Source organism: Zea mays, chromosome 4, assembly GCF_902167145.1.
Source record: "Zea mays cultivar B73 chromosome 4, Zm-B73-REFERENCE-NAM-5.0, whole genome shotgun sequence".
In the NCBI taxonomy this organism is placed as follows: Eukaryota; Viridiplantae; Streptophyta; class Magnoliopsida; order Poales; family Poaceae; genus Zea; species Zea mays.
The window spans coordinates 72823314-72895402 of NC_050099.1; the positions used below are offsets into that span (position 1 = coordinate 72823314).

The 72089-nt window shown below is 48.4% G+C and overlaps 1 protein-coding gene across 1 annotated transcript; it reads right to left on the bottom strand.

The window, feature by feature from the left end:
- Positions 1-36633: 36633 nt before the first annotated feature.
- LOC100285361 (uncharacterized) lies at positions 36634-37813 on the bottom strand. The gene has a single exon (NM_001158253.2). The coding sequence runs from the start codon at positions 37694-37696 to the stop codon at positions 36776-36778; it is 921 nt and encodes a 306-aa protein (NP_001151725.2). The 5' UTR covers positions 37697-37813; the 3' UTR covers positions 36634-36775.
- Positions 37814-72089: the final 34276 nt, after the last annotated feature.

The following is a 72089-nucleotide window of genomic DNA, read 5'->3' on the forward strand; positions in this document are numbered from 1 at the left end:
TAGGTATAAATGTGTAATGCGGGGGGTGAATTAAAGAATGAATAGGACATAGATAGGTCAAAGGACACTTGCCTCCACCAAACGACTGCTGCTCAGGGGCTTCTCCTGCGAATTCCTCGGGCTCTTCGACCGGATCGTTCTCTATGCGAGCGCAAACACACATACATACATCCACATATTTAATACAAAAGAACAGTACACCATATAAGATAACAAATAAAGCGAATATGCATCAAGTATGACGTTCGATAACGCATTTGTTATGGCTAGAAAGAAACGGGAAAGGTCTCGCGGGGGGGTTAAATCTTATGCACTAATGACACAATTGGTTTTTAACAACATAATTCTGTTATATATATTTATATATATGATGGAAACCTAATCACTTTTAGTTGATCAACATTGCACAGGGTAAACAATTAACTACGTGAATCAATAACATAACGGAATTTTAAATTAAACTTCCTATTTTCCCATAGCATGAACAGTGATTAGCCTACTTAAAATACAGTAATTATGATCACAGAAAGTAAATAAAATTAAATAAAAAAAATAAAAAAAAACAGAAGGGGGGGGGGGCGGTTGAACCGGCCCTAGGGCGGTTGAACCGGCCCTAGGCGGGGCGCGGGCGCGGGCGGGGCTGGCCGGGCGGCTGAGCCGCTGAGCCGGCCGGTTGAACCGGCGGCCAGGCGGGCGCGCGGGGGGGGTCGGGCTGGGGAGGGTGGGCGGCGCAGGGGGCGGCCGAGCCGGCCGAGCAGGGGGCGGGGCGGCCGAGCCGCAGGGCGCGCAGGGGCGCGGGGCAGCCGAGCGGCTGAGCCGGCGGGGTGGGGCGGGCGGCGGGTGCGGCCAGGGGGCCGAGCGGCGCGGGCGCGGCCAGGGGGCCGAGCGGCGCGGGGCTGGGGGCGGCCGGGCGGCCGGGCGGCGCGGCCAAGGGCCAGCGGCCAAGGGGAGAAGGAGGGGAGGGGGAAGGAGAGAGGAGGGAGAAGGGGGAGGGGAGGGGGCTTACCGGCGGGGGGGGGGGGGGGTGGCCGACGGCGAGGGCGCGCAGCCGGGGTCGGGGCAGCGGCGACGGCTAGGGCAGGGAGGTGGGTGGGGGCGGCGGCTTGGGTGGGGAGGGAGAGAGGGAGAGAATGAGGGAGAGGGAGAGGGGATTTGGGGAAAAAGAGGGGGGGGGTGGGGGGCGGCTGGGCCTATTGGGCCCAAGGGGGGGGGCGCCAGGGGGCGGCTGGGCCGGCCGGGGTCGGCCCACGGCGCGGGAAAGAGAGAAGAAGAGGAGAGAAAAAGAGAGGGAGAAAAAGAAAGAAAAGATCTTCTCCACATTTTCGAAATCCGATCTTTCTACATGAATGCAATTGCGCTTTCAAAGCAATCAAAAGAAATGCAAGGTTCGGCATGGTGCATCAAGCAACATAAAGCATCTAGGGTTTTTATACGTACGGGAATTCCAAACCGAATCCCGCTAGAACTTTGGAAAAGGTCAAGGTTTAGCGAGGGGAAAAAGAAAAGGAAAAGGTAACGCCCGAATTTTGGCGAGTAAAGAAAAGAAAAAATTCAACTGCAAAATTCGGGGCGTTACAAACCTATCCCCCTTAAAAGAATCTCGCCCTCGAGATTCAGGGCTGGCTAGCAAAGAGCTCCGGGTACTTGGCCATCAGATCATCTTCACGCTCCCAGGTTGCTTCCTCCTCAGAGTGGTGATTCCATCTGACTTTGCACATTCTGACGGTCTTCCTTCGGGTGACTCTATCTGCAACCTCAAGGATCTGAGCTGGCTTCTCAACATAGGTCAAGTCCTCCTGGACCTCCAGACCTTCCACTGGCAACTGCTCTTCCGGCACACGCAAGCACTTCTTCAACTGAGACACATGAAAGACATTATGCACAGCAGACAAATTCTCTGGCAAACTGAGCTGATAAGCCACTTCTCCTCGTCTTGCAAGAATCTGATACGGACCAATGTAGCGGGGTGCTAGCTTGCCTTTGACTCCGAATCTTCTGACTCCTCTGATCGGTGACACTTTCAGATAGACAAAGTCTCCGACTTCGAAACTCAGCTCTCTTCTTCTTGTGTCTGCATAGCTTCGCTGCCTCGATTGAGCTATCTTCAGATTCTCTCTGACCATCTTGATGTTCTCTTCGGCTTCAAGCAAAATATCTGGCCCAAACACTTGCTTCTCTCCAGGCTGATCCCATTGCAACGGAGTTCTGCAACTCCTTCCATACAGCGCTTGAAACGGTGACATCTTCAAACTGGCCTGGTAACTGTTGTTATAGGAAAACTCTGCATAAGGCAATCGCTTGTCCCATCCGGACTGATCTTGCAACGCACAGGCTCTCAACATATCTTCGAGAATTTGATTGGTTCTTTCAGTCTGGCCATCTGTCTGCAGATGATAAGCTGAACTGAAATTCAGATGCGTGCCCAAGGCTTCATGCAACTGCTGCCAGAAATGAGAGGTGAACTGCGTTCCTCTGTCTGACACTATCTTCTTTGGCACACCATGAAGACAAACGATCCGAGACATATACAATTCTGCCAATACTGCACTGTTGTAGTTGGTCTTGACAGGTATGAAGTGGGCTGACTTGGTCAAACGGTCCACTACTACCCAAATGGAATCGTAGCCGGCTCGAGTGCGAGGCAATCCGACTATGAAATCCATACCAATTTCATCCCATTTCCACTGAGGGATCTGCAACGGTTGCAACAATCCAGCTGGCCTCTGGTGTTCTGCCTTAATTCTTCGACAACTATCGCACATAGCCACATGCTCTGCGATTTCTCTTTTCATTCCGTACCACCAGAATTTCTTCTTTAGATCCTGGTACATCTTCTCACTGCCAGGGTGAATCGAATAAGCTGTCTCATGAGCTTCCTTAAGAATCAACTCCCGAATAGACTGGACATTGGGAACACACAAGCGGTCTTTGAACCATACCACACCTCCAGCATCTTCTCGAAAATCTTTGCCTCTGCCATCTAGAATCAATCGCCGAATCTCACTGATCTTCTCATCATTTTTCTGCGCTTCTTTGATTTCGCGCTCCAAGGTAGGTTCCAATTCAACTGTGACTCCTCGCGAATTGTTCAGAAATCCGAGACTCAACCTGTCAAACTCCTTGGCCAACTCATAAGGCATCGGGCGAGCGACCATCAGATTGACTTGACTCTTTCTGCTCAAAGCATCTGCCACTACGTTTGCTTTGCCTGGATGGTAATGAATCTCCAACTCATAGTCTTTGATCAATTCTAACCATCTTCGTTGCCTCATGTTCAGCTCTGACTGAGTGAATATATACTTCAGACTCTTATGGTCTGTGTAAACATCGCATTTCTGTCCATACAGATAGTGCCTCCATGTCTTCAGTGCGTGAACCACTGCTGCCAACTCTAGATCATGGATTGGGTAATTCTTCTCATGAACCTTCAGCTGTCGGGACGAGTAAGCCACAACTCTTCCCTCTTGCATCAACACACATCCCAAACCTGTGTAACAAGCATCGCAATACACCGAGAAGGGCTTGTGCACATCAGGCAAGACTAGGACAGGCGCTGTAGTCAACTTCTCTTTCAGCGCTTCAAAGGCCTCTTGGCATTTCTGGGTCCACTTGAACTCAACCTTGTTGCCTAGCAACGCTGTCATTGGCTTCGCAATCTTCGAAAACCCTTCAATGAATCGCCGATAATATCCGGCCATTCCAATGAAGCTCTTGATTCCTCGAGCATCCGTTGGCGCTTTCCAGTTCAGAATATCTGCCACTTTCTTCGGATCCACAGCCAATCCTTCTTTGTTGATTATGTGACCCAAGAACAGGACTTCACTGATCCAGAACTCACACTTGCTCAACTTTGCATACAACTGGTGCTCTCGCAATCTCTGCAATACCATCCTCAAATGATCTGCATGTTCTTCTTCACTTTGAGAATAAACCAGAATGTCATCAATGAATACCACCACGAACTTATCAAGATAATCCATGAATACACTGTTCATCAAGTTCATAAAGAATGCTGGCGCATTGGTCAAACCAAAAGACATCACTGTGAACTCATATAAACCATACTTGGTAATGAATGCCGTCTTCGGAATGTCCGAAGGTCGGATCCTGAGCTGATGATAACCTGACCTCAGATCGATCTTGGAGAACACACTGGCTCCTCTCAACTGGTCGAACAGATCTTCTATTCTGGGCAAAGGATACTTGTTCTTGATCGTGACCTCATTCAAAGCTCTATAATCGATACACATCCTCTTAGTGCCATCTTTCTTCTCCACAAACAAGACAGGGGCGGCCCAAGGCGAAGTGCTTGGCCGGATGTAACCTTTCTCTGACAGCTCATCAATCTGCTTCTTAAGCTCAACCAACTCTGGTCCAGATATTCTGTAAGCTCTCTTAGAGATGGGGGCGGTTCCAGGAAGAAGCTCTATAGCAAACTCAACTTTCCGCTCTGGTGGCATACCCGGTAAATCCTTTGGAAACACATCTGGGAACTCGGACACAACCTTAATACTCTCAATTGGATCTGCTTCACTGCTATCGACAGCTATCTGATAACAACTTCCTTTCTTTGGCTCAGGCGGGACTAACTCGGTCACCACTTCCTCTCCTAGTGGGGACACCAACTTGATTGTCCTTTTATCACAACTGATAACTGCCTGATACTTATCTAGCCAATTCATCCCTAGGATGACATCTATTCCCTGAGTACCCATTACTATAAGGTTGGCGGGAAACGCTATCCCCCTTATTTCCACACTTATATTCAAACAAATGCTATCAGCTCGAACTCTACCACCGGCTGAGTCGATTTGAATGGGGGTTAACATGGTAGTAGTTGGAAGATTATGTGCTTCTACCCATGATGCAGTAATGAAAGAATGTGTTGCTCCAGTATCAAATAACACTTCTGCAATATGGGAGTCGACTGGGAACATACCTACTATCATGTCGGGGGTCTCCTGAACTGCTTCAGCTTCCAAGTGGTTCAATCTTCCATGATTATAGCGCGGCTGAGAGCGATTGCCTGCTCCAGGCTGAGGCACATTCTGCTTTGCTGGGGCATTGGGGCCTGACTGCTGCTGGGCTGCCTTCTTCGGACATTGCATCACCCAATGGCCTTGCTCTCCACAGTGGAAACATGCTCTGTTTCCAACCTGAGCTGGTGCTGCCTGACTGTTCTGCTGATTTGCTGGGGCAGGAAGACGAGGTGTTTGCTGATTCTGCTTTTGAAACTGACCTCCTGACTGATTGCTCTGACGGTTCTGGTACTGATGCTGAGGATACTGCCTTTGGAACTGCTGATACTGCTGACGCTGCTGATGCTGCTGAGATGGACGCTGGTTCTGCCTGAACTGCTGAGGTTGATTGCCTGAGAAACGGGGACGGCTGCTGCTTCCAGGCTGGGGTCCACTGATCTTGCGCTTACGATCTTCCATCTCCTTGCGCTTCCTTTCTGTCATGATTGCTCTGTCAATCAGGTGCTGGAATGTCGGGAAGGTGTGATTCATCAGCTGATACTGCAGAGGGTCAACCAAGCCTCTCAGGAAACGGTACTGTCGCTTGGCGTCGGTGTTGACATCTTCAGGAGCATAGCGAGACAATTGCAGAAACCTGTCTCGATACTCACTGACAGACGATGACCCTTGCTTGAGGGCCAGGAACTCCTCCTTCTTCACTGTCATCAGACCTGCAGGCACATGGTACTGACGAAAGCTACCTCGGAATTCTTCCCAGGTAATGGTGTCGGGGTTGGCATGGGTGGCGAGGTAAGACTCCCACCATGACTGGGCTGCTCCTCTCAACAGACGGGGACCATACAAGACTTTCTCCCGGTCATCGCACTGAGCGGTATGCAACTCCCGCTCCACAGTGCGCAGCCAATCTTCAGCATCCATGGGGTCAGAAGAGTGAGCGAACGTTGGTGGATGACCTCTCATGAATTCAGCACGCTTGTCTCTAGGCATCTGAGGCTGGGGTGGTGCTTGCTGCTGTTGCTGCTGCTGCTGCTGCTGAATGGCGGCCAGAGTCTGACCGATGGCTTGAACTGCCTGAGTCTGCATCAGAAACATCTGCTCGATCGACATCGGGGGCGGGGGCGGCAGGTGCTGCTGCTGGGGCACCTCATCCTGCGGAGCGGCTCGCTCCTGCTGAGCACGCCTTCCTCCTCTACGCCTGTTCTCTGACATCTGCAGAACGCAACCACACATCAGAACTGATCTGGCAAAGCTTGCAGCATAAGAAAAGAGTATAGAATTCTCCAACAGCACTGAACAGATGAGCATCTTCACTGATCTCCAACACAGACCACACAGCTTCTCAGATAAAGAGGAAAGGAGAATAATGGGTTTCCCAACTATATAACTAACTTTATTGACATAGTATGTAAACCAAAATGCAGGGGATACCCACACTCTGGTGACAATCATTACAAAGATCCAAATCAAACATAGTTCATCATGACAAACATAAATGCACAGGATATAGCAAACTACCCTGTCTAACTAAAACTAACTAAGACCGAGACTAACGCTAAGACTGAAGCTTCCATGTATATATTTATTTCGTATTAATTACAAGATCCAACTCTAACGATCTATGGTTCTAGGTTTATCTTGGTCTTGCAGGCGGGATTGCCAATAGACTGGTGTCCACGCTGAGGTGAGCGGTACGGGTGCTGAGTCCCAACGGGAGCGGGGGAACCACCGTCCAGAAAACGACGTTCCGCGCGCTCAGCCCGCAGCAGGGCGATCTCAGCACGAGCCCTACTCAGCTCGTCTAATGCATGGTCCAGCTCCGTGTTTAGCACGGCGGCTAGGTTGACTGTGCTGCTCAACCTAGGATTGCCCTCACCGACGGGTGAGACAATCACGCCTCCTGTGCTGCCAGATGAACGGCGGGGGTAATACTTCAGGTCAAGACCGTCAGCTGCCCCACCGAAAACCGAGCAGTAGTGCGAAAGCGCACGCCGTGCAGCATCTTGCATGGCTGCCTCAGCTGAGTCCCGCTCAGAGATAGAATAGTGCTCTGAACAGGCCTCTGCACCCTGGAGACTGTCCTCCGGGCAGCGCACCAAGCAAGTTGCCTCCCAGCGGTCCGGGTAGACCCCGCGACTATGCTGGTAGACCACACAGCGATACTCGACGGACCAAGTATGCCGGTCAAATGCCCGACGTAGCAGGGTGTCGAGCGCATCATGGAAGTGACACCCGCGAGCAGCGTCGCGAGTGATGGGTCGAGCAACCCATCCTTCCGGCTCAGGGTTAGCAGAGAAGTCGGTGTCGTGGCTCGAGCTGTCGTCGCCTCCTCCGTCGTCTGGGTCTCCTCCAACAGCTACTCCAGAGGCTGGGGCGCCCAGTGGTGGTGCAGGGGGCGGCTCCAGAGGAAGCACAGGGGAGCAGCTCCTCACAGACTCTATCTCCTGGTGGAGCGAGAAGGAAGAGCTCTGCTGCTCCTGTCGTCGACGTTCCTGCTCCTCACGCAGGCGATGGTGTAGTCTCTCCAAGTGGCTGGACTGTCCGGCCACAGGACGGCGAAGCGGACGCTCAGCAAGGCGGGAGGGTAAGAAGGGGATGACTGACTTTCGTGCAGTGTGTCTAAGTCGAGCCATCTACAAAAGACATCGCAAGCAAAAGGGTGAGAACAGAATTAATATGACCAGCAAGTAATGAATCATAAATAAATGAAGGATCAGAATAAAACATAATTTTCAGCAAGGTATAATATGTAGTAGAACATAGGTTTGGTCAGTAGGACCAACTTTTGAAGGGATGTCAAAGTCAAGGAAGAGACAGAGGTCTATAATCCTTAGAACGGCCATTCTACTCTAGGTTAGCGGTCCTACAGTCAGCACGGCTCTGATACCACTTATGTCACACCCGGTTTTAGAAGGCAAACCGAATGCGAACCATGTACGTGCCAGGATCAGTTATTCACGTACACAGCAGTTACATAATATGGACATCATCACACAGTGCTCAAAATAGTATTAATAAGGGAAATAGTCGATTACATCATACGTCTGAGACGTCCATATAGTTCTTACAATAAATCAAAGTGCAGAAAAGAAACGTAGATAACGCGGCCTTCACAGGCAGCCGACTGGGGGTTGCCGCTAACCCACACCTAGAACTCGTCGTAATCTTGGAACTCCTGGAAGTCTCCTTCCACAGCTTCATCTTCTCCTGAGCAGTGGTTGCAATGCTGACAACCTGGGGGGGGGGTTTGGTGTGTAGAGCAAGGGTGAGTACACATCAACATACTCAGCAAGTATCCTGTTTGGCTGTGGTGGACTAGCTTTATGTGGGGATAAGTCAAGCAGTTGCTTTTAGTTGGTCAGATTATTATTTACTAGTAGAAAGCCAAGTTTTAGCATTAACCCAAGTTATTAACCCGATGTACCCTTTCCAAACGGAAAGAATACCACTTACCAGCACCATAATCATAACCAGAACCATCAATCTCATTGCCACCTGTACCACAATGTCTCTGATCAAGTACCACTAATCACTGGAGCTCCCTTGGCCGCTCATAACCGCGAGCACGGCTGATATATCAGTTTCATAACACTCTGCAGAGGTTGTGCACTTTACCCACAAGCCGTGATTCCCTCTCTGGCCCGGGCTTGCAAGACCCTTATTCACTCCCGAGGTGAATGGCCAGGGATTCACTACGAAGCCTTTACAAAGATTCCCCGGGGCTGTAGCCACCCGTTAGGTTTCCTAAATGCACCGCACTCCTCCCCAAGGGACAAATCAACCTTGGCAGAGCGAGCCGCATACACCGAGCCCCATTGACGGCACGACGGCTAAGTGAACTACACCCCGGATCCTCTAATTATTCAGCTAAGGGCACCCCATTCCACCCTCATGGTTGCACTGTTTTCCCGGGCGGTCATCCATAGAACAGGTCCTTACGGAGAGGCACTCGAGAAACCGCTCGAGCCCCCTTGAATACCACAAGTACAACATCATAATAAGAGAAGGGAAAACAGCGTATCATAGATAATCACATCATGTTCATTGATTAGAGTTGAGCAATAGCATCAGACTAAGTAGTAATAATCCGACCCAAATAGGTAAACAAGGACATGGATAACAAAAGCTAGTCAATCCTTAGGTATAAATGTGTAATGCGGGGGGTGAATTAAAGAATGAATAGGACATAGATAGGTCAAAGGACACTTGCCTCCACCAAACGACTGCTGCTCAGGGGCTTCTCCTGCGAATTCCTCGGGCTCTTCGACCGGATCGTTCTCTATGCGAGCGCAAACACACATACATACATCCACATATTTAATACAAAAGAACAGTACACCATATAAGATAACAAATAAAGCGAATATGCATCAAGTATGACGTTCGATAACGCATTTGTTATGGCTAGAAAGAAACGGGAAAGGTCTCGCGGGGGGGTTAAATCTTATGCACTAATGACACAATTGGTTTTTAACAACATAATTCTGTTATATATATTTATATATATGATGGAAACCTAATCACTTTTAGTTGATCAACATTGCACAGGGTAAACAATTAACTACGTGAATCAATAACATAACGGAATTTTAAATTAAACTTCCTATTTTCCCATAGCATGAACAGTGATTAGCCTACTTAAAATACAGTAATTATGATCACAGAAAGTAAATAAAATTAAATAAAAAAAATAAAAAAAAACAGAAGGGGGGGGGGGCGGTTGAACCGGCCCTAGGGCGGTTGAACCGGCCCTAGGCGGGGCGCGGGCGCGGGCGGGGCTGGCCGGGCGGCTGAGCCGCTGAGCCGGCCGGTTGAACCGGCGGCCAGGCGGGCGCGCGGGGGGGGTCGGGCTGGGGAGGGTGGGCGGCGCAGGGGGCGGCCGAGCCGGCCGAGCAGGGGGCGGGGCGGCCGAGCCGCAGGGCGCGCAGGGGCGCGGGGCAGCCGAGCGGCTGAGCCGGCGGGGTGGGGCGGGCGGCGGGTGCGGCCAGGGGGCCGAGCGGCGCGGGCGCGGCCAGGGGGCCGAGCGGCGCGGGGCTGGGGGCGGCCGGGCGGCCGGGCGGCGCGGCCAAGGGCCAGCGGCCAAGGGGAGAAGGAGGGGAGGGGGAAGGAGAGAGGAGGGAGAAGGGGGAGGGGAGGGGGCTTACCGGCGGGGGGGGGTGGCCGACGGCGAGGGCGCGCAGCCGGGGTCGGGGCAGCGGCGACGGCTAGGGCAGGGAGGTGGGTGGGGGCGGCGGCTTGGGTGGGGAGGGAGAGAGGGAGAGAATGAGGGAGAGGGAGAGGGGATTTGGGGAAAAAGAGGGGGGGGGTGGGGGGCGGCTGGGCCTATTGGGCCCAAGGGGGGGGGGGGGGGCGCCAGGGGGCGGCTGGGCCGGCCGGGGTCGGCCCACGGCGCGGGAAAGAGAGAAGAAGAGGAGAGAAAAAGAGAGGGAGAAAAAGAAAGAAAAGATCTTCTCCACATTTTCGAAATCCGATCTTTCTACATGAATGCAATTGCGCTTTCAAAGCAATCAAAAGAAATGCAAGGTTCGGCATGGTGCATCAAGCAACATAAAGCATCTAGGGTTTTTATACGTACGGGAATTCCAAACCGAATCCCGCTAGAACTTTGGAAAAGGTCAAGGTTTAGCGAGGGGAAAAAGAAAAGGAAAAGGTAACGCCCGAATTTTGGCGAGTAAAGAAAAGAAAAAATTCAACTGCAAAATTCGGGGCGTTACACTCTGAATCTATGCCCCACAGCAGTGACACTCCATTCCACATGGTGCGAACTGGATCCAATGTATACAGTCACGACACACTTCTCTGTGCCATGCTCGACGAATTCACGACCATCATACTCTGGCTGGCTCCTAATTTCGAGGTGAACTATGCATGCTCTCAGCAACTTGGGGAAACCATCTTCATTTTGGCAAAAGCTGGTTTGGCAACGAACCTCTATCTGACTTCTGACAAAAGGAAAGGGGGAAACATTTTTGAAATGGAGGGATGAGAGCAAGAATCTTTTTTAAGAAAATAGTTGACTCAAAAACTTTTGGATCAAGGCTAAGGGTTACGTCCTGCGGCCAACCTAACAGCTCTAATACCACCTGAAGCGCGCCCCAATCCTCTAGGACTCAAATGTGATACAATTACTAGTCCTAGGAGGCTAGTAAACACATTTATACATCAGATAGTTCCTGTTGGGGACTTGTTCTCAAATGCTATGAATTAAGAACAAGGCAACATAAAATGTTAAATGTTAATGCCCTTCGTCCGCTGAAGCATTATCTCCCTTAGGATATAATGAACTTCGGACGAAGACCATAAGCAAAATATCACAAAGGTTTTACCTTCGTGATCAGATCTATAAAATGATGTAAACAATACTAGAACATGAAACATTAAAGAAATTTATACCAAAGACAAATGTTGTTATCCATATATTTTATCATACAATCTTAAATATTAACACATAATATTTTAGGTATATTTATACCTTTGCCTTGACAAAGAACAATAATTCCCGTGTAATGCGTTGATGATTACAGGATTGCGTGAACAGTAAAGGAGTACTGTTCATCTATTTATAGGCACAGGACGCAGCCTGTGAGAAATTACAATCATGCCCCTTACAAAAGATTACAATTATGACTCAGACCCTTTTGGACTAAGAAGTCATTTCATCTTTAAGTCGGTTTGAACCTTCGTCTTAAGATACGTTATAGTACCGAAGCATCATGAGTGGTAGCTTCGGCACTACGTTTAAACGGATTTGCCGAAGGTGTTTCTTCCTGCAGGACCTTCAGCGACGAAGCATGGCCCCAACAATAGCCCCTTCGCGGTGCTAGATCGTTTTTCGTAACAAGCTTGATCCGTGAAAAAGTCTCTTAGGCTTCGGGAAGCCGAAGGTCCGTAAAACACCTTCCCTGAGCTCGTTGCTGGGAAACGATAAAATTTCCGAGCGCGGAGTGGTCCCACCATGCAGATTCACCTTCTCGGGTTTTGTGGCCCACCGTTCAGTGGGTGCGAGCGACTGTTTGTCCGATGTAGGAGACTTGATGATTCACTTTCTTACCTGCAGCACTATATAAACAGACGAGTAGGTGTGAAGTTACCACAGCATTCATTGCTATTGCACTATTTTGCTGCCAGGAATTTAACCATAGTCGAAGCTTGACCCTTGCACTCAAACGAAGCACCACCTCGGATTCTGCTTCGTCGCAAAAAGAGCTTCGGAAAAAAGGTCATTAATTTCAAAGAACTTCTAGAAATTCATAATCAAATGGCTAGAGTGCGCTCCACTGCCAGGGTTGATCGTGAGGGAGATGAGAGCGAAGCCACTGAAACTGTCCCAATTTCCAAAGCGATGAGGCGGTCTGGGCTGGCAACATCAGAGGATACATCTGCCGCCGAAGCAAAACAAGCTGATGTTGAAGAAGATGAATTTGAAGATGAGTACAGTGCAACGCCATCTAAACCCAGCCACTTAGAGTTTGGGAAGTCTACTATTACCGAAGGTGATATGGCTAAGCTACTGAAGCTAGGCTATTTTAGTGAAGACAAAAGGGGGCTGATTCGCTTCGGGGGAGAGGAAGTTACCCTAAAGCCAGAAAAAGATGAGGTGGTGGTTTTTAAGAGCTTCTTCAAAGCAGGGTTAAGATTTCCCCTGCATGGGATGATTGCAGATGTTTTAGAGAGATTTGGGATTCACCTTCATCAGTTAACTCCTAACGCCATTGTTAGGCTTAGTGTTTACATCTGGGCACTCCGAAGCCAGGAGGCAGAGCCACTTGCCGAAGGTTTTTGCCGGGCACACGAGATTCATTACCAGACAAAAGCTAGAGAAGATGGGATACATGATAACTTCGGCTGCTACAATTTTGCATATCGGAAAGATGCCAAGTATCCAGTTATCAGCTATCGTACAAAATGGCCAGCTGGCTGGAAAAGTGAATGGTTTTATGTCAAAGTGGATGAGAAGAAGGAGAAGCTAGTTCAGAGCCCTTTGAGTTTAACCTTCGGAGAAACGAGGCCCCAATGCGTCATGTATCCAGATAGTCCATGCCAGATTGCATTGGGCGAATTTTGGGTTGTTGCAGAGCACATTGGCACTAGGGATCTGGTCCAAGAATTCTTAGCCTTCAGAGTATTCCCAACTTTGAAGGAATGGGACATGCCGAAGCTGAAAGGGGAGAAGAAGAAGAAAGAGCTTGTTCGGCTACCTTATTATTACAAGTTTAAAAAACATTTTAAGGCACCTTGCCAAGAGTGGTTGGACACAATTGAGGTTATGTGCAACGAGATCCTTGGCAACTATTCTAAGAAAGAAGATCAGTTAATGACTGCGGCTTTCGGTACTCGTCCGAAGCGAAGAATGAATCGGTTGATGGATGCCTTGAATTTTGATTATCCTGACTATGAGCAATTGGGCAGAGGTGCCAAAGGCCAGAAGAGAAAAAGAGTTGCCAGCGTCCTTGACAAAGAAGCTACTAAATTGGCTAAAAAGGACAAAGAAATTTTTGAGAAAAGAAAGCTGAGCCCTGAGCCGAAGATAGCTACTTCAAAGAAAAGGAAAGCTACGGCCCCGAAACCAAAAACGTCGGGCCAAGAAGAAGAAGCTCCTGCGACGCCTTCTGCTGCCGATGTGGAAGAAATTCTAAAGGTAATTACTGAACCTTTGCCTATCAAGCTAAGTCCGCTGGCGCCACAACTGACGAAGCTTTTTCAGAAGAAAAAAGGAGCCTTCGGCAACGAAAAGTCCTGCTAAGCTGAAAAAACGGAGAATTATCCAAGTTGCCGATGTTATTCATCAAACACCGCTGCCGGCATCGACGTCAAAAATACCAATTACTAAAAGCGCTGGCGCTGCCGAAGCTAAAGCCACCGAAGCCGAAGGTGCCAAAGCCGAAACCGCCGAAGATTCTGATCTAGAAACCACACTTGGTGATATTGATAACATGCTTCTAAAAATGGCTGAGGAAGAAGCTGCTGCGGCCGCGGTGGACACAACAATTGAGAAAGGAAAAGAGCCAATTGAAGACACTTTGGAAGAGGAAAACTTCAATTTTCAAGATATACTAGGGCAAGAGTTATCAGAAACTGAAAAAGAAGAACTGAAGAAATATGTTGTATCCTGTGGGTACAAACCAGGAGCTTTGCTGTTTGGCGGAGTCAATGAAGGGAAATTGAGATGCCTTCGGAATTGAACCGAGGCAAAAGTCGTTAGGACTTTCTCGAAGAATGTTGGCCTGCCGAAGATTGAGGCGAACCTCTGCAGGTACCGGCGACAGCATGTCGCCGGTAGCTTGTTCTATGCTAATTTTAAGGTAAAACTCTTAACTTTTTATTATTTTTTGAATTAAGATGTTTTCTGACGAAGGTTGTCTTGCCAGAGTATATTACTAAGTAAAGTGCTGAGGATGCAACAAGATCTCGAAGACGAGAAAAACGAAGCTACAATTAAAGATCTAGAAAATAAAGTCAAAGATCACGAAGCTGCTTTGGAGAAAAAGGACTTCGTCATCCACGCCATGGAAGGCTCGCTAGCAGAAGCTCAAGCCGAAATTGAGAGATTAAAAAACGAATTACTCATGGAATCAGAAAAATCTGAGCAAGAAAAGAAAAATCTTGAAACGAATCTCAAAACCAAAATTGAGAAGAGTTCAAATTTGCAGAAATCATTGAAGGAGCTTCAGGATAAATGCTTAGACTTCGGCAACCGATGCATGCAGCGGCTGAAGGATGTCTTTTACTCAATTGGAGCCAGCTCTGAGAAGTTTACACCTTCAGTTGAAGATCTGCCAAACACTTTTGAATATATTGAGGGCGAAGTTGATGCGCTTGACGAAGTTATCGCTGGGCATGCCGATTTCTGCGCCCTGTTAGCTTCTTGAGGCACAACTACTGCTTTCCTGAAGACTAGCTGCACGCACGGGAAAATTGTTAATAGGCCAAACTTCAGTTTGTCACCAGCAGATTTGATTGACATCCCCAGCCTAGCTCGAAGTATAGGAAACAGGTTTATGACTCAAATTTGGATAAACGGCGGGCGAAAAATGGCTGGTGATGAAGCTCGAAGCCACCTTAAGCCAGTGAGAAACTTATACTTGTTACTTTTACCTTCTCCTTGAACTCTGCGCTTTTCTCATTTCGTTTTAATATGTACAGGATGATGAAGCTAAAGAATGATGAGCTGAAGCCTTAACAGATGTTCCGAAAGACTTTGCTGCAAAAGATTCTAGAGAAAATTTTGTAATATGATTGTAAAGAAATTTATGTAAACTTGTGCGTACCTTGTAATATATTTTTACCCCTTTGTCCGTGTACGATCTGCTTTGCTGTGGACGAAATTTTCTTTTTGAGCCAAAGGCGAAAAACACCTTCCCTTCTTTTCGTACACAACGAAGCACGAAAATTTCTTCTTTCTGTTTTTCCCCGAAGCTTTATCCTCATAGCCGAAGCATCTGTCTTCTCTGTATGATATGATGATAACGATTCTATGTATGTCTAAATGAATGTTTATCAATGCAAATGTCATGATGTAATGTATCGTGCAAATGAATGTCCAAATACATATTCGAAACCATAATCATAGCCTTCATTCCCTTAGGAATGACTCAAATCTCTTTGCCGCTTATTTTTCGGCTTCACCGTTTATTTTTCGGTGTATCAGCGCTGACTTTTCGCTGTAAGCCTCCCTTAGGAGCATCTTCGCCTTTTACTTTCGGCGGAATCAGCGTTTATTTTTCGCTGTAAGCCTCCCTTAGGAGCTTCTTCGCCTTTTACTTTCGGCGGAATCAGCGTTTATTTTTCGCTGTAAGCCTCCCTTAGGGGCTTCTTCGCCTTTTACTTTCGGCGGAATCAGCGTTTATCTTTCGCTATAAGCTCTACATTCCCTTAGGAACGACTTTTGAGCTCCTCCCTGTTTTCTTTTCTTTCTTCCTTGCACTCGATGGTGCGTTCTCAGCTTTTACATTTACATCTTTGGGGGATATTGCTCTTATAGAGCTGAAATAAGAAAAAGAGAAATTACATGCTGTGGCACCATTAAAAACCTTTCTCCCCCTTTGGAAAGGAAAAGGGTGCCATAAGAAAAAATAGAAAAAAATACATCAAGCTAGACATAATATCGCCGAAGCTCATCCGCATTCCATGATCTAGGAATGTCGTTGCCGTCCATATCCTTCAATTTGTAGGAACCGGGTCTTGACGAAGATACTACCAAAAAAGGTCCTTCCCATTTCAGCTGTAGCTTGCCTACTATGTCTGGGTTGGCCACTCTCTGAAGCACCAAATGTCCTGGCTTAATATTCTTTAGTCGAACCTTTCTATCACGCCATTTTATTGTTTCGGCTTGGTATTTATTGATGTTTTCCACAGCCTGAAGCCTGATCCCTTCTATAGCATCTTTGTCCACAGAATAATCAGCTTCGTCTTCTGCCGAAGCCACTGTTCTTATTGATCTTGCTTTTGCTTCTTCTGGAGTTATTGCTTCGTCACCAAATAATAACTTGAATGGTGTAAAACCTGTTGACCTTGATGCCGTTGTATTGTGGCTCCACACCACTTTAGTTAATTCATCTGCCATTTTCCTCTGGGCTGATTGAAGATTAATTTCATTATTCCCATCATTATGATGCCATTAGCTCTTTCGACAAGTCCATTTGACTCTGGATGCCTAACCGATGCAAAATGGATCTTCGTGCCAATTTGTCCACAGAACTCTTTAAAAGCTTCGGCATCAAACTGTGTTCCGTTATCCACAGTAATGGCCTTCGGCACTCCGAAGCGACAAATGATATTCTGCCAGAAAAATTTCTGAATGGTAACCGAAGTTATTGTGGCTAAAGGCTTTGCCTCAATCCACTTAGAAAAATATTCTACTGCTACCACAACATATTTTAAATGTCCTTGTGCTGGTGGTAGAGGGCCTAACAAATCAAGGCCCCACCTTTGCAATGGCCAAATGGGTTGTATTAGCTGAGTCAGAGACGAAGGCTGTTTTTGATCTCTTGCACATTTCTGACAGCCTTCGCACTTTTGGACTAATTCCGCTGCATCTGAAGCTGCCTTTGGCCAATAAAATCCCTGACGAAAAACTTTTCTCAGCAAAGGCCTAGATCCAATATGAGATCCACACAGGCCTGCATGTATTTCCTTCATCAATTCTATACCTTCGGCTCTGGATAAACATTTGAGTAGTGGAGAACAGACTCCATGCTTGTACAGCTCCCCTTCTATTATAACATATGGTCGAGCTCTTGCCTCTATTCTCTTGTTATAAGCTTCATCATCTGAAAAGAAATTACCCTGAAGGAAAGAAATGATCTCAGTTCTCCAATCTTCACTATGAACAGGAGATATATTGAGGACTGCTCTTTCAAGAAGTTCAACCGAAGGTGCCTTTATTGTTTCAAAAAATACTTCCAAAGGTAAGGGTAGCCCTTGTGCTGCTGACTTGGCTAGCAAATCAGCATGTTCATTTTCTCCTCGAGGAATGTTTTTGACAGAAAACCCTTCAAAGGAAGCTTCAATCCTTCGGACCGTGTCTAGATATTTCTCAAGCTTCGGGTCTCTTGCTTTACAACTCTTGTCAATATGGCCAGAAATAACCTGGGAATCGGTTTTAAGAACCGCCCTTCTAATCCCCATTGCCTTTAACTTCCGAAGGCCCAAAAGCAAAGCTTCGTACTCAGCAATATTATTTGTGCAGCTAAAATCAAGTCTTGCTGCGTAGCAAGTTCTAACTTTGGAGGGTGCAACTAACACAGCAGCTGCTCCTGCCCAGAAGGTTCCCCAAGAACCGTCACAAAATACCGTCCATACTTCGGTATCTTTAGTTGTTTCTTCTCCTTGAGCCCCTGGCGTCCAATCGGCAATGAAGTCAGCTAACGCCTGGGACTGTATTGAGGATCTGTGCACATAATCAATGCTGAACTCATTGAGTTTCGCAGCTCACTTTCCAATTCTTCCAGTAGCTTCTCTGTTCCTCATGACATCCTTCAAAGGTTGTGACGAAGGAACAATTATATGATACGCTTGAAAATAATGTCGAAGCTTCCTGGATGCCATTAAGACGGCTTATAATACCTTCTCCAATTCTGTATAATTCTTCTTTGATAGACTAAGAACTTCGGAGACGAAGTATATTGGGGCTTGCTTTTTGGTTTGTCCCTCGAGTTTTTCTTGAACAAGTGCCGCACTCACTGCTGAGTGCGAAGCTGCCACGTACAACAACAGAGGAGCCCCTGGCGCTGGTGGAGTTAACGTCGTTAAGTCTATCAAATACTGCTTCAGCTCTTCGAAGGCTCTCTGCTGAGCTGATCCCCATTGAAAGACTTTGGCTGACTTCAGCACTTCGAAGAATGGTAAGTTTCTCTCTGCTGATCTAGATATGAATCGATTGAGAGATGCCAGTCTTCCTGTCAGTCGTTGAGCCCCCTTCTTCGTGCTTGGCGGCTCCATCCGAAGAATAGCTTCGATCTTATTTGGATTAGCTTCGATTCCTTTTGTTGAGACCAGACAACCAAGGAATTTCCTCTTCTTTACTCTGAAGACACACTTCTCTGGATTCAGCTTCAGACCAGCTTGTCTAAAATTAGCGAATGTCTCCTGCAGATCAGCAATGTGATTTTCTTGCTTGGTGCTTTTTACTATAATATCATCAACATAAGTTAGCACATTTCTGCCTATCTGAGAATGGAGAACCTTCGCTGTCATTCTGCTGAAGCTTCCTCCAGCATTCTTGAGCCCCTCAGGCATCCGAAGATAACAATATGTTCCACTAGGGGTTATGAAGCTGGTTTTTGACTCATCCTCCTTCTTCATCCAAATTTGATGATAGCCTGAGTAACAGTCTAGCAGACTCATAAGCTCTGACAAAGTTGTTGCGTCTACTAGAGAATCTATCCTTGGTAATGGAAATTCATCCTTTGGACAAGCCTTATTGAGATCAGTAAAATCAATACACATTCTCCATTTACCATTGGCTTTCTTCACCATAACAGTGTTGGCTAGCCACTCTGGGTATTTCACTTCTCTAATGACCCCAGCGCTAAGAAGTCTTTTTACTTCATTCCGAGCACCTTCAGCTTTGTCGTCAGACATTTTCCAAAGCCTATGCTTTCTAGGTCTGAAGGATGGGTCAACATTGAGCGAGTGTTCAATGACATCCCTGTTAACACCACAGAGATCATTAGCTGACCATGCAAAGACATCTTTGTTGTTGAATAGAAACCTTATCAAGGTTTTCTCCCGTTCCTCAGACAATTGAGATCCCAGCAGCACCTTCTGCTCTGCGATATCTTCGCAGAAAAGCATTGGTTTCAGCTGATCGGCCGAAGCAGCCTTCTCCCTTCTGTACTTGTACTGCTCACAAGCTTCGGCTTCATCTATATTATGGATTGCCTTTGAATCTGTCCAGTTCCCCTCAGCCTTTCTAGCAGCTTCCTGACTCCCATAAATAGCAATAGGTCCTTGATCCGAAGGTATCTTCATGCAAAGATATGCTGGATGAAGAATTGCTTCGAAAGCATTGAGTGTTCCGCGACCAATGATTGCATTGTAAGGGTACTCCATGTCGACAATGTCAAACACAACTTGCTCAGTCCTTGTATTGTTGACGAATCTGAAGGTCATTGGCATGGTAATCTTGCCAAGCGCTACAATTTGTCTTCCTCCGAAGCCACAAAGAGGGTGCGTAGCATCATGAATCTTGTCTTCTGGCTCTTGCATCTGTCTGAAGGCTTTAGCAAATATAATGTCGGCTGCACTGCCTGTATCAACCAAAACATTGTGGACTAGAAATCCTTTGATGACACAAGATATGACCATAGCATCATTGTGAGGGTAATCCTTGAGCTGAAGGTCCTCTTGGGAGAAGGTAATTGGGATATGAGACCATTTTGACTTGATGAAGGGTCCCTGCACCCCGACATGCTGTACCCTTCTCTGAGCTTCCTTCTTCTGCTTCTTGTTGGCCGACTCTGAACATGAACCGCCTGTTATCGGGAGCACCAGCTTTGTAGCCGAAGCAGCTTCAGCTTGGTTGTTGAACGAAGCCATCAGCTCAGAAAGTGGAAGTGAGTTCACCGGAGGTGGGCGCCAATGTTGGGGACTTGTTCTCAAATGCTATGAATTAAGAACAAGGCAACATAAAATGTTAATGCCCTTCGTCCGCTGAAGCATTATCTCCCTTAGGATATAATGAACTTCGGACGAAGACCATAAGCAAAATATCACGAAGGTTTTACCTTCGTGATCAGATCTATAAAACGATGTAAACAATACTAGAACATGAAACATTAAAGAAATTTATACCAAAGACAAATGTTGTTATCCATATATTTTATCATACAATCTTAAATATTAACACATAATATTTTAGGTATATTTATACCTTTGCCTTGACAAAGAACAATAATTCCCGTGTAATGCGTTGATGATTACAGGATTGTGTGAACAGTAAAGGAGTACTGTTCATCTATTTATAGGCACAGGACACAGCCTGTGAGAAATTACAATCATGCCCCTTACAAAAGATTACAATTATGACTCATACCCTTTTGGACTAAGAAGTCATTTCATCCTTAAGTCGGTTTGAACCTTCGTCTTCAGATACGTTATAGTACCGAAGCTTCATGAGTGGTAGCTTCGGCACTACGTTTAAACGGATTTGCCGAAGGTGTTTCTTCCTGCAGGACCTTCGGCGACGAAGCATGGCCCCAACAGTTCCAGATCTACTTAAACGAGACAAACCTATAAAGGTGGCGAACAAATTCAAGAGTTAGTCCACAACTCGGGACATATCATCAGAGTGGGGCTGAAGCAGGCCGATATACGCAGCGAAGCAAATCAGCGGTCCAACAGCCACAGGCAAGCTTGGGAACAGGCGTAACTCTTACTCGATCAGCGATCTCCTTTTCTGGAAAAACAACAAATAAGCAAGGGTGAGTACTTACGTACTCAGCAGCCCATCTTCACCCACGGAATGGGGAAATCAGATATAATGCATGGAGTATGTGGAGCTCAGGATATTTTACAGAAATAGCAGTATTTGATGCAGGGTTATTTTGTAAAACATTTTGTACTTTTCAAAGCGCATCCTCTCCCAAACGAGCAGAAAGTTTTTCAATATAGAACAAAATCCTCTGTACCAAACCATCCAGGTATCTCAGCAGTTTCCCACTGGTTTTCATTTTCAAAAACAGCTACTGGACTGCCCGTCCACCATAGCTCACGGCTCAACTGCCGGACCTTTTAAAACCACTTTTCAAAAGCATTTTTGGAAAACAAAACACTAATTGTCATACCACACCAGACTCGTCCATTCCAGTAGACACGAACTATTCGAATAGGTTTGAACTCTACGCAGAGCTGTACACTTTACCCACTAGTCCGGTTTCTGCAATCTCACCGTCGTGAGATCCGAATGCCGAATCTCTCTCTTTCCTCGCACGTCCTTACCTTAACGGTTATACCGGAAGGAATCAGGCCACCGCCATGTCCAAACCGGACAAAACATTCCCCCTCGTTATCCTCCCGGTGCTCCCCAGCCATCATAACCCCGGGGCTTGGACCGTACGAGTTCAGATTGAGTGACTGCCCATACAGTCTCGAAGTGGTTGTACTTGTCATGAGTACAGGTAGTGAAGGATGACAAACCGATCCTTATATGAGGGGACAATCCTTCTGCTCACACGTAACCCGGCTGAGCCAACACGTGAGGCCCTCCCCTAAACCAGGGAGTCCCTGATCATCCCGCTTAAAAGGTGATAAGGGTGACAACCCTTCATCATACCCATTTTGGAAAACATTTTCTTTTGAAAACTCACACCTTTTCTCAAATCATTTGTAACAAAGATATCAAGGAGTATAAAGATTAATTGCGGCAAGCAGCTGGGTGGCCATAATAACCTGTCTCAAAATTATATCATGCATAAAATAACAGGCTGAGGGTTGTGGTTGAAAAAGCATAGGTATTTTATGCATCAAAGGGATCCAGTGAGCTTACCGTGCTTATCTGGCAAAAGGGGGGAGAGCTCGTGGAATTGGCTTCTGGCTCCACCGCCTGGCGTAGACTTGCAGATCTGGCCTCCACGATACGGCACGAACGCTCCGATAACTATGCAACATGAATAAGAAAACATACAAACCAACAAGTATACCAACAAATATTTAGTATAATGGTCAGAATGGTGATATGTGAATGGGTAGAGTCTTGAGCAGAATCTGTGTCATGTGGTGTTGTGATATTACTGGTGGTGGAGTGGAGGTGCTTACCAGGAGGGTGTATTGGAGGCGAAGCGACACTATGCGCGTAGCCGGTAGAGCGGAGTAACTGAGTGGGTGGGGTGTTTGCCTTAGCTGAGGGTGTTGAGTGTGTGTGGAGAAGGAGAGGGTAGCTGGGTGTATTTATAGCTAGGTGTATGTGGTGTAGCACAATGAAGTTCACTGTTGGTGAGAATAGTGACGAATGAATCGTCTGACTTAGTATGAACAGGAGAGTTATAGGCAGAATATGGGACGAGGGTATTTTGGGAGTTTCTGGAATATGAACCATGCTTAAGGGATGACATGGTTGGATAGGGAATAGTTTGATAAGAATTTAGAAACAAGAATTATTGGAATCTGAGTTTGGAAATCTGGTTCGAAGGAATCTCAAAGTTAAGAGTGCTCAACTTGGAGAAACCTGGGATGGGTGACCAGATGGAAAGTTCCCACTGGAAGGAAAATCACAGTCACTGGAGTTCGTATGACTGGAATATTGGTCTGGCAGGTCTTAGGTGGACTGGACAGCATGATGGATGAGTAGTTGAAATTTTGGGTCTTCGGATGATCGATGAATAGTAACGATGAATAGTGACGACAGAAAAGTAATTATAGATATCATCGATGAATAGTAACGATAATAAATAACGTCAATGAATAGGAACGATAAATAGTAACGATGAATAGTAACGATGAATAGTGATGGTGAATAGTCCTATTAGCGAACGATGAATAGTGACTATGAACGAACGATGAACGATGAATAGGAACTATGAACGAATGGACGAACATCGAATGATTGGACGAACGAACGATCGGAATTTATGCAGCATAACGGCTGGACAAAGATTATTTGGACGAACGATGAATAGGGACTATGAACGAACGATGAACGATGAATAGGAACTATGAACGAACGATGAACGATCAAATGATCGAACGAACGAACGATCGGAATTTCGGCAGCATAACGACTGAACAAAGATTATTTGGATGAACAAACGGACGAACGAACCATAAATGATCAGACGAACGATCGAACAATCAGACGAACGAATGAACAAACTAAGAACAGTTGGACGAACGATCGAAGAACGACCGAACGATCCTTGTGCTAGTGTGTGCTTGTGTGGGAAGTGGAGTGGGCGTGTGGGGGGAGGGAGAGAGTTTCCATGAAATGGCTTGGGGTGGCTTGAGAGGAGGCCCTTGCCCCTCTATTTATAGCCAAGGTGGGGGATTAGGGGGCAGGATGAGAGGATTAGTGGGAGGATGCGAGGATTAGTAGAAGATAAGCATGAATTTGTCTTGTATAAGTGCAATTAGCTTGTAGAGCTCACTGTATGACACCGGAGGCATACATATACATATGAGCATGAGGATAATTATGAAGAAAATATTTGTAGGGACTTTAAAAATGATTCTGAAGGTATTTAACAAGAGGAAAATATTTGGAGAATTATCGGTGGAATATTTGGGCAGTATTTCTGGAAAGAATCAGAGGGGATCACTAGGGAAATATTTGTAGGATATTATGAGGAGGATTTTGGAGAGAATATAGACCACTATATTTATTTGCTGAGATCAACTCGCAAACAAACATTTTGAAACGAAATTTAAAATTTATTTTGAATTTAGAGCGAGTTTGAGGAAATTTCAAGATTTGAATTTTTGGGATGCTACACCTGGCGTTCGAGTCACACCATTTTCGGAAAATCATCCATTAAGCAGAGTCAAATTGATGCTATGAAAAGGAGATATTTCCGAGATATTTCTATTGTGAGAGTTGGAGGGGATAGCGTCGCCCCTGCACCCGAAGTAGAAGAAGTGGTTGTTTACAGGAGCTTTATGAAGGCAGGGCTTCGGTCCCATTAAGTAAATTTCTGATTGAATTGCTGAAGACCTTTGAATTTTTTTTCATCAGATTACCCCTGAAGCCATCATCGGGATGGGGGTTTTATTTGGGCTATGAGAAGCCAAGGACTGGAGCAAAGTGCAAAATGCTTCTGCAATATGCATGAGCTGTCTTACGAAAAGAAGGCTACTGGAAAGGAACAATATCATAATAATTTTGGTTGTTACGGCTTCGTGCCTTGCTCTGATGTGAGCTACCTAGTTCTGACATTTCGGAAGAGGTGGCCAGGGGCCTGGATGGAAGAATGGTTTTATGTGAAGAATGACTTAGTTGAAAGGGAAGATATAAAAGGGATTATCCAACGCCCTATTTGGTCTCGCTTCGGCATCAGAAGACCAGCCACTGCTCTTGGAAATGAAATAGAAACATGCCAGAGGAGTTTTAACACTGTGTGCACTTTTATTGGTACGAGAGACTTGGTCCAAGAGCACATTGCCTACAGAGTGTGGCCTCTCGTGAATGATTGGGAGATGCCGAAGGAAGTTGCTGCCGGGTCTAGTCAAGGCGGCTTGGTGTATCTAAAATATACCTTCAGATATAGAGAGCAGTTTGACGAGCCAAACGATGAATGGCTGAATTGTATTGAAGCGACCAGTGATGAGTTGCTTGGTTCCTATACAAGGGCCAAAGATGATGCCATGATCGTAGCCTTCGGAGAACGAGGCAAGAAAAGGATAAATAGAGTTTTTGATGTTATTGGTTTCGTATACCCAGATTATAGTTATCCCTTGCGACGACAAGGAAAGAAAAGAAAAGTTGCTACTTCGGCCATCTCAGCTATGCCGAAGGGTAAGAAGATTAAGATTTTAACACACCGACCTAGATACATCGAAACGGCCATAGTACCGAAGCTTGTCGAAAGGGCATCTTCCACCGCTGAGCCAAGATACCCTGCCTCTGCGAGCTCCAATGGAGAATCGACTAAGGTGCCAAAAACTCTTGTCACCGAGTCGGCCAAAGCGCCGAAGCATTCTGCCAAAGCCAAAGGGAAAGCGACCGAAGAGCCAGAGCTTGGAGAGCCGACAGGGCTACAAAAAATCCTAGGCCCGCTACCAGAGCCGGAATCGCCGAAGGTATCGAAAGCTCCTACAATAATTCCCAAGAGGAGGAGGATGGCTAGCATGCTGGATGCTGTCCTCGAGTCGACAAGGGCATCAACTCTTGCTCCTATAAAGGAGACTGTCGAAGCTGCTACAGCTCATGCTGAAACCGAAGCTGGGCCCTCAGTGCCCACTGAAACAGAGCCTGTTGGGACTGGTCAAAGTTTTGAACAAGGACCTTCGGATGTCGGTCTGGTGCTAGAGAAAGAAGCCGCACCCGAGAAGGTTAAATATCCGGCTCCCGAAGCGTCTATTGAAGAGCTAGACTTCATTATTCGTCATGCTTCGGGTAAAAATTGTTGGAAGAGGAAACTGAGGAAGCCAAACACTATGCCCGGGAACTGAAGTACCAGAAAGGGGCCTTGGTGTATAATGGCACCAATGAAGATGACTTTTTATACTACCTCCCGGACAATAAGAAAATATCTGTTTGCCGGGAGATGGCAAAAAATATAGGATTTCCGAAGCTTGAAGTTGGCCTTTCTGCTATGTCGAAGGATGACCTCGCCGACAGCCTTGCGTACAATAGTCTGAAGGTACAGAAGTTGGACTTATAAGCAGATTATTTTTTGTCTTTTATTCTTGTGCTGATCCTTTGTCTACCTTCTTTTTGTATAGCTTAATTCTGAGCAACGCTTTGAGAGCACAGAAAAATGCTAAGGATGAAAGTTGCCAGATAGCCCTTGGTAACCTTCGGTCAGAGGTTATCAAACTGAGGAATGAAGCTGCAGAGAAGGACAAAATTCTGCTTTCCTTGGTGGACAAAGTCAAGGCTAGTGAAGCCAATCTTGTCGCGCAGTCCGAAGCTCATAGAGCCGAAATTGAAAATTTAAAGAAAAAGCTTGCCGAGAAGAATGAAGATTTCGAAGTGGCTAAGGCAAAGCAGGAAATAAGCGAGTGGACTAGCGCAAGATTGCAAAAGAATGTAGATGAGCTTCGGGAATCAAAGGAAAGATATTACGAAAAATCCTTGGATTGTGCCAAGAACCTAAAAGATAGTTTTGCAAAGGTGGGTGCTTACTCATCCGAGCAAAAATTTATTAGAGGTGATCCCGAAGGGATTATCGAATGGATCGGTGAAGAAGCTGAAGCTTTTGAAGAGATCCTTAGAGACCGTGGTGGTTTCTACGCCTTTGCCAGTGCCAGAGGCGTTGCAGCAAATTTGGAAAAATCTGGCTGTGAACATGTTAAAGCTGCAACCCAGACGGAGGCTATCCTCACTGTGGAGAACACGAAGGATTCTTCGGCTGAGGCGACTCTAATGGGCGGGAAATTTTACTCCAACGTTTGGATGAAAGGTGGCCGAGAACTGGCCGCCGAAGCTATAAAGAAGAATGAGAAAGAAACCCACGAAGCCCGAGAGGAAGCCAAGCGGGCCGAAGAGGCTGCCAAGCGCGCAAGGCGCATAGGTATTTTAATTATTTCATAGCTTCTGTATTTTTCTTTTCTGGCTTCGGATTAATAACTTATTACTTTTACTGTAGCTGAACTTTCACCGCCACCTGAGTCATATGATCCCGAAGCTGATCCAGCCATGAAGGCGGCGCTAGAAACTATAAGAATTGCTGAAGAAGCTGTCAACAAACTTCTGCACGAAGCTGCTGAGAAAATTTTGAAGGAAGACTAGATTTTTTGTGTAGCTAAGAAATGTAAATGTGTGATGTAATATTCATACAAGTTAAACATTGTATATCTATGTGTATATTAGTGTAATATATTTCTTTGCGGTGCATGAAATTTGCATACGTACCATTTTTGAGCCTTCGGCGAAAAAAAACACCTTCCCTTCTTTTCATGCTTCATAAAGAAAAACCCCTCTTAAGCACAGCTGTTGCATGATATTGTTGTCGACAAAAATTTGTAATTGCCAAAGGGTTGCTTTGTGCTCTGGTACATTGTTTCATTCATCACATATTTTGTAAGAGACAACTTTCCTTCTTCTCAATTTTGCTGCTGATGCAACATGATGTACGATGTAATGCTATGCTGAATGATACGATGATATGATGCAGCATGATGTTTATGTCAAAGACATTTCCACACAGAAACACTGACTCTTCATCCCCTTAGGGATGTCTTTTGAGTCTCTTCACCTTATATTTCGGTGATGATTAAGCTCTGCATCCCCTTAGGAACAACTTTGGAGCTTCTTCACCTTCTGGCATTTAAGCTCTGGATCCCCTTAGGGACGACTTTGGAGCTTCTTCACCTTCTATTTCGGGGGTATTTTGGCTCCGCATTCCCTTAGGAACGAATTTTGAGCTTCAGAACTTACACTGCACTCCCTTAGGAACGACTTTTGTAACTTCGGAACTTACTCTGCGCTCCCTTAGGAACGATATTTATAACTTCGGAATCTTGTTAAGAGGAAGCATCCCACTCGATGATATTACAATATTATTACATGAAATTAGAATTTAATCCTTCGTGAATTGTTTTTCATACAAGAAAAATAAAATGGCAGAAAAGATAAAGATGCACCAGAGGTAGGATATTCTTCAGTAGATGTGCTTGGATTCAGTAGATGTGCTTGGATTCAGGCACAGAATCCTCCTGACAAGTGCTTGGATTCGGCAATCTCTTTCTGCTTCTGAATCATGACTTGGCACGTTCTTGTGGTGTGGCCTTTGTCTTCACCGCAGAACAAGCAAAACAGTCTCCTGGGCTGATCTCTGTATCTTCCTCCGAAGCTTCTGCCCCCTCTGCCTCTTGGAGCTGGTGGCCTGAAGGAACTTTGTTGCGGTCCTGATGATTGGGAGATGTGTTGTTCTCTTTGGGGTTGGCTTCCCCTATCATCACTTGTGCTGGCATTATGGATTGACCTGACATGCCTAGGGTGGAATCTTCCTCCGAAGCCCCTGACCATCTCAGAGTATCTATAAGCTTCTTCCCTTCTTTGCCGGAAATCATTATCAGCTCTGATGTATTCATCCATTTTTTGGAGAAGCTTCTCCAGGGTTTGCGACGACTTTCTTGCAAAATATTGTGCCGTTGGTCCCGATCTGAGCCCCTTGATCATGGCCTCAATGACAATTTCATTGGGCACTGTAGGTGCCTGGGCTCTCGGTCGCAGGAACCTTCGGACATACGCCTAGAGGTATTCTTCCTGATCTTGAGTGCATTGGAACAGAGCTTGAGCGGTGACTGGCTTCATTTGAAAGCCCTGGAAGCTAGTGATGAGCATGTCTTTTTGCTTATGCCAAGACGTAATTGTCCCTGGCCGAAGTGAAGAGTACCAAGTTTGCGCTACGCTTTTGACTGCCATGACGAAGGATTTCGCCATGACTGCAGTATTGCTCCCATATGAAGATATGGTTGCTTAGTAGTTCATCAGGAACTGCTTCGGGTCTGAGTGCCCATTATACATAGGAAGCTGAGGTGGCTTGTATGACGGGGGCCACGGTGTAGCCTGCAGTTCTGCTGCCAAGGGAGAAGCATCGTCAAAAGCAAATTTTCCATGATGAAAGTCACCGTACCATTCATCATCATTGTATGAATTTTCTTGACGAAGCTCCCTGTGCTGGGGCCTTTGGTCTTGGTCGTCCTGGGTAAGGTGACACATTTCCTCGGCGGCTTCATCAATCTTCTTTTGGAGATCATCGAGCCGAAGCATCTTCTCTCTCTTCTTTTGGACCTGTTGATGGATAGCTTCGAGATCCCTGATTTCTTGGTCCAGTTCCTCCTCCTAAGGTGTTGGGCTAGTAGTCTTCCTCTTCTGGCTCCTAGCTTCACGTAGTGTCTCTTGATTAGTGTCCAGCGGCTGCAATGCAGCCCCTGGCACTGTTGTCTTCTTCGGCGGCATGACGAAGGTCGATGCTTGCCGAAGGTGGTCGAATGAGTTCACCCACGGTGGGCACCAATGTTGGTCCTTGTTCTCGGATGCTATACACCAAGAACAAAGCAACACAATTGTTAATGATTAGAGACCTTCGTCCTTTGAAGCATTATCTCCCCTAGGATATAATGATCTTCAGACGAAGGTCATGAAGGCCATACCTTTATCATTTCAGTGAGCAAAGATGTAAATAAAGACATATGAAACACAAAAAGAATACAAACGATCATTCCAAATCATTAGATTATTTATATTCTTATTTCATAATCATGGATAAACATCAATAATATTTATATTACATTTGTACCTTCGGCTTGATAGAAGATGGAAAAACGGGAGTGACACAAGAGTTATTACAATTCAGCGTGAACAGTACGATGTTACTATTCATCTATTTATAGGCACAGGACGCAACCTGGACAAAATTAGATTCATGTCCCTGACATTTACTATTGACCATAAGGTAAACTGTCGAGGACTAAGCAGTCTTTTCTCCTTTAGGTCAGTTTCATCTTTCACCATCATCCTTGTGTTAAGCCGAAGCTCCTTCAGCCACAACTTCGAAGCTAGTTTGTCCTTCCTTTAGACTGCACCTTCATACCATGCACACCTTCATCTCAAAACCGAAGCCTCCTGTAACAGTCTATGTTATACTGAAAAACATGTTAGTTAAGTTTTTGAGGACCTTCGGAAGAGGAAGGCCTCCAACAGTATAGGTTTCAAATATTCATTCAAGCATGCCTCAAGCTATATGCCTAATTTGTGGCTTGCTCATACTTCATGTATGTTTGTTTTCTTTTCATCATTCTTTCAATACTTGTGGTAACTTTTTGAAGTTACACTATGCTTAATTCTATTTGCCTTTCCTAGGTTATGGGCAATGGCACTTCCTTGTGCCTATATATAAAGCCCAAATCCAGATATATTCTTTATTAACCATCCTTGTATTCAACTTTAAGTTGGTTTCTGCCAGTGAGATAAACATTCATACAAAGGAGATAATGCCCATGATTAGGAAAAAGATCTCCAAGACCTTAAGCTACTAGTCATTATTGTATCCTTGCTATAGTGATCGCCATTTTTTCAAGATAGTTTGTATTTCATGATAGATACATAATGACTATTGCTCTTATTCATGTATTACCATTTCTTTTCATAATTCGCGGTCGTTTGTCATGGGGTGCTTTATGCACTTTATCTCACTTCACTCTAATATTTCTTAATACAATAGCAAGCTCCTTTATTAATAGCCGATGAGCTCATATTTGTTTTGGCTTTTTCTTCTTTTTCATTTACCAGTATATTCATATTTTGAACGCGCCTCGCTAGCAGGCTGCACTCCAGTTACCAGCTCTCAACTGGTTCCCCATTACTTTGTTGGGGTGTTTCGTGATTGGGCTGTGATAAGCACTCTTATCCATTTTTTCTCCAGACATCCCCATGTACTTGGGATTAGAGTAACTAGATTTCCTGTCCTTTTCTTTGAGGCCTCAGAACAAGATGAGGAATACCATTCATGGTATTTGAGTCCTCTCTAGTGCACTAAACAATAGTGCGACTTGATCACGCTCTACAAATCAAAAAAACAAAAATGACAGTTCAATATTCCATTTCTTTCAATGACTTCTTGACATTCCAATTTACTTATTCGTATTACACGGGAATATTCTCATTTTCCATGAGAATTCTCGGCTTCTTGATTTTCTAGTTTTCTTATTAGTATGGGTCTTACACGGGAATCTTTTTGGCTTTTTGAGCGATTTTCTGGCATTCTTATTTCAAGTATTCTATTCCTCCCCCTAATGTCGTGGAATATATCCTTAGGCATTATTATGACATATACCATAAATTCAAAGTTGGGGAGTTATTCTTAAGAACACTTTCACTAGTCATATGCAATTAGACTATTTGTCCCTTTTCCGTTTAAGATTATGGACTTCATGTCCTTTTTATTGAGAAAGGAATCACTCTTCAAGTATGACCATATTTTCCATGTGCATCCATAATTCTTATGAGTAATGTTGTCAATTTCATTGGTATGTGGTTTTCTAAGGAGCGTTCTCACATTTGACCACTTTGATGGAGCATATTTTGGCACATATAATTTCTTAAAATCCCTAACAAAGTTTTTATATGGCCATGGATATCTTCTATATGCATTCTAAGTAAGGGGTATTCTTTAAATCACACATTTTATAAGAGAGTATTGCATTATTAGTTTCCCCAATTGCTCAAAAAGTGTTCAAATGAATCTTCTTGATTTTAGGGATATTAATATGATGGTCATGCAAGTTGATTGCTTCTCATTATTTGCGAACATAATTGAGATTTCTATGATGCAAAGAGGGAGGATACCAGAGCTTCTAAACTCTTTATCCCAATAACAAATTTACAATTCAATTGTGCATATTTAATGTAATGGAATCAAGGTTCAAAAAGGAAAAAAATCATAAATAATTTTCACATCCAACCTTTCTTATTACTTCATATGGAAAATCATCAATATTTCTTAACAATTCATATTGAAAATATTTTGTTTATCCTTGAAAGGGAAATGGCCTCAACATTTCCTATAATCAATTTTGGTGTTTGACGTCCATCACAAACCATATGGACTAACTAGTTTGCCTAGTGAATGTTTTTATCAGGTGCATAAAGTTCACATAAACATACAAATAAAACAACTTGAGGGAATTCTACAAAGTTTGGAGCATACAAGATTTGGTGCAGCGAGTGGTGCACCGGACACTGTCCAATGCCCTGGTTGAGCACCTCGCGAACTGGCCGCTCTCGGGTTTTCTCAGCGCGCGTCCGCTAAAATTCATGGGACTGTCCGGTGAGCCAACGGAGCAACGGTCAACTTCGCCCAACGGTCAACTGCGCTGACTGCGACGCAGTCAGCAGCACAAAAGTCAGAAGTCAGACTGCAAAGTCGGAACACACCGGACTATCTGGTGCCACAAGAAGACAAAAGACTTCAACAGTCAACAGCTCCAAACCCCAACGGTCAGCTGACGTGGCACTCACCGGACATTGAACAGTGTTGTGTCCGGTGCACCACCGGACTGTCCGGTGTGCCCATCGACAACAACGACTACAATAGTGGTTGGGACTATAAATACCCCCCAACCACCACCATTCAAGCTATCCAAGCATTCCAATTTCCTCATTCACTACTAGAGAAAAAGAATAGACTCCAAAACACAACCAAAGCATCAAATCCTCTCCAAGCTCCAAAATCAAGTCAAGTGATCAAAAGTGCTTAGTGACTTGAGAGAGGCTGATTTGTGTTTCTTTTGTTTCTCTTGTTGCTTGGTTGCTTCCTTCTTCTCACTCTTATCCTTCTAAGTGCTTGTAAAGCTAGCAAGAGACACCTAATTGTGTGGTGATCCTTGCGGTGTCTTAGTGACCCGTGTGATTAAGAAGCCCTCGACCGGTCTAAGTGACCGATTGAGAGAGGGAAAGGGTTGGAATAGACCCGGCCTTTGTGGCCTCCTCAACGGGGAGTAGGTTCCTTGGAATCGAACCTCGGGAAATAAATCGCCGTGTTCACTTGTGTTAATCTTCACTATTTGATTTGTTTCTTCCTCCCCTCTCACTAGAAGTTCTCTTGCTCACATTGGTTTGAGTTGCTCCTAAAGGTTATCCGCATTGATTGAGCAACTCATAGCAAGAGGAATGATCTTCCGCAGTCCGAATTTATTTCTAACCCTAACCCCGGGTGTAGTGCATGTTCAAAGTTTATAATTTTCAGGTTTCGCCTATTCATCCCCCTCTATGCGACTTTTAATTCTTTCTTCGTGAAATGAATTCTTATGGATCTATTTAAACTTGAGAGAGTATTGTAAGTATGATGCTTTGTATGATCATGCTTTCTCGAGTGTTGATATAGTATAACATTTTTCTTTCTATGCATATAATGTAAAACACAAATGCTTGAGGAATGACATTATAGTGAGCAATCTTCATGACTCTCTTAAATTATAATAGCATGCTAAATAGTACAATATACAAATGTATAAATAGATATAATTCTGATCACATTTCCTTTATATTGCTTGAAAATATTTCTTTAACATTTTCAGCATATTCATGGTTTTCCTTGAACTTTTTCTATATGTCAAAAGGTAAGAAGAAAAAAATAGACAAATCATACTAAAGCCTGCAAATTTTAGCCAAGAAGGCCCATTCTAGAGCATTTTAGGGTTTCCAAGCCCCTTTCCTTTTTTAATTTTCTTTCTTCCATCCCCTGCTGAGGCTTGATGGACAGGGAGACGACAGGTCGGCGGCTGCTAGTGCGTGTGCCTGTCTGGCTATGAGCATCCATAGCTGAATGCGCCCGCATGCGCGCTCGTCCGGCGGCAGCGGCGACCACGCGTGGCTGCTCCGGCTCACGACTAGCGGCAGCGGCTGCGCCTAGTGCCCACATGCCCATGCTCCGACAGTGGCGAGGCCGCGAAGGTGTGCCCGCGCCCATGCGCCTTTGTGCTAGGGCTGCGACGTGGCACCCTGCGCCCGCTCGGCTGTGCTGCGACGGCGGCACGCCTGCGGTCCAACGGCGGCGAGACAGCGGCGACGCGCCTGCGCTCACGCGACCATGCTGCGGCGGCGAGGCAGCGCGACCACGCCCACACGTCTTCAGCTCAGTGAGGCCAGGAAGGCCGCGCCCATGTGCCGGCACGGTGAGGCGCCGTCTACTGCTCGCGTGCCTGTCAACTGTGGCGGCCTGTGCATGGTCGTGGTGCGGCGATGGCTGTGTGCCAGCGTGCCCTCGAAGCGGTGGCGTGGTACCCGCGCGCCATAGCTATTGTTACGGTTGCACGCGAGAGAGCGACGACTACAGCGTGTGGCTGCTTGGGTCGATAGCATTCGCGAGCAGCGGTGCATACCGGCATTGCCCCCGTGGCGACAACGACTGCTCCCGAGCAACGGTTTGGGCTCGTAGCGCACGCGAGCGGCTGCGCCCAACTCTCTGGCTTTGCTAGCGTCGACGACGTCTGCCCAGCAGCGGTGGTTGTGGCCAGCGCGCCTGGTCGAGTGGTTGCTCGTATGTCTACGCGGCGACGAGGAAGCCCGGCGACTGCGAGATCACCCAGCAATGATGTTCTTCATCGGAGCAGCTTCTAGATGAGGATGTTTTTTTCTTCCTTTTCGTGTGTGTTGTGCCTTTTGCGATAGAGAAATAAGGACTTGAAAGATACTGGACTTTCGTACTTACTTTGCGAACTTCTGAAAAGAGCAAAGGTATTGATAACGTGTTAAGATAACTTTGCTACCGGATGTAGTCTAAAGGCTCCTTAACTAGAAGTAGAATCACAAACACAAGAGACACAAAAATATAGGAGGAACTGATATTCTTATTTTTACATTCAGCTATTAGGGTTACAACATATGGTGAAGTCCTCCTCTATTTATAGTGTTAGATTAGGGTTTCAACTAGATAGGTCATATAGACCTTCAGACCTAATACAGGTTTCTCAACAGATTACACGCTGGGACGCATCATATATATATATATATATATATATATATATATATATATATATATATATATATATATATATATATATATATATATATATATATATATATATATATATATATATATGGCAGATATAACGAGAGCCCTGGGCTTTCAATAGTTAAAGGAAGCCCAGGCCGATCACCTCTACAACAACCTGGTTCAACCCAGCGCACCGACTGGACCAGTCTGTCGGTTGCACCACCCGCGCCCACGTCTGTACGCGCAAAAAAAAGAAATGCATGCATGAGTCAAACACGTTCCCTTGTATTCGCGTAAATTTAGGAAAGATATGTGTGGCAGTTTCTATTTTTAAATGTTTTATTTTCTCCATAAATTTAGGATCGCTGCAACAGCCATGCAGCTAGACTCGTAAGGACCATTTTATGATATATACTGCTACTAAATATGCTACCCTGTGTGGATAATTATGCAATTCGGTATACTGCGTAAAAATCTGTTACCAGCTGCATGCACACGAATTTATGATGAAAATAATGAGCAATGAAAGGAAATGAATTACACGCATAGAAACAAAAAATTGTATTTCCAATGTGCATGCAGTAAACTGATATACGAACTCCGTGTTCAAGCATAAAATCGTACAGTTTTTAGCGTAAATAATACATGTGGTAGGCATAAATCACAATAATCGAAAAGAAAACTGCGCCGGATCGGAAGATGTCACACGCGATCATCGCTGCGCGCATCTCGAGCCTTCCGTGACGCCGCTCGCTCGAACATCGCGCCTCATGCGTCGCCGTCGCTACTCGCACGTCGACGCGCGTCGCTTGCTCGCCGGCCTTGGAAGTGCCGCCTCCTCGGGGCTTCGGAGACGCCGCCGCTTGCCCGCTTAAGGGTCCCGCTGTCGCTCACACTCTGCATCGGGGAACCGCAGCCACTACTCCGGATCGAGGAATCTCCGCCACCGCGCGTCGAGGTAATGGAGTTGCGGCCACCGGCCTGGGAACCGCCGCCACCGCACAAGGGCACTGCCGTCGCTCGCCCTCAAGATCGGGGGCCGCCGCCGCAGGCTGGGAACCGCCGCCACCGCATGTCGAGGTCGGAGAGCCGCGGCCACCGCAGCCACCGCACCCACTGGCCGGGGGTCCACTGCCGCGCGCTATCGGGCAACCGTCGTCGCTAATGAATCGAGATAGGGCGTGAAAAACTGATCTCTAACACTACGGATTTTCTTTTATAGACGTCTGAACTTGGTCCGGCTCGACCGGATTGCATTGTCTGATCTAGGCTTCCTTTAGTTATTGGAAGGGTGCTCTCCCTTGCCAGCGCACGGGTAACGAGTGGAGGCGAATACTCAAGTAAGGTGTGTGTATTATGGGTGCACTAGAAAGAGAACAGCTCTCCAAACGAATATTAGTGTGTGTATAAATATTAATGTTGTTTTGTGTAATCCTGGTCAGCTTTCACATTATTTGACTACTAAAATAATAAGAATCATACGTCCTCTTATTCACCCAAGTAGTAGTACGTAGTAAATTTCGTGTGAACCGACCGAGTAGCACCGCACCTGGCAGGGTTGGCACTTGCAGCAACTACTAGTACAACTGGACCGAAAAGTCAACGGATGGAAAAAGGCCGGACGGGAGAGCAGGCAGAGCACCGAGGCACCGAGCCAGGCGCCCCCCAATGGCCGTCCCTGTCCGACAGGTTGGCCCATGCGTCGCCGTCGGCGTCACGCGCTCTGCCGCAGAAGGAAAAAAAATCCAAGAGCTCGCCTGCGCGGTCAACTCTTGGACACCCCAACCCAAACCCTGGCTTTGGTGACCCCGTCCCTGAAAGCGAAAGCGACCGCTCATCGGCCTGCTTTTGACCGGCTTTGGTCATTGGGCCGGCGGCCCCACGCACCCCGCCCGACACGATACTTAAAACGCGTACAGTATTGATGCCGTGTCCCGTTTCTTTGACTTGTGGCCAAGGGAACCTGGTCCTCCCGTCCTGGTGCTGGGACGCCGCTGATCGTATTCCTATTCCTACGATTATACTTGAGCAGCTGCAGTAGTATGCTGCTACTTGCCGAGAGAAATTCGAAGCCTTTTGATTTCTTCATTTACAGAAGCAAAGCTTGAGATCTACAACTAATCCAAAGAAAGAACAAATCGAACAAGCGGACCACTAGCACTGATCGACTACCGCTGCTAATGAGTGTGGGGGAAAAAAGGATGTTCACGGCGCGTGGCCGGCGGCGGCGTCGTGGCGGTGGTCGCCCTCGTAGGTGACGACGAGCGTGGCCGGGTCGTCGGCGGCGCGCTCCACGTGCTTGCGCGCGGGGCAGCCCTTGGCGCTGCTGCAGCGGTAGTAGCCGCGCGGGTAGGGGGACCCCTTGATGGGCTTCTGCCCGTACTTGCGCCACGAGTAGTCGTCGGCGGGGATGTCCGACGACGCGGGCGCGTGGGGGTGGGGCGGCTGCGACCCCGCCGCGGCCGCGGCCGCGGGCACGCGCACGGTGCGCCTCGACAGCATCCCATGCCGGGCGCGCTTCTTCTTGGAGGAGCAGTGGCACCGCTCGGCGGGGTGGGGGTGGTGCGCCTGGTGCTGGTGGTGGTGGGGGACGGCGGCGGCGCACGGCGGCAGCTTGCGCTTCGGGAGGGGAGGCTTGCCGGAGGACACGGCGGCAAGGCTGCACCCCTTGGACGCCTCGCCGCCCGCAGTCACCGACGACAGGAACGAGGTCGACGTCGCGGACACGGCCGGGGCCGGGGCCGGCTTGGCGAAGTCCAGCGTCAGGGCCGTCTTCTGCGCCGGCTCCGTCTTCTGCGCCGGCTCCACCGCCACCGCCTGTCGGCCCGACGCGGGAGGGAGCGCCGCCTCCGTCTCCGTCATCCCTATAGGCTTCGCCGCGGCGGCGGGCGCGCGGCGGAAGCGGGCGTGGCCCGTGCGGTCCAGCAGGTTGATGACGCGGCGGAAGCGGGACACGGCCTGGTCGGCGATCTGCCCCAGCGGCGGCGACTCAGCCCGCCCCGCGGCGCACGGGGAGAGCGAGGAAGCCAGCAGCTCCAGGCTGCGCAGCCCCGCCGCGGCCGCCTCCTGGAACGCCAGGTGCTCGTACGCCCCGCCGCCGCCGCAGGACATCAGGTCCACCGCCATGGCTTGGCTGCTGCGGCCTTCCGCCGTCCGGGCGTGGGAGGAGGTCAGTCAGGTCAGGTCGGGTCCGCGCGCTGCTGCTGCTGCTGCTGTCTTGTGGCTAGTAGTATTGGGCTGTGTGGGATTGTAACGGTGGTGGGGTGGGGTTTTATAGGTGGAAATGGGGGAGGACCCAGCGGAGAGGACCAAATACTAGACGACGAGCTGCCCGCCCGCTGGCGCTGGGCCTGTACAAAGTCAATGCCTTCCTTCTCCCTCCCATGGCTGATGGCTCTTTTATTCGAGGTTCTGACTCAGATATCAACCTCGCCTTCTTTTTTTTTTGGCTTGGAGTATATCTGAGTAATCTTGCAAAGGCACACTTTTCTATAAACAAAATCCATTATTTGTCACCGAATAACGTATGGCACTTTTTCTATAAACAAAGTCCATCAGTAGCTCCACTTTGGAAATAATAACGATGCAGCGCTTTCTTCAAGGGCCTCCCTTCCCTTCCTCCAGGTTTGGTAGCTGGTAGTACAACGAGACTTTGGAAGTCAGCTTTAATTTGGACCAAAAAGTCAACCGTCGGGAAATGGCGGGTGCCTGCCTAGAAGCGCTAGAAGTCCTCACATCCGTGTTCAAATAAAAGAAACATAGGAGTAGTACCTAAAAGTCAATGTTTTGTGTGCTCTCCTCTCTCTCTCTACAGCTCGTTAATTAAAAGTCAAAGTTTTCGGGAGATCTCTCCAGCTCGCTTCCACACGCCACCAATCGATCGTCGTCCTAGTATGCATGGAGAGGCGTACAGAAGGGGGCTGTAGATTATGTTGTGCATATTATATTATAAATATAGCTCATAAAACTTAATTAAAATAGGCTACAACCTTCTTGACCGTGACATTCAGCATCTGTGTCTGGCCTTCATCCATGCCAGTATGTCACCATCATATATTCACGTCAACACCAATGTGGCGGTGCACGTATCCGCATCGGACCATATCTATGCTTCAACACTACAACCATATTAGCGTTGCTCCGTAGGGCCTAGTGTGCATTGTGCATCGCACTGCACACCGATGTTGCCACACGAGACGCAACCACGAGCCAGCGCGCACGACCAACACACCTTTAGTAACTAGCAACGCACATGCACCTAGCACAAGACACAAGCTGTAAACCAAACTGTAGTAGGCCTACATACAAGCTGCTGCAGCACACCAACCTTGCGCGGACGTCTCCATGGTGCTCACTGTTGGAGAAATTTGCATTTTCAGTTTTAATTTAATCCAGAAAATCACAGTGATGTATGTGACGATATGTTTATATGTACAAATAACAGATTGTATCCTACGGAGGGACCGATGTTCAAGGCATCAGTGGCTCCATTCACACGAGATATCTCATGTGTATGTTCGATGTAGTCGTACGCAGTTGACGCAGCCAGATGTACGCAGTGCAGTCCCTCGAACGGCGCCGGCGACGAGGAATTTGATCAGTGATGGTCGAGCGGACGAAGCGAGCAGTCGCGAGTACGCTCCCCAAAAACCTGATCACCCGCACACCCGTGCAAGTGTTTCTCTGCGGACGGCGATTTCGGAGGCCTGCTCTCCCACACTCTCTGTGCTCGCATAAGGTGGGACGAGGATGTGCTATGTGCAACGCGTCTGACACTGTACGAGCGTACTATGTTGTCAATCCAGAAGCAGTCTCGCCTCCTCGTATATATATACACGTGCAGAGGGAGGCCACCATTAGAGCTACCGTTATATGACAATAATGGACGGTCATCACTCTAGGCAAAATGCGCAACTGTTAGGAAGGAATATTCAGACCAAGGTCTGATCTACCACGGCCACTACCCGGCTCGGCCGGCGGCGCGTGTGTGTAGCAGTCCTTCACCCTTTTCTCAGCTTCTCAATAGATGAACCAACGGTCAACCTATTTAAGTTGAGTGAATTGTTCCTTGAACTTCCGGTATGGTACTAAAGTACTAGTACACCGTAGCATTAAAGTAAGTCTATAGCATTGACTATTATTGAATATTAATATGTGTCAGTCCCACATTAATTCAACACTCATCATCATTTCGCTGTCCTCAAGACGCCCGCCACATCCGTTGGCACCTCTGTTAAATATGATTTATCTTAGTAGCCCCTCTTTTGATCTATTTTTGGATCCGTCACTGTATGCATGTGTGTAGTTGTTTACCCGTTGAAAATATGCCGCACACATGGTTTCTCGCGCTTGGCGTGTGGATGACGAGGTCAAATGCAAGTAGATTTATTTAATCGACCACAGAGAGAGAGGGTCGATTAATCTAGAAGAAAAACGTTTGAGTCCGTTCTTCGGCCGGCCAGGCTCTGGGCGTTCCATTTGAACGAGCCGTGTCCATCCGTGCCGTGCATGCGTATACCCACACGTACATAGATATATACAAATACAAAATTGTACAGTTGAGGTGCAGAGCCGCACAGGGTTGGATACCGTACCGTTGCTGAACCGGTCAGTTTTGTTGCTTCCTCGCGCATGCGACGACGACCGGCTCCTGGCTGGTCCTCCTGGCCGTCGTCGTCGCCGCCAGCGGCTCGGCAGTCTTCCTTGAGACCGTCAGGCCAATGGATCTCAGCGACTGAACCAGGTTCTTGTCTTCTTTCGTTTGACAAGGACGCTCTCAATAGGATTGTCAATTCGAGACTCGAACAATTCCTTTTGTATCAATTATAATTCTGTATAAATAAATAATCACAATCGAGAGATTTTAATAAAAACATCTTCTCTAGCAACGTCTTTAACTAGACCATCTTCAAATATTTCTATCTTCTCTGCTCCTATAAAACACTAGTTTTGCCGGTTTAATTTCTACTTTCATATCTGTTGCAAAAAAAGTCATTGTACTTCAACTAGCCGCTGCCGCCGCGGCATAGATCTATTTTTTGCCCACGTATCGTCTAACAACTAGATACGTGGCTGAACATCCGAAGGAGAGGGAGAGGAGAAGGCACCATCGACATTGTCCTTCTTCCTGTTGCGTAGATCTATTCCCCCCACCACATCTTGCCTTGCTAGTACCGGTTTATCTACAAGATCGCCATATCACCGGTACCACCGCACCCCCAAAGGCCTCAATTGCATGGGCTCTGCTGGTAAAAAACTAAAATTATGCGCAAATAAGGATTCGAAACATTGCTGTTAGCTTCAAGTCCATGTTTACATCCACTTAGCCAAATAGAACACACATGTCTTTATGTTTTATAGTCTATATCTATAAATGAAAACCGTAGAAACGTACGTGGACTTTGCTAGTCTGTTTATGATTTTTTGGTCGCTAAAGACAAGGGATAGTGTTGATTGTCAAAGTGTCCAACAAGATAAGTTGTTAGATGGGAGGGTAGGGAGACATAGAGTGGCTTTTTTAGAATGGCTCCCAAAATGATAGTTTAGCGAGTGACTTTATTGACAAATCACTGTTAGATTCTATGGTGCCTAGGATCGATTTCTAAGCCCCTAGAATACCAATCCGTAAACAGGAAAACCTCGATGACGAGTAGATCTGTTCTATTGACAGGAATAGGGAAACACACCTTCGTTGTTGACGCGTCCTGCGCAATGGTGGAGTGTTGTCGTTGCCGTCAGCATCACCTCCGTTGGCCTTGCAAAGGAGTAGCAGGCATCGGGATCCGAGCCACTGTGGGTTATCACGCTTCTAGACACTCCGACGCTTAAGTGATGGGACATCTGTGGGACTAGGGTTTTGGGGCTAAGTACTAGCGTTAGTCTTTCCTATGACTCCTTAGTCCTTTATATATAGTGTTGTGTGACTGGAGGCTCCAACCGAGGATAGCGTGGGCCCTCCCAATCAAGGGTCCGTTAAAGAGATGATTAGTTGGGTTAAGCCTAATCCGATCTCTATTGACTGGCTGTAGAGGACACACCCAACAATCTCCCCTTTGTTCTCTACATTCCTTATACTCAACTTTTCTGGATTCCATCCCTTGACAAGTTTACACATAGAGACCAACGCGTGACAATGACCAATTAAGTATCACCGCAGCCATTGACTACAACATGCTCGTCTGCTTCAGAACGAAAAGATACTTTATTTGGTTGCAATCTGTAGCCCCTGTGATTCAAGACCATAGGCACTCCCTTAAACCCATGTCGGCTACGTATTGTCTTAACACGTTGGGTGGAAGACCTTTTTGTGAGCGGATCCGCTAGCATCTGCTATCTTCTGTTATGCTCATCTTTTATGGTTTGATCCTGAATCTACTCCTTAACAACATAACACTAAATGCCAATGAACTTGGCAGCACCACATGACTTGTTGTTATAGGAGTAAAATACTGTTGGCTCATTATCGCAGTAAATTCTCAGTGATCGCTCCATGCTATTAACCACTCTTAATCCGGGTACAAATTTCTTCATCTATATTGCCTGCCCATTTGCCTCATGTATGGCTACAAACTCAGCGTGCATTGTTGACGATGCTCTTATTGTCTATTTGAAACTCTTATAAGAAATAACTCCCCCAGAAAGTGTAAATACATACCCGTAGACTTCGATGTATCTCTACAACCTCCTAAGTCAGCATTTGCATAGCCAACTATTCGTAAGGAACTATATCTTATGTATATTAGCATGAGACCATTTTAGTACCTTGGAGGTACATTAGAGCCTTCTTAACTGCTTAACAATGTTCTATGCCTGAGTTGATCTGATATCTCTCAAGCATCCCGGTAGTAAATTCTAAGTCAGGGCGAATATATATTTGAGCATACATAATGCTTCTGATAGTAGAAGCATATGGTACTGATTTCATCTGATCTTTCTGACACTGAATCCGAAGACAATGATGATTCCCAAACTTATCATCCTTGTCTATTGGCGCAGGTGAAAGTCACCTAGAGGGGGTGAATAGGTGAAACCTAACTTTGAACACGCACTTTACCCGAGGTTAGGGTTACAAATAAATAATGATTAATACAGAGTGCGGAAGATAGTTCCTCTTCTATGAGTTTCTCAATCAATACGGATAACTTTGGGAGCTAACTCAAAACAATGTGAGCATGAGAACTTTTAGTGAGAGGGGAGAGGGAAGAAACAAATCGAATGGTGAAGATCAACACAAGTGGACACGACGATTTGTTTCCCGAGGTTTGGTTCCAAAGAACCTACTCCCCATTGAGGAGGCCACAAAGACTGGGTCTATTCCAACCCTTTCCCTCTCTCAATCAGTCATATAGACCGGTCGAGTGCTTCTTCTTAATCACACGGGTCACTAAGACCCCGCAAGGATCACCACACAATTAGGTGTCTCTTGCTTGCTTTATAAAAAACTTGGAAAGATTAGAATGAGAAGAAGAAAGCAACCAAGCAACAAGAGCAACAAAAGAAACACAAATCACTCTCTCTCAGGTCACTAAACACTTTTGATCGCTTGACTTGATTTTGGAACTTGGAGAGAATGGAAGGCTTTAATTGTGTCTAAAGTGTATTCCTTGCTCTTGTATTGAATGAAGAGGTTGGAATGCTTGGATGGTGGTGGTTGGGGATGGACACAACCGAGGTTAGCGTCAGGACCGGCCTTGGATAGGTGCCGGCGGTGCAGCCGCACTGGGCCTCCAAGAACCAGGGGGCCTCCTCCCTATATATATGTGTATATATATAGGAAATTCCTTATACTATTCTAGCCCAAAGACAAAGGCTAAATCCCACCAACATCAACATCTACTATGCAGGCATGTGCTTCTAGTGAGCGCACGCGCACGACGATTCAGCTGCTGCTTCTTGCCTTCTCGTGGAAGCCTCCACACGGCTGATGACTCACGTTGTCCGGCGAGTCGGCGACTCAGCGAGACAGCGACCAGCGATCGTCCAAGGGATCTCCCGTCGCCGCGACGCCGCCCTGTCCGTGGACCGTGGCTGATGGCCGACGCCGCGCCTAGCACTCGCAGCAACGACAGCCGACAGAAATTTCAGGTCTGCTACTCTGCTTCCATTTATCATTTTTTGCCCCAAACCAATCCTTACTAATTAAATATTATTTTATTTCTAAGTATATGTTATTGTGTTTTGGTAGGATTAGCACCACATTCCACATGTCGTCCACTAGAAGGCACACATCTGGTAGTGAAAAAAGGAAAAAAAGAAAACATATAGAGGAGTTCAATGCATCACAGAGAGGTGCCATTCATAAATTTCTTTAGACTAGAGTGCCTTCAAGGAATATTGAGGAGCAGGAGTTGGCGATAGTTGTGTGGGAACAACCAGATGAAAGGATTTCACAAGAAAATATTGACACTAACAACAATGTAAGTGGTCATGAGAATCCAATCGGTGTGGAACCGAAATCTGCATCTGCATGTGTTGATGAACAACCATTTTTTTCTATCGATATTTATAATCCTAGAAATTGGGATAAACTTGATAACAAAACAAGGGATGTATTAGTGGAAAAAGGACCTATAAGAGAACATAACCTTGAATTCCCTTTAGATGACAACTCAAGGCATTTTTCGTATGCTCATTATTCCAAAGTACTAAAGAATGGAGAGGTACATGATAGAAAATGGTTGGTTTATTCTAAGCATATTGATAAAGTGTTTTCCTTTTGTTGTAAGATTTTTAAATCTAACAACATGAAGAGTTCATTAGCCTCTGATGGATTGAGAGATTGGAGGCATCTCAGCGTGAGGTTGAAAGAACATGAAGGCACTATTGAGCATAAAATGAGCATGACCTCTTGGAATGAATTATGGATCAGATTGAGCAAACAAGAAACAATTGATAAAGAATTGCAAGGGCAACTAAAAAAGGAAAAGATCACATGAAACAAGTTCTATTCAGATTAGTAGCCATTGTGAAGTTTCTTAGCAAGCAGAGTTTGGCTTTTAGAGGATCAAGCAAAAAAGATCTACAATGAGTTGAATGGTAATTTTTTAGCTTGTGTTGAAATGATTGCAGAATTTGACCCAGTATTGCAAAAGCACCTTAGACGTATCCGGAACAAAGAAATTCATTATCATTATCTCAGCCATAAAATTCAAAATGAGTTGATTTTTGTTTTGGCTACTAGCATTACAAATTCTATTATAGAAGTTGTTAAAAGAGTCAAATATTTCTCTATCATCCTTGATTGTACCCGAGATGTGAGTCACCAAGAACAATTGACCATGATAGTTCATTGTGTTAATATGTCTGAGAACAAAATAAAGATTGAGGAGTATTTTCTTGGGTTCTTGGAGGTGGATGATACATCCGGGTTGGGGCTTTTTAATGTACTCGTTGATTCCATGAAATCATTTGGGCTTAATATTGAGGATATAAGGGGCCAAGGCTATGACAATGGATCCAATATGAAAGGAAAACACCAAGGGGTATAAAAACGGTTGCTTGATATTAACCCAAGAGCTTTGTATATGCCCTGTGCTTGCCACAGCCTTAATCTTACGCTTTGTGATATGGCAAATTCTTCTCGTAAAGCTATACCATTATTTGGAATTGTGCAATGAATATATGTGTTATTTTCTAGTTCCACTAAAAGATGGAAAGTATTGCTTCACCATATTCCAAATTTAACAGTGAAGTCATTGTGTAACACTCGTTGGGAGAGTCGAATCAAAAGTGTTAGAGCAATCAGATATCAAGCGCCACAATTGAGGTCAGCTTTATCTCAGTTACGTGAAGCTAGTGATTTTGAGGCTAGTACAAAGAGCGATGCAAAAAATTTATTTGATCTACTTGGCAACTTTGAGTTCATATTTGGTATAGTTATTTGTCATGATATCTTATTGTTGTAGATACTATGAGCAAGAAGCTACAATCACCATCCATGTCCATTGACTCTGCTTTGCAACAAATTGAAGGTATAATGCTATACTTTAAAAAGTACAGAAATGAAGGGTTTCAAACTAGCTTGGAAATTGCAAAGGGACCAGCAACTAAAATGGATGTACATCCATCCTTTCCAGTCAAACGCCAAGGTACTAGAAAGAAACAATTTGATGAATCTGATTGCAGTGAAGAAATATTACAGGCTGAGAAGGATTTTGAAGTCAATTATTTTCTGGTCATGGTTGATATGGCAATATCATCATTGAAAAACAGATTTGAAGAACTCCAAGTGTTTAAAACTATATTTGGATTTTTACTAAGCTCCAGAACCTTGATGTCTTTGGATGATAATGAGCTGACAAATTGCTGCAATAAATTTGATAAAACATTTACTTTTGATAAATCATCTGATGTGGACTTGAATGGTATAATATCTGAATTGAAGATTTTACAGTTGACTTTAACAGATAGACAAATGTTAGCCATGGAGATTTTTGAGTTTATTAGAGAAGTGGACAACTATCCTAATGTTGTCATTGCTTATCGAATCTTGTTTACTATGCTTGTGACTGTCGCATCAGCGGAGAGAAGTTTTTCAAAGTTGAAGCTACTGAAGAACTATTTGAGGTCAGTAATGTCCCAAGAAAGATTAAAGGGTTTGGCAACCTTGTGTATCGAGAAGCAACTGCTGGATGATATTGATACTGACTCTATCATCAACGACTTTGCATCTAGGAGTGTTAGAAGGAACATTTTAAGTGAACTTCATATTGTTGTATTATAGTTACGATTGATATATAATCTTAATATATTTGTCGTCAATGGGGTCTCAGTTTTTATCTCGCACCAGGCCACCAAATTCTCAGGGCCGGCCCTGGTTAGCGTGGAGCCTCCCTGTAACACCTCTGGTGTTACTGTTACTAAAACATGAGCATAACATCATAAGCATTAGCATATCATGTGTTTGTTATACTTAGAGTGCATTCACTAGGCAAAAATTTCAAACAAGTGTATTGGTGTGATTTGGTATGTGTGTAACCCTAGGGTAGGGTACTTAACCCTAAACTAGGATTATGATGGACAATGAAGCCCAAACAAGTTAAAATCTCAAAACTTATTAGAAATGAACATAAGATGTCACATTTAATGAACTTTGATAGCACCAAAACCCTACATAGGTCAAAACCCTAAAAAGACCCCTGGAAAACCCTAAATTGAAACCCTAGGGGGCTAAGTGTAAAATTGGCGCACTTTTGGACCAAGGTGCAAAAACCAAGATATTAGGGCACCTCAAATCATATGCTTCACACATTTGAGGATTTCCAAGTCAAAAGATGAGATTTGGGCTTATTTGCAAAAAGTCACTCTATACCTCTCATATGCCTAAGTCCAAAACCAGTGAACAGGGCTGACTTTGGAGCTCTGTATTTCTAAAAATATAAGGAATTTGCCTAGGATCAACACATCAAACTTATAGAGCATCATAGGAGTGCAACTTTGCTTAAGTAACTAAGCTTTGATCACATACAAAGTTTGGAGAAAAATGAGCTCAAAGTTGTGCTGTCAGTCACACTGATAACTGAATTAAGGTCACCAGTGACATTGGCAAGACTTTTGGGTCAAATTGGAGTAGGATCTAGTGCTCGATTGAGGATAGTTACTATAGTCGATTTGTAGTTGGTTGGTCGAGCTACAACTTTGTTAAAGACGGATTAGTAAATATTTACATGAAAATTTGAGATGTTGGCTCTACAAAGTGGTCTGTCAAGATGACTGAATGAGAAACTAATGGTACAGTGCACTATAAATATCCCCAATCCAATGAATATCACCGCCGGTGATCTTACACCGTGATTGTCACCAGCGATTCGAATGAACTTGATAGTTGCTCGGGGTAGTAAATATCGCCTTATGGATGAACTTGAGCCACTGTTTCACTCCGGTCGCCGTGTCCGCCTGACTCACGGCCGATTCGGATGAACTCACCGGAGTTAGCCAACTATCGACCATGCGCCACACGCCTTGGTGTCTTACCATGTCGCAGTAGCTCGTATTACACATATCCGGTGATCGCCGGTGAGCTCGCCACGGTGAAAGCCACCAATCTCTTGCGACTGTGCTCTCTTCTTTCTCCGACCTTCACCACGCCATCTCAAATTCACGAGCCACCACTCAGGGATCCTATAAATTGAGCGTGTCGTCGGCTCCGCTAAGTAGTCAAGCACCCAATCCATCAACTCGTGCCTCAAATCATCCACCAGAGCTCGCCAATTTGAAACTTCCCCCAAATCAATCCAGAACACCGCGCGGAGTGACCTCATCGTGGCCAGCGTGCTACAGGTCCGTTCATGTCTGCTGCTCTCTTGCTTCAGTACCCTTATGTGCCCTTGATGCTTCTCAACCCGACCGATTAAGCTAGAACCCATTAGATCCCTAGGAACGCGTCGGATTGTCCGTTAATCACACGGTCACCGTGAGCAGAGAGGTTGGGATCTCGAACCGTGCAATTGATCGAGGGGAAACGATTGTTAGATGTTGAATTAGGTATAAACCGAGTTAGAGCACCGGCCATTACGTGTCTTGGCCAGTACAGGCTCGCCGGAGCTCGGCCTGGCGCTGTTCGCCGTCGGGGACCGCGGGTTGTAAAGAAAAAGAAGAAGGGCCTATCTGCATTTGTTAGTGACTCAAACAAATAGTGCGCAGGGTTCTTCGCTAGTTATTCAAAACACTGAGGGCCTCGGTGCAAATCCGTCGCGTGGGCGCGCGCGCAGGGGCATTTTGCCTATCGTGGGCTGTCTCGGGCCAGAATGAGCCCAGTACTGTTGACCCTTTCTCTTTTTCTTTTTCTGCCAGGATTAGAGAATTCCTTAAAAATTGTAGAAAATTGCTAAAAATACAATACCAATTTTGTTAGACTCCTAAATTTCTATAGTATTTAATAAAAATTGTTTTAAGATTTTTGGTCCAAACATGGAATTATCTAGTATTTAAAAAGGCTTAAACATATACCTCTAGAATTAGGTGATAGGAGTTGTGTGCTAAACAATTGATGCATTTCCTCCCTTGGAAGATTGATTACCTTTCCTTGATCACCTATTTTATGAAAAGATTTTTCTGATGCTTAGTTTTGCTCTAGAAAAACAAATGTTTTGTTTTGATAAAATATGATGCTTCAAGCGGGATGGGATGTTTTCGAAAATAAAACTGGATGGTGGATCCATCATGGCCGTGATGGGTTGAACATCGGAAAAGATGTACCTCTGACAGGTACCAAACTTTGGGTATGAAATGTTAAAGCTGAGACCGGGCGGGTGACTTGCACGAGAAGAGAGTCTCGGTGTAGTGTTTCCGTCTGAGTTGATTAAGGACCGTCACGATGTAGGCTTGATGATCGAGGACCTTTTAACCGGTCACATGCCTCATCATGGGTAAGCTTTGCCTCGGGTAGACTAATACCAGAATAAAATAACACGCAATGGGAGTGGAGAGATGGCGAGAGTAGCGTGTACCCTCCGTGGCAAGAGGCTGGATGGTGGTGTATCTATGCTCTCGGTTGGCGTGAACCTGATCTGGTCTTAAGAACCCCGGTGGCGAGTTGACATATGCAAGGGTTAAGTGCTACATATGTCGTGTGATTGGAGATCCCCGGCTGGGTATTAATCGATTCGGATCGTCGTTACTTCTCGGACATGAAGACTTGGTCACTGACCTACACGTAGCATTCCAGTGAATAAGAAGGGTTAATAAGAAGATGGCTAGTATAGGCCAAGTGCTTGAACTAGGATAGAAAGAACTCTAGAATTAGGTAATGACTTAACTTGCTAATAAAACTAGATTTTTAAGGATCCACTATTAGTAAGCATTTTTGCAAATAGAGTCTTGATTCTTGATTTTGAAGGGTAAGACTTGCAAAAGTACACTTTGTACTCAGGGTTTTCGAACCCATGTTGTTGTAGGTGAGGAAGCAGCAAACTTTTGTTGCTTTTGTTCTAAGGTGGTGCCAAAGGAAGAAACTCAAGAATGAAGCCTTGGGAGGATGTTGTCCTCCTTTTAAAAACAGTTTACTGTTAAGCGGGAGGGGTTTTTGTCTCCCAGGTTTGTAATAATATTACTTCTGCACTCCTATATGACTGGTCTATAATAATAACACTCTTCTATATTTTAATGTAAATTAAGTTACTGTAATAGCTTCCGCTTATTCGTTCCTCCGATGTGTTGTAATATCTGCGTGACGGGTGAAACGCTCTTGGGAAAGGTAAAGAATACAGATACCGAACTTGTCAAGTGATCAGGTGCATCTACGGGGTTGTCCGAGGTCCGTTGGACAAGGACAACTGTAGGTGGACCTAATGACTTGGGAGGTTCCGTCATAATTGGTATCGGAGCGAAGCCCATCTCTTCAGATATTATGAGGCGTTTCAAAAAGAATTTTCAAATTCTTATCCAAGAAAATTTCTTTCGTTCTCACCTTGCCACTCTCTGAAGTATTCATCCTATAAGACCAAGTAACAGAGTGCAATGTATAGGAGGTTGTGAATCAATGAAAGTTGATTCTGTAATTATGCATGCATCATGTTTAAAAACTATCCTAATAAAGTTTTCCCCTTATGGAGATATGCCGCCACGCACGAGAAAAACTGCGTGTAAGTCCACTGGACCTATTGGCATACCTCGACATCAGCTAGCTCCAAGACATGAGAAGAGCAACAGCGGCAGTAACGACCCCATCGGAGACCTAGAAGCCCAAGTGGAGCAGCTTCGAACGGAGCTACGTCACCGAAACAGGGTGTCAGTAGAAGATGGTCAGCGTATAAATGAGTTAAGAGCTGACGTCAGACATCTGCAAGACGAGCTTGCTGAACGTGAATTGGCAATCGATTGGGTTGTCAATTCACATTCAATTGCTTAGGACCGGGAAGCCAAAGCTCGAGCCTGTGTGGATGAGCTCAGCACGGCCCTTGACAGCTTGCAGGTGTATTGCAATACCTTACATGAGGAAGTCCATGTACTGTATTCGCGACTACACCCAGACGTACCTGCCGACCCTATTGGAATGGGAGCCGGACCCTCAAGAACAGCAGGTGAAGCACTTGGTGGGGAATTGGACCTTTTCAAACCCCCTCCTTCTATGAACCTGGCTGACGAACGGTCCCCTACAACAGACAGTGAAGCAACCAAAGACGATAAATACTAGAGTAGTATAGTTTAGCTATAATACTAATGTAAAATAGGTAATGAAGTCATGTTGTACATATGAGTCTGTATCATTACATCTTGGTAATGTAAAATGATGGTATATATCAACATGTTATATTTTTCCAAATATTTCTTTGCTTCAGATGCCATCGAGGACTCGTGCACTTGACAGTGCCGGTACTTCCCGTGGTCGGGAAGACACGCCCAATCCACCGTCTGTACCGCCAACGCTGGCCGATGCTATCGCTGCCTTGGTCAATGCGACCGCCGACAACACCCGCTTTTTGCGTGAAATGGCGGGAAATCAATTTCAGCAACAAGGCGAGAGGGCTTATCCACAGGGACCCCGTGAAACTACATACTTGGATTTCTCGGAAACCCGTCCCCCACTTTTCATTAAAGCCAAAGACCCTCTGGAAGCCGACGAATGTGTACGGGTTATAGAGCAGAAATTTGGACTCATCCGCTGCACTGAAACCCAGAAGCCGTTGTTCGCGGCTCAACAGCTAAGAGGCCCTGCCAGTACGTGGTGGGGAAATTATGTGGCCATTCAGTCTGCCGGACATCAGGTCACATGGGACGAATTTAAATTAGCGTTTCGTGAGCACTATATTCCAGAAGGAGTGCTGCACATGAAACAGGAGGAATTCATGTGACTCAAGCAGGGAGGAGATACTGTCATGCAGTATCTCAACAAATTCAATCATTTGTCCGAGTATGCAATTAATCAAGTAAATAATGTTGGAGAGGAAATCTCTGGCCGGGTGGTAGAATGCACCCGCCCAAAATCCTAAGATGAGGAGGAGCCTAAGCGTTTTTCCTGTCTGCTAAGTGATGAACGAACACAAGAACACACAAGGGTTTAGAGTGGTTCGGGCCGCCGGAGCGTAATACCCTACTCCACTGTGTGATGTATTGAGCTTGAGAGCTTGTATGAACTTGTGAGTCTGAGCGGGGTCTAAGTGTGCTTGAGTCTTGTAACGTTGCGTGCCTCCCCTTTTATAGCTGAAGGGGGGCACGTACAAGGGTGCTGAGCCCCGACATGCGGGCCTAGGGACATAACGGATGTAATCCTTGGAGCAACTAATGCTGGTCCCAGTGCCATCTCCTTGTGCCCTCATATCTGCGACCTACGTAGCATTGGCGTGCAGCGGAGGCTTCTCTGTACAAGTGATGATGAGCACAGTGCACTCTGCAGCACGGCCGTACTGCCTGCCAACGGAATGGACAGGCACGCCGCCTGCGGGACGGCCTGGTCGCCGCCTGCCAATGGAGTGGACATGACACATTAAATGCCGAGGTGGCACATCCCTGCCAGCGGAATGGACAGTGCTCATTAAATGCTGAGGCGGCACATCGCCTGTCAGTGGGACGCGCCTTGTCCGCAATAAATGCAGGGGCCGCGAAACCCGGAGGTCTTACGTCAGGCTCCGCTCACCGGCTTACGCCACGCGCAGTAGGCCACGTGGCAGCATCGGGTCTCCGCCCGAGCGGGGAGCAGTGGCGCAAGCGGACAGGTCCGCACCAGACTGGGTCCGGACACGTGTCGTCACCGGACCCCCGCCTGGGTCCTGCCCAAGGCCCTGTGCATGTTTTGTTCTGGGACCTTACTGTGCATGGCCCGGACCCTGCACAGGGGGGGGTCCGGGGCCCGTCCGAGGGGTCCGGGCACGCTCGTGGAGGTTCTGGACCTTGCTCGGGGGTCCGGTCTGTACGTACAAGGGTCCGACACTTCCCCATGGGGGTCCGGACCCACTGTTGTTACCCTGGAGTATATCGTGTTTTCTGACCGTGTGGCGACCAGGGAGTCAACCACGTGGTGGGGTCGGGTGCTGTTTACCACGTGACTAGAGGTAGCCGCATGGGCACTGCGCCTTCATACTATAGTAAGGGGTACCCCTGTTTCAGGGTACCGACAGTGGCCCCCAGGCCCACCTCAGGGGAGAGTGCGAACCTGTAGGTGGGGCCAAAACTTGTACTTCGCGTCAACGTGGCATGAATGGTGACTGGGGCGCCTCTTATGTGAGCGTTGCATTAACTCAGTGCATCTGGTGATGTATGCGCTGTCAGTTCGCCCTCGGTCACATCGACTGCCACATCTGTCCCCGCGGCTGACTGACCCACGACCCCACGTCTGGCGGTTCCATCGGGTCATGCACGGGGCGCCTCGTTACCGCCGCCTCGGTTAGAAAAATATCTTCCTGTAGTAGCTTCGAAGCGGCGCGCGATCGTGCGGCGGTTTGTTCCCCATGTGACGGTTCGCCTTCTCCGCACTCAGAGAACAGCACTCCAGGTGTATGACATGCGGACCCGGGCCTGTATGTCAGGGACTGGGTCACTGCGGGCGCTAGGTGTGCGTCGAACGGGATTTCCTGGGGGGCGAGCGGGAGAGTCTTTCCTTGAAAAGGGATCCACCCCGCGGTTTGCAGTCACGCTTCCGCATTCTTTCCAACTGCTGCGCCCTTTCATCTCCGAGCCCTCTGCGCCTCTTTGCACTCGCGCTCTTCTGCTTTCCGCCGCCGCAGTCGCCATGGCCTCGCTGGTTCGTCCTGAGCATTTCCAGACTGAGGAGGCGCTCGACATGGTGCACCGCCTGCTCGGATGGAGCACGTCGGCGTTCGCCGGGAGGATCCGGGCCGACATCACTCCCCTCGGTGACCTCGCCACCAGGGAGTTCGTGCTCTTCGTCTCCTACCTCTCCTGCGGGTTGGCGTTGCCGATCTCGCTGTTCTTCCTGCTGCTGCTGGAGGAGTTCGGACTCCAGCTCCAGCACCTCATGCCCCACTTCATCCTCCAGGTGACCATCTTCATCCACCTCTGCGAGATGTTCGTGGGGGTGGGGGCGTGTACTTCCCTCTTCTGTCACTTCTTCGTGCTGGTGAGGTCTGGGAAGGGCAAGGACCACCTCGGTGCCTACTATTTCCAAATGAGGTCAGACCCAACCATGGCCTACATCGCCACCCTCGGCGGCGCGAGGTGGGAGAACTGGTGCAATGACTGGGTGATCGTTAGTGCTGAGGCCAACGACCGCTTTGCCCTGCCGAACGACGGACCAAGACTCGACCGGAAGCAATGGAGGGCCAAACCGTCCCTCGCGCCGAAGTTCGAGCCTGTACTGGACAGGATGAAGGAACTGGCGGCCGGTGGTCTGACCTCGATGCACGTGGTCGGAGATTTCCTGAAGCGCCGGGTCATGCCGTTGCAGGGGAGGTCGCGTCTGTGTTGCTGGTTTACTGGCACCAGTGACATTGGTAGGATCCAGCGCAGGCCAGGGACTGACCTATCCTTCCAGGAGCTGGAGGTTTTAGTGAAGGGGATCACTGGTGAGGCTTTTATCCCCGAATCCTTGATACCTCCCTAGGGCATTCCACCGCTCTGCGATGATCCAGGGCTACGGTCGACGGTGCTGGCTTGGCTGCCGACCCTTGATGAGAGCGGCGTGGCGATCCGCCAAACCGGTGGCCGGGACCCCACTGGGGATCCATATCCCCGATGTACCGGCCAGAGGTTCCTAGCCCGCCAATGCGGGCTCCAGAGCTCCCCCCACGGCCCCCAGCTCCTCAAACAAGGGCAAAGGGGCTGCGGGCGGCTCTTCCTCTTCGGGTGCCACCGGGAGGTCGGAGGGGGAGAGGCGACACCGACTATGCCGCGCCGACGGGTCTTTCGTCACGGATCCACCCCTTGATTCGGACCCCCCCAGAAGCGTCAAGGGATAGCTGGCGGGGCCAAGGAGGCCAGCTCCTAGGCCCAGGGCGCGCAGAGGTGCGTAAGTCCTCCACCACCTCCACCATCAGACCCACCGCCACCGCCACCGCCACCACCATCGGGCTCGTCGCCACCACCCCAGGGGTAGCAGCAGCATCAATAGCAGCAATAGCAGCAGTAGCAGCAGGGGCAGCGAATGTCCCACTTCCAGGGTCGCAGGAAGGTCCAGGGCCCCAAGTAAGTGCAGCCTCTTTTCCATTTCTTCACTGGTCTAGTTATCATGTTAACGTGTATTAACCCATCCTTTGCTCATCAGGGCCTCTTCTCCCTCTACGTCCAAAGTCGTGCCTCCCTCGCCTCCGGCTGCTACCGCCGAGATAGTGCCACCGGGCCCCAGGCTCCAGCTGTGGATCCGGCTGTAGCGGCACCAACACCAAGCGGAGCTGTAGCGGCGGAGGGGGGGGCCACTGCCCCGACGGCTACCACAGCCTCAACGACGGCGATGCCGTCAAGTATATCGTCGGCAGCGGCTGAGGAGGCCCCAGCCGCGCCCGTCGCCACTACAGAGGCCGACGCAGGGGGCGCATCTAGCTCCAACCCGCCGCCCACTCCGGAGGAGACAGAGGTGATTTTTGGGCGGCGGCTCCAATTCGGCGCCGAGCCAGAAGCGGCGCCAATTCCCCTCTCCCGGGTGCTGTCTCGCGCCCACCAGGCCCTCTAAGAGACTGGGGCGGCAATCCTACGGGAGTGGGAGGCGCTTGAGGCCGAACACCAGTGCCTCAGCGACTGGCGTACCTAGCTGGAGGAGCGCACCAAGGCAGCGTCCCGCCAGTTCGCCTTCGAGCGGTCCGAGCTTGAGTGGGACCATGAGGACTACCGGAAGGACCTCCAGGAGGTGTTTGCCCAAGAGGTGGAGGTGACCGGGAAGGAGAAGAGGCTGGCCAAGAAGGAGGTGCACTTGGACCAGAGGGAGGAGGTCATCACGGAGCTCCAGACGAAGCTGAACACCTACAACAAGATGCTGGAGGAGCAGCGGGACCAGCAGGACACGATAGTGGAGGACCTGCGAAAGGTGCAGCAGGGGCTCGATGACAGGGCCAGCAGCCTTGCCCTGGCCGAAGAAAACCTCAAGGAGAAGGATGCCTCCCTGGATAAGCGGGCGGCGGATCTCGCCTGGCGAGAGAAGGACCCCGCCTTCAGGGAGGAAATGCTTGAGAGGCGGGACAAGCTGCTGGCCAATTATGAGCTCGAGGCGGAGGAGAAGGAGCGGACGTTAGGGGAGCGGGTCCGCCAGTTCGAGGCGGTGCAGGCAGCACAGGCAGCCCAGGTAGCGCAGGTGGCCTCAGGCTCCAAGGCTGTGGAGGCGATGAGGAAGACACTTGAAGATCTCTGGGCAGAGCATCACACCGGGGTCCAATATATTGCCGCCTGGGCCGGCGAGGCGAGCTTGGCACTGGTGCCGCTGGGGGTGAGCCCTATCCCAGTATTTGAGCAGTCGGCGTCCATCTCCGACGCGCTCCCGGTGCTAGATTCCACCGCCAACCGCCTCCGATGCCTCGACCAGATCCTCGGCGCCTGCCTGGAGGCCGAGAGCAGCAGACTCTGCCAGTCGGTAATAGAGTACGTCCTGACATGCTTCCGGAGCTACGACCCAGCCATCTCCTTGGCGTCGGTGATCGCAGGTCCGGTGGCCGACACCGAAGTCGCCGCCCGAGAGGGCATACAAGATGCTGTGGATGCAGTGGCCGAGCGCTTCCAGCGGGATCCCGCTGATGATGAGTAGCTTGGTCTACAAGGAGAAAGCAAGGGTTCCGCTGGGAAGCGGCATGTAATATATTTTGATTTTATAATATACTTTTAAGTACTACTTATCAAGCAATATTACAACTTATCTGCATGCTACTTTTCCTTTGTTGTGTGCGTCGTTACCAACTTCTTCCCTAGTACTTGGCCCCCCTGGGATGTGGGCTCGACGTGTCGAGGCTGGATGCCAGTATTCTTAAGAAGGAATTGGTGACATGGCCCCTAGGAGGTAGTCTCGACTGGGACCCGGACCTGCTCACAGCCTTGGCTAGGAAGTTTTAGTAGCGCACCCATAGGACCCACTAACTGGTATCTTTTATCCTTTGATTTACGCAATAGGATCGGCAGGACTTGGCCTGGGAAGCCAAGCCATGTGCCCGGACCCCCCTGAATCACAGTTCCAAATACTAGGGCACCCATCGCAGAGTGGTGGAGCTTGTAGGCTTACGGTACGGGACCAGGCTAAGCGGCTTCACGGCTCCGGACCACCCCAGGGGACGTGCGTCCATTCTCTAGAACCGGACCCCAGGTTCCTGGACCCACAGGGGCTATAGTTCCAAATACTAGGATACCCATCACGGGGTGGTGGATCGTGCATGCTTAGGGTGCGGAACCAAGCTAAGTGGCTACACAGCTCCGGACCACCCAAGGAGACGAGTACCCATTCTCTAGAACTGGCCCCCAGGCTGCCGGACCTGGCTACTCAATGCGGATGTCACTATACCAGCAAGGGAGGGAAACTATATGGGTGGTTAAAAATAATGGTTGTAAACTTAAGCAGAATAAAACCAACATAAAGCAAATCTGGGGGGTGAATCTTCTCTTTATAACTTGATATTCATGAGCGTAAACCAACAGATTGGGTTTATTAGGGTGGACCTTACCGGGCTGGCGTACATATATGCGCTACCTAGTTACAAAGGAAGAAAACTAAATTCCCCAGCTTTGCCTTTATGGGAAAAACTTACGAAGGTGCTCTATGTTCCAAGGATTGGGCAGAGGCTCTCCTTCAGCTGTGGCAAGGCGGACACACCCGGGTCGGCACACTTCCATCACCTTGAAGGGTCCTTCCCAACTAGGGGAGAGTTAATGGTGCCCTTCTCGGTTCAGTACTCGCCTCAGGACTAGGTCCCCGACCCTGAGCTTCCTACTATGCACGAACCGTTGGTGGTAGCGCCTGAGCGCTTGGTTGTGCCGTGCATTTCGGATTGTCGCTTGCCACCTGCGCTCGTCGATGAAGTCCATGTCTTCACGTCGCAGCTGTTCCTGCATAGACTCATCGAAATCCTGGACACGTGGGGAGCCCATGACGATTTCCGGGGGAAGGCAGGCTTCGGCCCATAGACCAGGAAGAACGGGGTCTCCCCGGTAGCTCGGCTGGGTGTTGTCTGGTTCCCCCATAGCACGGACGGAAGCTCACTGACCCAATTTCCACCATGCTTCTTCAAGCAGTCGTAGGTGCGTGTCTTGAGTCCCCTGAGGATCTCTACATTTGCCCTTTCCACTTGGCCATTACTCCTGGGATGAGCCACGGACGTGAAGCAGAGCTGGGTGTCGATGCCCTCGCAATACTCCTGGAAGATCCGACTTGTAAACTGGGTTCCGTTGTCCGTAATGATACAGCTTGGGACCCCAAATCTACAGACGACAGCCCTGGGAAATGGTCCTAGGATATCCACCCCCATACAGCGAATGGCCAGGAGGGCGGAATCATCTGCAGAGCCTGGGCTGGTGTGTGTATCTGCTTTGCGTGGAATTGACACGCCTCGCAGGACTTTACCATCTAAGCTGCGTCCTGGAGAGCGATTGGCCAGTAAAAGCCATGCTGGAAGGCCTTACCGACCAGTGTGCGGGATGATGAATGACTTACGCACTCTCCTCCATGGATCTCCATGAGCAACTCACGACCCTCCTCCTGGGTAATGCACCGCATGAGGATGCCGTTGGCGCCACGGCGGTAGAGATCCCCTTCTACCACCGCATAGCGTTTGGCCAACCGCACTATGCGCTCTGTGGACACATGGTCTTTAGGAAGGATATTTTCCTTCAGATAGTCCCAGATCTCGGAGATCCATGCATCGGGACCACTCTAAGATATTGACTGTGGCGCTAAGGAACTGGCAGGATTTCCTATAGCACACACAACTTTTGGTGGGTTCTGTAGATGGGACGCCACCAGGTTCGCTAGCTTCAGGGTGCTAGTCTCGCCCCCTTCGTCCAGCTCGGCCGGCTGGGCGGTGGGTCTCAGCAGCCATCTTTCGAAGACGCCCTCGGGCACGGGTGCCCAATTTGATGCCCTCACGGAGAGGTCATCTGCCGCCGAGTTGTCTGCCCGAGGAACGTGTTGTAGTTCTAGGGTAGTGAAGTCCTTTTCCAACTTCCTCACGTGAAGTAGGTACGCTGCGAGTCTGGGCTCATTGCAGCTACACTCCCCGCGGACTTGCTTGATGATCAGTTGGGAGTCCCCCTTCACTAGAAGCTGGCGGATCCCTAGGGATAGGGCCGCCATCAAGCCGAAGATCAGTGCTTCATACTCCGCCATGTTGTTGGTGGCCTTGAACTCAAGGTGCACCATGTACCTCACTTGATCTCCACTTGGGTCGGTGAGGACCACTCTAGCTCCGCCAACTTGCTGACGGGTGGATCCGTCGAAGAAGAGTATCCAGTGGGGCTCGGTGAAGACCGAACCCCTAGGCTCCGCGGGTGTGGGACCCGAGTCGGGATTCGGACCCTCAGGAGCACTCGGGGGAGGCGCCCACTCCACGATGAAGTCAGCCAGGACCTGGCTCTTGATGGTGTGGCGAGGCTGGAAGTCTAGTTGGAACTCAGCGAGCTTCGCTACCCACTTGGCGATGTTGCCTGTGGCGTTAGAGTTGTGGAAGATGGCCCTTAATGGGAAGGAGGTCACCACCACGACCCTGTGTGCCTGGAAATAGTGGCGCAGCTTCCTGGACGCAACAAGCACAGCATAGAGAAGCTTATGCGTCTCAAGGTACCTGGTCTTTGCCTCGTGGAGAACCTCGCTGACGTAGTAGACCGGCCTCTGAATGGTCCGGACCCCTGTAGCCGGTCCCGAGCCCTCAGGTTCCTGGTATTCTTGTGCCGTCCTCTCGACTACTAGCACCATGCTCACCGCTTCTACAGCCACCGCAACATATAAATACAGCGGCTCCCTAGGCTCTGGGGCTACCAGTATTGGTAGGGACACCAGGTGTTGTTTCAACTCTTGGAAGGCTTGTTATGCCTCTTCGATCCAAGAGAATGGACCGGACTTCCGTAGCAGCTTGAAGAAAGGCAGCGCCCTCTCAGCCAGCCTCAAAATAAAGTGGCTAAGGGCGGCTAATGACCCTGCAAGCTTCTGGACGTCCTTGATACAGGCTGGGGCCTCATTGCTTCAATCACCTTGATTTTCTCCGGGTTTGCCTCAATGCCCCGGTACAAAACCAGGAACCCCAGCAACTTCCTTGTGGAGACACCGAAGACGCACTTGTCCGGGTTCAGCTTTGTGCGGGTTGCCCGCAGCCTATCAAAAACAGGGTCAAGTCTTCCACTAGGGTCGACCCTCTCTTGGTCTTGACTACGATGTCATCGACGTATACTTCCATCTTGTCCCTCATCAGGTCCCCGAAAGTCTTACTCATCGCCCGCACAAATGTTGGCAAGGCATTTTTCAGGCCGTAGGGTATCACGACGTAGCAGTAAAGCCCATCCACTGTTACAAAAAGCGGTATGCTTCCTATCTTCCCTAGACATCTGGATTTGATGGAAACCAGAGTAAGCATCTAGGAAAGACAAAAGGTCGCACCCGGAGGTGGAATCCACGATTTGATCTATCCGTGGAAGTGGATACGGGTCTTTGGGACAAGCCTTGTTAAGGCTGGTGTAGTCGATGCACATCCGAAGCTTCCCATTTGCCTTGGGGACGATGACTGGGTTGGCCAGCCACACTGGGCGATGGACCTCTTCGATAAAGCCGACGTCTAGCAGCTTCCGGACCTCCTTTCGGATGAAGTCCTATCGCTCGACGGACTGTCTGCGAGGCTTCTGACTCACCGGCCTGGCGTCAGGGTTGATCTTCAAATGGTGCTCGATCACCTCCCTGGGGATCCTAGGCATCTGTGACGGCTCCCATGCGAATACGTCGGCATTTGCCTGGAGGAAGGCGACGAGCGCGAGTTCATATTTTTCCTCCAGATCACCCGTAATGCGAGTGGTCTGGGAGGAACCCGCACCGAGCTGGACGGCCTTGACGGGGACGTCGTCCGCTCCGGATGGCCGCACCTTCGGCACCTTGGTAGGCGCCTTTGTGCCAGAGGTTGAGGGGTTCCTCCCTTCGTCGCCTGGGCGAGCAGCTTCTGCCGCTAGGGCGTGCAGCTTTTCCACAGTCGCAAGCGCAGCGGCGCGGTCGCCCTGCACGGTAAGGACCCCGGCCGGAGACGGCATCTTGAGGACCAAATACCCGTAATGGGCAATGGCCATGAACCGGTACAGGGCCGGCCTGCCGATGATGGCGTTGAAGGGGAGGTTAACCTCCGCGACGTCGAACACAATGTTCTCCGTGCGGAAGTTCTCCTCAGTTCCAAATGTAACCGGGAGTGTGATGCTCCCAAGGGGATACACCGGTTGTGGGCCCACTCTGGAGAATGGGCGAGAGGGTCCCAACCAGGACCACGGGATCTGCAGCTGCTTGAATGCTGCATGACTGATGACGTTGAGGCCGGCCCCTCCGTCAATCAGAACATGGTGCAGCCGCATGTTGGCGATGACAGGAGCGGTGATGAGCGGTAGTACACTGGCCCCTGCCATATTTTCGGAGCAGTCGGATGCCCCGAAGGAGACAGTGGTGCTCCTCCACCGTTGATGTGGAGCGGCCTTCGGGACCCCTGGGACCGCCGAGAGGACCTCTCAACGCAGGGACTTGACGTTCTGCGGGAGGTGAGCTCCCAGCTCCCGCCGTACATCACGTACAACTTCTTGCAGCGGTCGTCGCCGGAGTCGGAGTCTCCAATGAAGACGTCCTTGAGATCCCCCTCGGGTGACTGATACCCGAGCTCTCGTTCCCCCGCGGCTACTTCACCATCGTCGACCTTCTCCTTGCTAGGCCGGCGACGGGGTGGGGAGCCATCCTTGGAGGACTGCTCATGCCACTCGCTGACGCGCTTCGCGAGTTTGATTATCTCGCGGCACTCCGAGGCGCTGTGGCGACTGTTGGGGTGCACAAGGCATGTGCCACTGTTTCCACCCTATGGCCAGGGGCGCTTGTTGCGCTCGCACCGGCCCCCAGCCGCCGCTGCAACGATCGGAGCGGCAGTCTTTGGCTTCTCGTGGTCGCGGTTCTTCTTTTTCTTCTTTTTGCCGTCTTGGGAGACGGCACCCGAGCCACCCGTCTTGGTGACCCCGGTCTGTGGTGCCGAGTGCGATGCACGGCCCTCAGCAGCTCTGGCACACTTGTCGGCCAGGGCGAAGAGTGTGGTGACAGTTTCCACGTCGTGCGTGGCTAACTTCTCCAACATCTTTTCATCACGCACTCTGTCACACCCGGTTTTAGAAGGCAAACCGAATGCGAACCATGTACGTGCCAGGATCAGTGATTCACGTACACAGCAGTTACATAACATGGACATCATCACACAGTGCTCAAAATAGTATTAAATGGGAAATAATAGTCGATTACATCATACATCTGAGACGTCCATATAGTCCTTACAATAAATCAAAGTGCGAAAACAAAACGTAGATAACCGCGGCCTTCACAGGCAGCCGACTGGGGGTTGCCGCTAACCCACGCCTAGAACTCGTCGTAGTCTTGGAACTCCTGGAAGTCTCCTTCCACGGCTTCATCTTCTCCCGAGCAGTGGTTGCAATGCTGACAACCTGGGGATGGGGGGGGGGTTTGGTGTGTAGAGCAAGGGTGAGTACACATCAACATACTCAGCAAGTATCATGTTTGGCTGTAGTGGACTAGCTTTATGTGGGGATAAGTCAAGCAGTTGCTTTTAGTTGGTTAGATTATTATTTACTAATAGAAAGTCAGGTTTTAGCATTAACCCAAGTTATTAGCCCGATGTACCCTTTCCAAACGGAAAGAATACCACTTACCAGCACCATAGTCATAACCAAAACCATCAGTCTCATTGCCACCTGTAAACCAAAGTATCTCTGATCAAGTACCACTAATCACTGGAGCTCCCTTGGCCGCTCATAACCGCGAGCACGGCTGATATATCAGTTTTCAAACACTCTGCAGAGGTTGTGCACTTTACCCACAAGCCGTGATTCCCTTTCTGCCCGGAGATCATGACTCTCCATTGATCACTACCAAGGTGACCCAGCAGGGTATCACTACGTAGCCTTTACAAAGATTCCCCGGGGCTGTAGTCGCCCGTTAGGTTTCCTAAATGTACCGCACTCCTCCCCAAGGGACAAATCAACCTTGGCAGAGCGAGCTGCATACACCGAGCCCCATTGACGGCACAACGGCTAAGCGAACTACACCCCGGTTCCTCTAATTATTCAACTAAGGGCACCCCATTCCACCCTCATGGTTGCACTGTTTTCCCGGCGGTCATCCATAGAACAGGTCCTTACGGAGAGGCACTCGAGAAACCGCTCGAGCCCCCTTGAAGACCACAAGTATAACATCATGATAAGAGAAGGGAAAACAGCGTATCATAGATAATCTCATCATGTTCATTGATTAGAGTTGAGCAATAGCATAAAGTTAAGCAATAATAATCCAACCCAAATAGGTAAACAAGGATATGGATAACAAAGCTAGTCAATCCTTAGGCATAAATGTGTAATGCGGGAGGTGAATTAAAGAATGAATAGGACAGAGATAGGTCAAGGGACACTTGCCTCCACCAACTGACTGCTGCTCAGGGGCTTCTCCTGCGAGTTCCTCGGGCTCTTTAACCGGATCGTTCTCTATGCGATTGCAAGCATACATACATCCATCCATTCAAATTAGGAAAACAAACAGTACACCATACAAGAGAACAAATAAAGTAAATATGCATAGAATATCACATACGATAATGAATTTACCTTGGTTAGAAAGAAACGAGGGAAGGTCTCGCAGGGGTTAAGGCTTATGCTCGAGGTGCACTACGGGTAAATGAATAACTAGACGTCACGTGCTCTAGTTCCAATTGGTTCTAACAAAAGAATTAGCTACATGCACTAATGTAAACGTGACCACTTTTAGTAGATTAACATTGAATGAGTTAGACGATTAGCTATACAAATTAACTAACGTAACCAATTTCCAAATTGAGACTCGTATCTTATTAATATGAACAACGGGATTAGCGCGCATAGGGTACGGGGGGGGGGGGGGGGGGTAGACGGGGCGTCTGGGGGTAGACGGGGACACGACGGGTCATGCCAAGGCACGCGCACTACGCGAGCACGCGCGCGAGGCCGCACGCACACGCCACGAACTAGCCGTGCGCACGTCGGGGTCGTGCGCTAGCCGAGCTGAAAGCCGCGCGCCATAGGCACGCTGGGGCGAGCTCGAGGCCACGCCGGGGCCGTCACGACGCGAGCAAGGCACGGCGGGGCGAGCGAGCAAGCATGCCGGGGCAAGCGAGCACGGGCGAGCGAGGACGCGGCTGGGCGAGGACACGGCCGGGCGAGGCCGGGCGCGGGGGCGGGCGGCCGAGCCGGGGCGCGACAGGGGCGGCTGAGCCGGGGCACGGAGCGGGCGGCCGAGCCGGGGCACAAGGCGGCCGAGCTCGCGGGAGGCGGCCGAGCCGGGGGCGGCCGAGGGCGGTCGGGCGCGGGGCGGCCGAGCGCGGGACGGCCGAGGGCGGCCGGGCGCGGGGGCGGCCGGGGGCGGCCGAGCTCGCCGGGGCCGGGCAAGCGCGCCCATGGCGCGGGGGAGGGCGCCGACGGGAGGGAAGGAGGAGGGAGGGGGAGGAGAGGAGGGAGGAGGGGGGAGAAGCCTCACCGGAGGGGGAGGACGGCGCGGCGGCGGCGCCGGGGAGGGGCGGCGGCGGCGCTAGGGCAGGGAGAGGGCGGCGGCGGTTAGGGTTAGGGAGAGGGAGAGAGAGAGGGGATGACGGGCGGGGCCCGCGGGGAGGGGATTTTTGGAAAAAGAAAAAAAGGGGAGGGGGCGGTTGGGCCGGCTGGGCCCAAAGGGAGGAGGGGGGCGCGGCTTGGGCCGCCAGGACGGCCCACGACGGGGGAGGGGCGGCTGGGCCGCTTGGGCCAAGGGGAAGGGGCGGCTGGGCCAAAAGGGGAGAAGGGGGGAGAGAGAAAAAGAAAAGGCTTTTCTTTTTCTAATTTCCACATTTTCTTATATGCCTAATTCTCCACTTCACTCAACCGCAAACAAAAGAGTGCATAATCCGGCATGATGCAACAAACAAAAATAGTTCTAGGTTTTGGTTACACAAGATGTCGAGCTAATTCTTGCTATAACTTTTAGAAAAGATCAAGGCTTAGCGAGAAGAAAAGGGAAAAAGGAAAGAGTAACGCCTGAATTTGGTGAGGGAAAAGAAGAAAAAATTCTACCCCCAAATTCAGGGCGTTACAAACCTATCCCCCTTAAAAGAATCTCGCCCTCGAGATTCAGGGTTGGCTAGCAAAGAGCTCAGGGTATTTAGCCATCAGATCATCTTCACGCTCCCAGGTTGCTTCTTCCTCTGAATGGTGATTCCATCTAACTTTGCACATTCTGATGGTCTTCCTTCGGGTGACTCTGTCTGCAACCTCAAGAATTTGCACTGGCTTCTCAACGTAGGTCAAGTCCTCCTGGACTTCGAGACCTTCCACTGGCAACTGCTCTTCTGGCACACGCAAGCACTTCTTCAACTGAGACACATGAAAGACATCATGCACAGCGGACAAATTCTCTGGCAGACTGAGCAGATAGGCCACTTCTCCACGCCTTGAGAGAATTTGGTACGGACCAATGTAGCGGGGTGCTAGCTTGCCTTTGACTCCGAACCTTCTGACTCCTCTGATCGGTGACACTTTCAGATAGACAAAGTCTCCGACTTCGAAACTCAACTCTCTTCTTCTTGTGTCTGCATAGCTTCGCTACCTCGATTGCGCTATCTTCAGATTCTCTCGGACCATCTTGATGTTCTCTTCAGCTTCAAGTAGAATGTCTGGCCCAAACACTTGCTTCTCTCCAGGCTGATCCCATTGCAACAGAGTTCTACAACTCCTCCGATAGAGTGCCTGAAATGGTGACATCTTCAAACTGGCCTGGTAACTGTTGTTATAGGAAAACTCTGCATAAGGCAATCTCTTGTCCCATCCGGACTGATCTTGCAACGCACAGGCCCTCAACATGTCTTCAAGAATTTGATTGGTTCTTTCGGTCTGGCCATCTGTCTGCGGATGATAAGCTGAACTGAAATTCAGATGTGTGCCCAAGGCTTCATGCAACTGCTGCCAGAAATGAGAGGTGAACTGCGTTCCTCTGTCTGACACTATCTTCTTTGGCACACCATGAAGACAAACGATCTGAGACATATACAACTCTGCCAATACTGCACTGCTATAGTTGGTCTTGACAGGTATGAAGTGGGCTGACTTGGTCAAGCGGTCCACTACTACCCAAATGGAATCGTAGCCGGCTCGAGTGCGAGGCAATCCGACTATGAAATCCATACCGATTTCATCCCATTTCCACTGAGGGATCTGCAATGGTTGCAACAATCCAGCTGGTCTCTGGTGCTCTGCCTTAATTCTTCGACAACTATCGCACATAGCCACATGCTCTGTGATTTCCCTCTTCATTCCGTACCACCAGAATTTCTTCTTCAGATCCTGATACATCTTCTCACTGCCAGGGTGAATCGAATAGGCTGTCTCATGAGCTTCCTTGAGAATCAACTCCCGAATGGATTGGACATTGGGAACACACAAGCGATCTTTAAACCATATCACACCCTCTGCATCTTCTCGAAAATCTTTGCCTCTGCCGTCTAGAATCAGTCACCGGATCTCACTGATCTTGTCATCATTCTTCTGCGCTTCTTTGATTTCACGCTCCAAGGTAGGTTCCAACTCGACTGTGACTCCTCGCGAATTGTTCAGAAACCCGAGACTCAACCTGTCAAACTCCTTGGCCAACTCATAAGGCATCGGATGAGCGACCATCAGATTGACTTGACTCTTCCTGCTCAAAGCATCTGCCACTACATTTGCTTTGCCTGGATGGTAATAGATCTCCAACTCATAGTCTTTGATCAACTCTAACCATCTTCGCTGCCTCATATTCAACTCTGACTGAGTGAATATGTACTTTAGACTCTTGTGGTCTGTGTAAACATCACATTTCTGTCCATACAGGTAGTGCCTCCATGTCTTCAGTGCGTGAACCACTGCTGCCAACTCTAGATCATGGATTGGGTAATTCTTCTCATGAACCTTCAACTGTCGGGATGAGTAAGCCACAACTCTTCCCTCTTGCATAAACACACATCCCAAACCTATGTAACAAGCATCACAATACACCGAGAAGGGCTTGTGCACATCAGGCAAGACTAGGACAGGCGCTGTTGTCAACTTCTCTTTCAGCGCTTCAAAGGCCTCTTGGCATTTCTGGGTCCACTTGAACTCAACCTTGTTGCCTAGCAACGCTGTCATTGGTTTCGCAATCTTCGAAAACCCTTTAATGAATCGCCGATAATATCTGGCCATTCCAATGAAACTCTTGATTCCTCGAGCATCTGTTGGCGCTTTCCAGTTCAGAATGTCTGCCACTTTCTTCGGATCCACAGCCAATCCTTCTTTGTTGATTATGTGACCCAAGAACAGGACTTCATTGATCCAGAATTCACACTTGCTCAACTTTGCATACAATTGGTGCTCTCGCAGTCTCTGCAATACCATCTTCAAATGATCTGCATGCTCTTCTTCGCTTTGAGAATAAACCAGAATGTCATCAATGAATACCACCACAAACTTATCAAGGTAATCCATGAATACACTGTTCATCAAGTTCATGAAGAACGCTGGTGCATTGGTCAAACCAAAAGATATCACAGTGAACTCATACAAACCATACTTGGTAATGAATGCTGTCTTCGGAATGTCCGAAGGTCGGATCCCGAGCTAGTGATAACCTGACCTCAGATCAATCTTGGAGAACACACTGGCTCCTCTCAACTGGTCAAACAGATCTTCTATTCTGGGCAAGGGGTACTTGTTCTTGATCGTAACTTCATTCAAAGCTCGGTAATCGATGCACATCCTCTTGGTGCCATCTTTCTTCTCCACGAACAAGACAGGAGCGGCCCAAGGCAAAGTGCTTGGCCGGATGTAACCTTTCTCTGACAGCTCATCAATCTGCTCCTTAAGTTCAACCAACTCTGGTCCAGATATTCTGTAAGCCCTCTTAAAGATAGGGGCGGTTCCAGGAAGAAGCTCTATGGCAAATTCAACTTTCCACTCTGGTGGCATACCCGGTAAGTCCTTTGGAAACACATCTGGGAATTCGGACACAACCTTGATACTCTCGATTGGGTCTGCTTCACTGCTATCAACAGCTATCTGATAACAACTTCCTTTCTTTGGCTCAGGCGGGACTAACTCGGTCACCACTTCCTCTCCTAGTGGAGACACCAACTTGATTGTCCTCTTATCACAACTGATAACTGCCTGATACTTATCTAGCCAATTCATCCCTAGGATGACATCTATGCCCTGAGTACCCATTACTATGAGGTTAGCGGGAAACACTACCCCCCTTATTTCCACACATACATTCAAACAAATGCCATCGGCTCGAATTCTACCACCGGCTGAGTCAATTTGAATGGGGGTTGACATGGTAGTAATTGTAAGATTATGTGCTCCTACCCATGATGCAGTAATGAAAGAATGCGTTGCTCCAGTATCAAATAACACTTCTGCAATATGGGAGTCGACTGGGAACATACCTACTATCATGTCGGGGGTCTCCTGAACTGCTTCAGCCTCCAAGTGGTTCAGTCTCCCATGATTGTAGCGCGGCTCAGAGCGATTGCCTGCTCCAGGCTGAGGCACGTTCTGCTTTGCTGGGGCATTGGGGCCTGACTGCTGCTGGGCTGCCTTCTTCGGACATTGCATCACCCAGTGGCCTTGCTCTCCACAGTGGAAACATGCTCTGTTTCCAACCTGAGCTGGTGCTGCCTGACTGTTTTGCTGGGTTGCTGGGGCAGGAAGATGAGGTGCTTGCTGATTCTGCCTCTGAAACTGACCTCCTGACTGATTGCTCTAACGGTTCTGGTACTGATGCTGAGGATACTGCCTCTAGAACTGCTGATGCTGCTGAGGTGGACGCTGGTTCTGCCTGAACTGCTGAGGTTGATTGCCTGAGAAACGAGGACGATTGCTACTTCCAGGCTGGGGTCCACTAATCTTACGCTTACGATCCTCCATCTCCTTACGCTTCCTCTCCGTCATGATTGCTCTGTCAATCAGGTGCTAGAATGTCGGGAAGGTATGATTCATCAGTTGGTACTGCGGAGGGTCAACCAAGCCTCTCAGGAAACGGTACTGCCGCTTAGCGTCGGTGTTGACATCTTCAGGAGCATAGCGAGACAACTGCAGAAACCTGTCCCGGTACTCACTGACAGACAATGACCCTTGCTTGAGAGCCAGGAACTCCTCCTTCTTCACTGTCATCAGACCTGCCGGAACATGGTACTGACGAAAGCTTCCTCTGAACTCTTCCCAGGTGATGGTGTTGGGGTGGGCATGGGTGGCGAGATAAGACTCCCACCATGACTGAGCTGCTCCTCTCAACAGACGGGGACCATAAAAGACTTTCTCCCTATCATCACACTGAGCGGTATGCAACTCCCGCTCCACAGTGCGCAGCCAGTCTTCAGCATCCATGGGGTCAGAAGAATGAGCAAACGTTGGTGGATGACCTCTCATGAATTCAGCACGCTTGTCTCTGGGCATCTGAGGCTGAGGTGGGGCCTGCTGCTGTTGTTGCTGCTGCTGCTGAATGGCAGCCAAAGTCTGACCGATGGCCTGGACTGCCTGAGTCTGCATCAGAAACATCTACTCGATGGACATCAGGGCGGGGGCGGCAGGTGCTGTTGCTGGGGCACCTCCTCCTGCTGGGCGGCTCGCTCCTGCTGAGCACGCCTTCCTCCTCTGCGCCTGTTCTCTGACATCTGCAGAATGCAACCACACATCAGAACTGATCTGGCAAATCTTGCAGCATAAGAAAAGAGTATAGAATTCTTCGACAGCACTGAACAGATGAGCATCTTCACTGATCTCCAACACAGACCACACAGCTTCTCAGATAAAGAGGAAAGTGGAATAAAAGGTTTCCCAACTATATAGCTAACTCCATTAACATATAACAGGTAAACCAAAATGCAGGGGATACCCACACTCTGGTGACAGTCATTACAAAGATCCAAACCAAACATAGTTCATCATGACAAACATAAATGCATAGGATATAGGAAACTACCCTGTCTAACTAAGACTAACTAAGAGCGAGACTAACGCTAAGACCGTAGCTTCTATGTATGTATTTTGTATTAATTACAAGATCCAACTCTAATGATCTATGGTTCTAGATTTATCTTGGTCTTGCAGTCGGGGTTGCCATAAGGCTGGTGTCCACGCCGAGGTGAGCGGTACGGGTGCTGAGTCTCGACGGGAGCGGGGGAACCGTCATCCAGGTGACGACGTTCCGCGCGCTCAGCCCGCAGCAGGGCGATCTCAGCACGAGCCCTACTCAGCTCGTCTAATGCATGGTCCATGTAACGCCCCGAATTTTGCAGTTGAATTTTTTCTTTTCTTTACTCGCCAAAATTCGGGCGTTACCTTTCCCTTTTCTTTTTCCCTTCGCTAAACCTTGACCTTTTCCAAAGTTCTAAGCGGGATTCGGTTTGGAATTCCCGTGTAAGAAAAACCCTAAATACTTTATGTTGTTTGATGCACCATGCCGAACCTTGCATTTCTTTTGATTGCTTTGAAAGCGCAATTGCATTCATGTAGAAAGATCGGATTTCGAAAATGTGGAGAAGATCTTTTCTTTCTTTTTTTCTCCCTCTCTTTTTCTCTCCTCTTTTTCTCTCTCTCCCGCGCCGTGGGCCGACCCCGGCCGGCCCAGCCGCCCCTGGCGCCCCCCCTTGGGCCCAATAGGCCCATGCCGCCCCCACCTCCCCTTTTTCCCCAAACCCTCTCCCTCTCCCTCTCATTTTTTCCCTCTCTCATTCTCTCCCTAGCCGCCGCCCCTACCCGCCCCCTGCCCTAGCGCCGCCCCTACCCTAGGCCGCCGCGCCGCCCCCTGCCGCCGGCCGCCCCTCGCCGTCGATCCCCGCCGGTGAGCCCCCTCCCCCTCCTCCCTCTCCTCCCTCCCCTCTTCTCTCCCCACCCCCGCGCGCCCCCTGGCCGCGCCGGCAGCCGCCCCAGCCCCGCCGTGGCCCCTGGCCGCCGCTGGCCGGCCCTCGGCCGCGCCCAGCCGCGCCCCGCCCGGCCGCCGCTGGCCCGCCCCGGCCGCCTGGCCCCCTGGCCGCGCCCCCCTGTCCCGGGCCGGTTCAGCCGGCCTCGGCCCCGGCTCAGCCGCCCCCGGCCCCAGCTCGGCCGCCCCCCGCGCTCGGCCGCCCCAGCTCGGCCGCCTGCCCCCGGGCCGGTTCAACCGCCCCTAGGGCCGGTTCAACCGCCCCCCCTCTGTTTTTTTTATTTTTTTTATTTTATTTTATTTACTTTCTGTGATCATAATTACTGTATTTTAAGTAGGCTAATCACTGTTCATGCTATGGGAAAATAGGAAGTTTAATTTAAAATTCCGTTATGTTATTGATTCACGTAGTTAATTGTTTACCCTGTGCAATGTTGATCAACTAAAAGTGATTAGGTTTCCATCAGTATATATAAATATATATAACAGAATTATTTTGTTAAAAACCAATTGTGTCATTAGTGCATAAGATTTAACCCCCTGCGAGACCTTTCCCGTTTCTTTCTAACCATAACAAATGCGTTATCGAATGTCATACTTGGTGCATATTCACTTTATTTGTTATCTTGTATGGTGTACTGTTCTTTTGTATTAAATATGTGGATGGATGTATGTATGTTTGCGCTCGCATAGAGAACGATCCGGTCGAAGAGCCCGAGGAATTCGCAGGAGAAGCCCCTGAGCAGCAGTCGGTTGGTGGAGGCAAGTGTCCTTTGACCTATCTCTGTCCTATTCATTCTTTAATTCACCTCCCGCATTACACATTTATACCTAAGGATTGACTAGCTTTTGTTATCCATGTCCTTGTTTACCTATTTGGGTCGGATTATTACTACTTAGTCTGATGCTATTGCTCAACTCTAATCAATGAACATGATGTGATTATCTATGATACGCTGTTTTCCCGTTCTTCTTTATGATTATACTTGTGGTTTTCAAGGGGACTCGAGCGGTTTCTCGAGTGCCTCTCCGTAAGGACCTGTTCTATGGATGACCGCCCGGGAAAACAGTGCAACCATGAGGGTGGAATGGGGTGCCCTTAGCTGAATAATTAGAGGATCCGGGATGTAGTTCACTTAGCCGTCGTGCCGTCAATGGGGCTCGGTGTATGCGGCTCGCTCTGCCAAGTTTGGGTTCGCCCCTTGGGGAGGAGTGCGGTGCATTTAGGAAACCTACCGGGTGGCTACAGCCCCGGGGAATCTTTGTAAAGGCTACGTAGTGAAACCCTGCCTATTCACCTTGGTAGTGTTTAAGGGTTTGATCGGCCCGAGGCAAGAGGGAATCACGGCTTGTGGGTAAAGTGCACAACCTCTGCAGAGTGTTATGAAACTGATATATCAGCCGTGCTCGCGGTTATGAGCGGCCAAGGGAGCTCCAGAGATTAGTGATACTTGATCAGAGACATTGTGGTACAGGTGGCAATGAGATTGATGGTTCTGGTTA

Bases quoted from the DNA above. Each gene is read 5' to 3' on its own strand.
- LOC100285361 (NM_001158253.2), bottom strand. From the start codon at position 37,696: ATGGCGGTGGACCTGATGTCCTGCGGCGGCGGCGGGGCGTACGAGCAC.